General features: G+C 38.6%; 1 protein-coding gene and 1 long non-coding RNA gene across 2 annotated transcripts; both read left to right on the forward strand.

Annotated features, from left to right (window-relative positions):
• Nucleotides 1-18,552: 18,552 nt before the first annotated feature.
• On the forward strand, nt 18,553-22,473 carry LOC142168179 (uncharacterized). The gene is made up of 8 exons (XM_075228838.1): nt 18,553-18,945; nt 18,992-19,287; nt 19,441-19,558; nt 19,889-20,022; nt 20,130-20,160; nt 20,334-20,421; nt 21,750-21,838; nt 22,228-22,473. The coding sequence occupies exons 1-8, from the start codon at nt 18,553-18,555 to the stop codon at nt 22,471-22,473; spliced, it is 1,395 nt and encodes a 464-aa protein (XP_075084939.1).
• Nucleotides 22,474-39,161: 16,688 nt separating this feature from the next.
• On the forward strand, nt 39,162-41,672 carry LOC107778275 (uncharacterized). Its single transcript, XR_001646354.2, has 2 exons — nt 39,162-39,721; nt 40,790-41,672. It is a non-coding gene; the product is annotated as an uncharacterized LOC107778275 (long non-coding RNA).
• Nucleotides 41,673-72,089: the final 30,417 nt, after the last annotated feature.

The raw sequence follows: 72,089 nt of genomic DNA on the forward strand, positions 1-72,089 counted from the left end.
TCTCATATACATATAATATACGCATATATAACGCCATTTGGTTATGGGTCAATGTACATGTATAAATGAATGCAATGCATAAGAAGTAAGTCAATAAGACATCTTGGGATGCCATAAGATCAATATGCCTTAGATTAATATCATGAAATAAATTTTATCACTTATGTATTTTCTGATACCCATGAACAGACGATATAATAATATGACATATGGGCATAAAAGAACATAGCAAACCCTAGTACTTTTAAGAATAGATCCATTTATGAAAGTTGCTTGTTTGCTCATTTAGTTGTATCATATGGATCATGCCAAAAGGAAAGAGGCGATATCCTTAACATACTTTTGTCGTTTACTTAAACACAAGATGCCGGTTCAGCCCGGGAGTACTTTAATCTACAACAAACAATAAAAGATCATTGTTAAGCTTACGGAAGCTAGAACTCAACACAAATGTGCGATTAGCTCGTCTGCGAAATTTTGGCCAGAACCTATCCCTATTCTTTTCACATTCCTCAAATAAAACCACAAAACAAACAATACATAAATAATTTCCTTCTTGAGTAAACCAACCATGATTTCAATTTAGAATATGCTCACTACAAACCAATAATGTCGCGAAAGCAATAACAACTAACGAGCATTAAACTTAGTTTTACAATATCAACAACACTTCTCCAAGCCTTCTCTTCTTCCAAACATATCAACCACAATAGAAATAGTATTCTTAAGTTATTTCTACTTATTTCCAGCCATAAAACATCAAGAATTCAACTCCAAAATAGTCCAGCAACTACAACACTTCAACATGAAGTTCAACCTACTTCACAAGTTTCCTTTATCAAATCAACTAGATATACATAGATGATCTTAAATACATATATGAGAAGTTAAACCTTACCTTGGCAGCAAGAATACTTGTCCAACTAAGCTTTACTTCAAGCTCAAACAAGTTTTTTACCAAAAACAACAAAGTAGCGAGATAACTAGGTGATCTTGATCTTCCAAGAGAGAAATCACCTTACCAACTTGTGGATTTGGTCTTGAACCCTAGGATAACATTGAGAGAGATCTTGGGATGATATTTTGGAGCTCCTTCACATTTTAATATAGAGATAGGGATACTAAATTGTTCTTTAAGTGAAATATCTATATATATGTGGCCCTACTAATGGGCTTGGGCAGATGGGTTGGGCTGCCCATCTCTATCCTTTTCCTTTGCCTTTTAATTTGGTCCACAAACTCTAAGTAGGTGATACACTTACTTGTCACCTACTTAATCAAGTAGGTGATATATGTTAGTTCTTTTTCCATTTTTAAATATATGTCTCATCCTAGTTAAATAATTTAGACATGTGTCGAGTAGCTCAAGCAAGTAGGACAAAAAGTAAGTTGGTGAAGCAGACACATCGGGTAAGCAAGAAGCTCATTTTTATTTGTCCAGATCTCCTTTCTCACCTTTAAGTGCATTCGTCCTCAACCTAGTCATGTATATGTTGAACGAAAATCTAGGATGTAACATCATTAAATTACTTTATATACTTCCAAAGAGGGTCTCATTTTTGAGCTTACATTAATTGACTTACGACGTACTTTTGCGTATGAAAACATGGGGTGTAACATCATTCCCCTCCTTTGGAACATTCGTCCTCGAATGTTGATGATGCACTTATTAGTTTCATAACCTACAACCTTGATGTATACTTTAATAATGTCCTTGTTATTTAGGCAATTGTTCTGTGAATAAATCCAAAGGCCAGGGCATCCCCCCTTTAGGCCTCTCGAATGTTAAGCTCCCAAAGATTAATAGAAATTTCGGTAGAGTCTCCTCTTTAACTGTACTACTTACTACCAATATGTCACACAACAAACCAACTAATACAAAGCCACACAAGGCCACAATAATCAATAACAACAATGGCCTCACACGAACAATGACATTAACTAACATAAGAATCCAGTAACATATACGCACCTAAAGGATGTGATGTCTCAGTCTTATCCTCTTCTGAAAGTGGAAACAAGTGAGGATACCTAGACTTCATGTCTTTTTCGGCTTCCGAAGTCATCTCCTCCATATTTTTGTTCCATCAAAGTACTTTAACTGAAGCTACGTCTTTAGTTCTCAATCTCCGAACCTGTCTATCTAGTATAGCAATGGGAGTTTCCTCATATGATAGATGCTATGTGACCTGAACATCGTCAACTGGTACGACTCTGGAAGGATCTCTGATATGCTTACGGAGCATAGACACATGAAAGACTGGATGTATAGACTCCAAGTCAGAAGTCAAGTCTAACTCATATGCTACATGGCCTACTTTACGTATGATCTTATATGGTCCAATGTATCGAGGGCAAAGTTTGTCTTTTTTACCGAAACTCATAACGCCTTTCATCGGTGATACCATTATAAATACCCAGTCGTTTACCTGAAACTCTAAGTCTCTTCATCGATTATCTGCATAAGACTTATGATGGCTCTGAGCTGCTAATAACCTTTCCTGTATAAGCTTAATCTTCTCGACTGCCTGTTATACCAACTTTGGTCCTACTAACTTAGTTTCCCCAACATCGAACCATCTGATAGGCGACCTACACTTTCATCCGTAAAGAACTTCGTATGGAGCCATCTAGATGTTGGAATGATAGCTATTATTATACACGAACTCAATAAGCGACAGATGATCATCCCAACTATCCCTGAAGTCTATCACACAAGCCTGTAACATATCCTCAAGTGTCTGAATAGTACGCTCAGCTTGATCGTTTGTTTGGGGATGAAATGTTATGCTAAGACTTATCTGAGTCCCCATCCTTTCTGGAAGGACCTCTAATAATTAGCTGTAAACTAAGCACCTCTATCTGAGATAATAAATATAGGGACACCATGAAGTCGTACTATCTCCTTAATGTAAAGCCTTGCATAATCCTCTGATGAATACGTAGTCTATCAACAATCACCCATATAGAATCAAACTTACGCTAGGTATGAGGTAAGCCTCTGATGAAATCCATATTAATTACTTCCCACTTTCAAGTCGGAATCTCTATAGCCTGCAATAACCCACTGGGTTTTTGATGCTCAATCTTAACCTGCTGACAATTAGGGCACCGAGCAACAAACTTTGCTATATCCTTTTTCATTTAGTCACACCAATATATTTCCCTGATATCATGATACATCTTCATTGCTCCTGGATGAAAAGAATAACGAGAATAGTGAGTCTCTCCCATAACCTACCGGTGCAACCCTACAACATTAGGGACACATAATCGTCCTCGATATTTGAGGACCCCATCTCCTGTAATCTCAAATGGTGTCTTCTCCTTCTAAGGGGATGTATCTCTGTAATGATCTAACACAGGATCCTCAGACTGGCGTTCCTTTACTTCAGTTACTAAAGAGGATTTTGTCGTGTCTTGAATAGTAACTCAGGTATCACCCGAATCTAGTAATCGAACAGCAAGACTAACTAGCTGATGAATCTCATGGGCTATCCCACTCTTCTCTGGCTATAAATATGACAGGCTACCCATAGATCTACAGCCGAGGGCGTCGGCTACAACATTCGCCTTCCTTGGATGGTATAAAATATCAACATCATAGTCTTTCAGTAGCTCCAACCATCTCCTCTGATGTAAATTCAATTCCTTTTGCTTGAAGATATACTGAAGGATCTTATGATCCGTATAGAAATCAACATGAATACCATACAAATAGTGCCTCCACATCTTTAGTGCATGAATCACCGCGGCTAACTCTAAATCGTGGGTCGAGTAATTCTTTTCGTGCTTTCTTAGTTGTCTAGAAGCATAAGCGACAACCTTACTGTGTTGCATCAATACACAACCCAATCCAACGCCCGAAGCATCACAATAGATAGCAAACCATTGGTTCCCTCTGGGAGTGTCAGAACCGGTGCTGAAGTCAATTTGTCCTTTAATGCCTGAAAACTCCTCTCACAAGCATCAGTCCACTGGAACTTAGTTTCCTTCTGAGTCAACATTGTCAATGGTGCTGAAAGAGAAGAAAAGCCCTCTATAAATCTCCTGTAATAACCTTCCAAACCTAGGAAGCTTCGAACCTCCATCGGTGTCGTGGGTTTAGGCCAAGTCTTCACTGCCTCAATTTTCTATGTATCAACCCGGATACCCTCACCTGAAATAATGTAACACCCCGAAAAAATTTTGAAGTACCTAAGCGCTATTAAGAAAGTTGATATGCGCTAATTATATTATTTTGTGTGCAGCAGGACTATTAATATGATGGATATCAATTGGATATGATAATAAAGATACGAGTCATATTATAAGTGGGGTGGGGTCTAAGGAGAGCCCTAAGTCTAAGTCAAATTGGAAATTACATGATAGACTAAAGTTCTAAATGAGTACGCACAAGACCAAATTTTGGACGAGCATATCTACATATATGTAAGGAATTATGTGATGCACAACCTATGCGTGGCCAGATGCGCGACCACTTGCCCAGTTACAGGGCCACGCACGTAGGAGCCCATTAAATACCCCCAAGGACGGGTAGAGAGAGGGGCTAAGTCATTTCTTCAAGACTATGACTTTCTCTCCATCACCCATCCGGCCAAGGCTTCCAATACACACCTAAGGTGCATTTTTAAGTATGTTTTTATGATGATTTCACTTCTCAATCACTAGTTACATCAAGGTTTTGATTGGATTTCATAGGATTTCTTTAAAATCTCAAGAATACCCCAAAAGTTGTCTTTCAAGATTTGGTCTACAAGAGGTATGGCCACCATCTCTAACTAGTCTATGGTGATTATTTATGTATGAAATATATGTTATGACTTATGGGATGGTGATTGGAAGCCATAAGTGCATAACTTAGGTTGTGTTGGTGTTATAGAGATTGTAAAATGGTTTAATTGATGATATTGATGGTTTGGGATTAAATTGTTAGGCATGCATGTGTTAAAAGAAGTTCTAGATGGCCTAGAGGAAATTGTGAGGTGAATCATTGGTGTAGAACGTGGTTGTTAGGTGAAGAAATTCCATTGGAGGGGGTGTAGAAAGATATTCACACTAGATGTTTGATAAAAAGTCTAAATGACTTAAAGTATAGAAATCTTGTTAATATTGGTGCAATTATGTTGCATTGTTGTAGATTGAAGTTATTTAGTGTGGTGGAACGTCGTAGTATTATTAAGGGACAAATTCCAGGTATGTTGGCTAAACTATTCTCTTAGAATAAAATTCCATGATGTTCCCGTAAGTTTCAAGTATGGTTGTCTCAAGTTCCTTATTTTATGTTACGAGATGTTCCCAATAAAAATGTGTTCAAAACGTGTTCTGAATGTTCTGAATAAGCAAAGTGTCGAGCATTATGTATTCAAAACGTGTTTTGAATGTTCATATCACATTATGTTATCCTTTGGGAATATGTTTAAGAATGATATGTGTATTAAAATGCTATATTTTTGAGTCGTGTTTCAAATAAAGGTTGTGATGCCAAATTGTGAGAGAAAATCTCAATATGCTTAAGACTCTTAATTGCTCATATGTGTACCTAAAATTTTGATTGGAAATGTCTTATTGTTGATAATCTATAAAGATGGTTGGAAGTGAAATAAGTGAATTGGGGATATAAAGTGTGACCAATGTGCCAAGAGTGAAAATTATACTTGTGGCCAACGGTGCCATTGAAATGAAATGATGTGAGAAAGGTTATGAAATGAGTCTTGATTCAACTATTCCAAATCAACTTCGAAAATAGAATTGCCTAAAAGCTTATGTACTCAAGTCATGCCTATTTGTGGTTGTTTTAACAAATGTTATGCTTTGTGAGTATTTTCAATGTGTTTTGCGTTCTTACATATTCGTGAGTGGAAATTCGGTATTGCCCGTTTTGGAAAAATGTATTTCAAGAATAAATAGTGTATTACTTGTTGATGATTTTAACTTGCGCATCAATTGCCAATTATTTTACTCCATTTCTTGGAAAGCAATCTATGGTGCTTAAATTGTTCATTTCTAATGAACATAAAGTTATGATTTCCAGAATATTATATATGTTGATATTTATGATGATGATACATGAGAGGAAATTAATGAAAGTGTGTAATGTCAAATACAGAGACCGTGCCTTGAATAAAGAATCTTGTGAATGGCCAAAAGAGCCAAGGGAATATTATTGTTGTTGTTGGTTAAAAATACTAGTGGAGATTCATACAATGTGAAAGATGATGAGGTAAATACATTTGCACCTATGTTACCGTTGTGTACAAAAAAAAAAATTTGGGAGTATCGATAGTCATCGAGGAAGGGTAGGTTGAAATAACCTAACCCCGAAACTACATGTGCCGGTGTAGGAGTGGATTGTGATCATTCCCCTTATTTGGGATGAGATTGATGTGATAAAATTATTCTGTCACGCCCCAAAACCGAGGAGAGCGACCGGCGCTCAACCGAGTGAACCCGGCCGAGCAAGCCTATTAGATTCCCTTCTACCCAAACTCATTCATGAATAAAGAGAATATATATATATATATATATATATATATATATATAATAAAGTGGTCATGTCTGCAATTACCAATTTCTTACCAATAGTTTTATCATTTTTAAAGTCTAAAATGGACAAGTAATACAACCACAACATAACATAGTTTGTCTTTCCCCAACACCAATACACAACACACACTATGTCTACGGAGCCTCTATAGATATAGAAGAGTACAATGATAATGCCGGCAACAAGGCCCCGGCTATACCTCAAACAGAATATACAAAGTAAAAAAAATTCATGACCTCGGGATGAAGTGGGGCTTACTAAGTCAGCTGGGAAGTACTTAAGCGCCACCGAAAAAAGGGACGTTAGTACTGTCGAATAGTACTAGTATGTATAACTAAACAACCTCTCAATAGAACAATTAATAATACAAGGAGGAATAATCATAAAATCAATGAAAGTCTGGAACAATACCAAAACATCAAGTTTCACGTAAATTCCCATATTTTCAAATTAGTGATTTTTAGCACCGATATACCATTGTTCACACTATCAATTTTCACAATACCAATACGACCGTGCTCTTAGCACGGAGGCCGATCATGACTCGATCGGCTAGGCTATCTCTTTAGAGACATCAACCAAAATTACTCTCAATATCAATATGTCACGCCCCAAACTCAGGGAGAGCAACTGGCACTCAACCGAGTGAACCCGTCCGAGCAAGCTTATTAGATTTTCTTCTACCCAAACTCATCCATGAATAATGAGGAGATGCATTCCATTAATCAAACACTGAAAATATTTTATTAACAACTCCCATTCATTCCATTAGCAACTTCATTCATAATTTCTAAAGTATTACAAGTTTATAGATATAATGAAAAACATGTTTGCCAAATAACAATATTTCTTGTTCAATTCCCAACATCATACACCACTTAAAGACACAAGGCCCCAGCTATACCCAACATCAAAACATGTATGGAAGTGCCGGCAACAAGGCCCCGGCTATACCTCAAGAAACAAAGTGTAACATCAAGTGAAATCGGGCTCGGAATAGAGTTGGGCTCACCAAAACCTGCTGAATAGGGAGTAACTACTAACGAGGACCAAAGTCGCACCGCTGATGAATTGCCTGCATCCATTGAAGATGCAGCACCCCGGCAAAAGGGACGTTAGTACATATGGAATAGTACTAGTATGTAAAGCTAATTGTCCTCTTTCAAAATAGAATACCAATGTAAGAAAGGGAAATACATAGAAACAACAAGTCACAATCAATGATATTCAAATGCCAAGTTAAAATATAATAAGTTTCAAAATATGAAGATAACACTGTGAAGTGATAATCAAATTATGATGATAATATTATTTTTGGTTTGGAGATCTTTAGCATCGATATACCACTGTTCACAATACCAATGTTCATAATACCAATGTTCACAATACCGATGTTCACAATACCAGTGTTCACAATATCAATGTTCACAATACCAGTGTTCACAATATCGATGTTCACAATACCAATGCCACCGTACTTTTAGCACAGAGTCCGATCATGACCCGACCGGCTAGGATATCTCTTTAGAGACATCAACCAAAATTACTATCAATACCAATACCACCGTAAATCTAGCACGGAGTCCGATCATGACCCGATCAGCTAGGCTATCTCCTTAGAGACATCAACCACAATTACTATCAATACCAATGCCACCGTACTTTTAGTACGGAGTCCGATCACCACCCGATCGGCTAGGTTGTCTTATTTGAAGACATCAACCAAAATATCAATTTCCAGCACAATCACCACCATGTGTGCAGCATGGTGTCCGATCACGACCCGATCGGCTAGGTTGTCTTATTCGAGACATCAACCCTTTTATATCAATCAATCTCATCCTAATTAAGAGGAATAATTTTATCACATCAATCTCATCCCAAATGAGGAGAATAATTCACAAAATTAACATAGGTGAAAATATATTTACCTCATCATCTTTCACATTGTATAAATCTCCACTAGTATTTTTAACCAATAACAACAACAATATTTCCTTCGCTTTTTTGGCCATTCACAAGATTCTTTATTCAAGGCACGGTGGCCATATTTGATATTTCACACTTTCATTTCTTCCCTCTCATGTATCATCATCATAAATATCAACATACATATAATATTCCGGAAATCACAACTTGAAGTTCATTAGAAATGAACAATTTAAGCACAATAAATTTCTTTCCGAGAAATGGAGTAAAATGATTGGCAATTGATGCGCAAGTTAAAATCATCAACAAAAAATACTCCATTTATTCTTGACATACTTTTTCCCCAAAAAGGGCAATACACAATTTTCACTCACGAATATGTAAGAATGCAAAACACATTGAAAATACTCACAAAGCATAGCATTTGTTAGAACAACCACATATGGGCATGACTTGAGTTCATAAGGTTTTAGGCAATTCTATTTTCGTAGTCAATTTGGAATAGTTGAATCAAGACTCATTTCATAATCTTTCTTACATCATTTCATTTCATTGGCTCCATTGGCCACAAGTATAACTTTCACTTATATCAATCATCGCATTTCATACTTCTTTCACATCTTTTAATTTCATTGGCCACAAGTATAACTTTCACTAATATCAATCATCGCATTTCATACTTCTTTCACATCTTTATAGGTTATCAACTGTAAGACATCTCCAATCAAGGCTTTAGGTACACATATGAGCAATTAAGAGTGTTAAGCATATTGGAATCATAACCTTTATTTGAAACACAACTCAAAGACATAGCATTTTAATACACATATCATTCTTGAACACATTCCCAAAGGATAACATAATGTGTTAAAGACATTCGGAACATGTTTTGAATACTTAATTCTCGACACTTTGCTTATTCGGGACAATCGAATTTATTGGGAACAAGTCGGAACATAGAATAAGGAACTTGAGACAACCATACTTGAAACTTATGAGAACCCCATTGAATTCAATTCTAAGAGATTAGTTTAGCCAACATACCTTGCTTTGAGCTTTGCTTAAATTACTACAACATTCCAGAAATTCTAGCAATCCCAATCTATTTGAGACATAACAAAATTGAACCATTATTAGGAAGATATTCATGATCTCAGCTCATTTGAGCATTTTATCAAACACTAGGTGTGCACATTTAACTACAACGTTCTTCTACAAGATTTCCTTCATTCCACAACTCAATCTTTACTTATTTAATCTCAATAATCTCCCCACAAACCTTATTGGTACATATATGTATGCATAATACTCTCACACCATACTTCTCATGACCTACTTTTACTCAAAATCCAGAAATTTAGGGTTAGGGAGTAGAATCCAACTTATTAGATGAAGATCTTGTGAAATCCTCAAGCCTTGAGCAAGAATTGATGAACAAAATAGCTAGGTCTTCTCTTTCTCTCTCTAAGATAGCTCTCTCCTCTCTCTAAAAAATCACATTTTACCTTCAAAAATGACCCCCTAAGGCCTTATATCAAAATTGGATCGGATATGAAAATTTCCAAAAATGACCCCCGAAGTCAATTATGTGGTGCAATTATGCTATAGCATAATCGTTTTGTGGGCAGCAGAATTACAGCATAATTAATTATGCGACAACATAATATTTTTTAAAAAAACTTTGTCCGTCTCTGCTCCACTTTGCGATGCGTATGCGATCCGCGGAACCGTTTTGCAGTCGCGAAATTGATCACAGATCCAGTCTTTAGTAATTTGGTCATAACTTCTTGTAGGAGTGTCCAAATGATGAACGGTTTGAAGCGTTGGAAATCAGACACATAGCAATATCTGTTGATAGGTAATACACCATATAACTCTTCATATAAAGATAAGTACGCACATTTGAAGTTAGGTCTTGTGTGAACTCACTTAAAACTTTATCCCATCATAAAATTTTCAACTTGACTTAGCTTTGGGGATCTTCTTAAACCATAAACCATTCTTAATACACCTTATACATATATTATCATGATCAATTTATATCATTCATATAATAGTCCTTGTCTACACATAAAATAATATAATTAGCGCACATCGACTTTCTTAATAGCGCTTAAGTACTTCAAAATTTTTTGGGGTGTTACACATTACCACCATCTTTAATATGGAGTCCGATCACGACCCGATCGTCTAGGCTATCCATTACAAAAATCGACCACAATCACCATTTCAATTACAATTTCCAGCACAATCACCACCATGTGTGCGGCATGGTATCCGATCACGACCCGATTGGCTAGGCTATCTTTTTCGAGACATCAACCTTTTTATATCAATCATCGCATTTCATACTTCTTTCACATCTTTACATTTCATTGGAAATAATGGCCATAATTATATAATCATTCTTGGCACATTGGCCGTATTTAGTGTTTCATGCTCACATTTTCACTTTCCAACATCAAAGTCATCAACAACAGTAATAACATTTCAAGTCAAGGCATGTAGTACATATGTGAGCAATTAAGGATCTATGGCACATAGAGATTCTACACAAAATTTGGCATAATATCCTTCGTTTGAACTTGACTTGAAGTCGAATATTTTTAATGTACAACCCATATTCTAACACATCCTCAATTCATAACATAACATAGATATAGTGTTTGATAAAATGCTCAAATGAACTAGAACTATGAGCATCGTCCTAATTTTGGTTCAATTTGTTATATTTCTACAATAGATTGAAGTTTTTAAGAATATCAAAACATTTTAGAGTTTAAGAAATCTCGATTGAGGTATGTTGGCTAAACTTTTCTCTTAGAATTGAATCCCACGATATTCATGTAAATTGTGTAAGTCCCGAGTGGTTCATTATAAAATTGACTATTATGAGTAAGATTGGGTTGAAATACATATGTTCACAAGTATGGGTGTGATGAGGTTTGGGAAGAAGGGTAAGTTGAGCCCTCGGTATATTGGTCCTTTAGAGGTGCTTGAGAGAGTTGGAGAGGTGGCCTACTAACTTTTCTTACCCCTTATTTTATCAGGAGTTCACCCAGAATTTCATGTTTCCATGCTCCCGAAGTATTATGGGGATCCATCACATGTATTAAACTTCAACACAGTTTAGTTCGGCGAGGATTTGACTTATGATGTGGAGCTGGTGGCCATTTTGGACTGGCAGGTTCGAAGGTTGAGGTTGAAGAATATAGCATCAGTGAAGGTTCATTGGAGAGGTCGAGGAGGCTACTTGGGAGACTGAGCAGGATATGCAGAGCAGATATCCTCACTTGTTTTGTGACTCCAGGTATGTTTTTAGACTCTTTTGAGGATGAACGTTTGTTTAAGAGAGAGAGAATGTAACGACCCGGCCGGTTATTTTAAGTATTTAAGCCTCGTTTCCCCTATTTGATGTGTTACATATGTGCATTTGTGGTTACATGACTTGTCGGGGTTGTTTGTTTGGTTTCGGAGAATTTTTGGATTAAATGGGACACTTAGTCCCTTGGTTGGAAGTATAAGTTTTAAGAGTTGGCCGGATTTGACTTTTGTCTAGACAACCCCGGAATGGTATTTTGATGGTTCCAATAGCTTTGTATGTTGATTTTGGACTTAGACATATGTCCGGATTCAGAGGTTTCTAGGTTGATTTGGTTCTATTTGGCGAAAGTTGGAAAGCTAAAGGTTTAGAAGGTCGATAGGTTTGACCGAGTGTGGACTTTAGTGATATTGGGTTCGGATTGTTGTTCCGGGAATTGGAATCTTTGTGTCATTTGAGACTTGCATTAAATATTTGATGTCATTCTGAGGTGTTTAGTCATGTTCAGTGTAAGTTTTGAATTTCAAAATTTGGATTAGTTCCTTAGGCATGAATTGAGGTGAGATTCGCACTTTCGATGTTATTTTGTGTGATTTGAGGCCTCAATTAGGTTCAAGTTATATTTTGGGATTAGTAGGTGTGATCGGACGGGTCTCGAGGGGCTGGGGTGGCTTTCCGACCACCGAAAGGGAGTTTGGTCAATGTTGAGGTGCATCAAGTCTGGTGCGATCACCCATACGGAAATAGAAATTGTATACAGTAATTGAAGTCAAACAGGAGCAAACCAGGTGCAATTCAATCCTTATTCCTAGCAATAATTCCCAAAAAAGCAAAACCTCACTAGACCGAGGGCACAGAATCTGCCGTAGATGTGAAATTTGCTAATTTTCATTCTCAGCTTTCTCATCACATAGCTCTCCCCCCTAAGAACCGCACGTGCGAGTTCCCCCGCATACGGCTCAAGTGGCGAAGGCCCTTTCCTTCGCGCTTGGTAAGCGCTAATAGCCCCGCGGGGAACCCCCGCCCGGAGGCGGGAATCTCTTTGAATTTGTCTCTGCGATTGGTCTTTCCTGCAGCTGGACCGCACCTTCGCTTCGCACTTTTTTTACTGAAGCATTTTTGCGGATGGAATTCAGCCCCTTTCCATAGTGAAGCTTTAGCTTGCGCCTTCAAGTCCTATTATCGGAGAGGGACTTTTTCCATTATTTATCCTATTTCCGATCGGACCTTGCCCTTGCCAATTCCTTTTCTATCCCTATATTAGAATTAGCCCGACCAAAACCGCACATATGGGAGGAGGATGCATAGATGGAGAGAGGAGTTGGGCAGGAGGTGTCCGCAAATGCAGAGCTTTTTTCGTAAAAGCGACAGCGCAGGTGCGCCTGATGGTTCGTAGAAGCAACACCGCAGAAGCAGTGTCTTGGCCACAAAAGCGGATCTATGGGATTTATGTTGTTTCTGCATCTGTGATTATTTTTCAACAGATGCGGTATCGCAGATGTGACAGAGGAGCCGCGAAAGTGGAAATGCTAGGTAGAATATATCTTGAATGAGGATTTAATTCCATTTATCACATTTTAAGGTTGGGAGCTCGAATTTGGGCGATTTTGGAGGGGGTTTTCATGATTTGGATTGGGGTAAGTGTTTTTGACTCGGATTAGTTTATTATTCATGAATCCAACCTTGATTTTAGTGATTGATTGATGAATCAAAGTGAAGAAATTAGAAATTTTAGTAAAAACTTTTCTAAACGAAAAATAGGGATTTAAATCCCGATTCGGAGTCGGATTTGGATGAAATTGGTATGGTTGGACTCGTTCTCGAATGGGTGTTCGGAATTTATGGTTTTTGTTACGTTCCGGGAGGAGGGCCCGGGGTAACCTTTTGAGTTGACTTTTTTTTAAAAATTTTTTATTCAAGATCGAAGCTTTATTAATTGGGTTTGTTTTCTATAGCTTCTATTGATACTATTAAGTTATTTTGGCTAGATCCAAGCCGTCCGGAGGTTTATACATACGGGAAGTGATTTTTAGAGTACTGATTTGGCTTGTTTGAGGTAAGTATCATACCTAACCTTGTGTGAGAGAATACCCCTTAGGTTCTATCACTAATTTATTGATTTCTATGATGTGAAAATATCGTGTACATGAGGTGAGGAGCGTGTATACGGGTACTATATGTGGTTTTGACAGGAATAGACCGTAGGCTATTAATATACCTTAAAGTGATAATGAACTTTATATGAAACATGTCAAGACCACTTTATGACTATTTGATGTTGATCATTACATTGACTTAGCCATAGTCATGCCTTTATGTTGAACACACCTCCGCTTTTATGATTATTGTTATCTCCCTGTGCACTATTGTTGAAAGTTGTGAGTTTATATCTTGGTGAAACTTTGGTATCGTTGTTTGTGATATTAAGGCACTTGGTATCATTGTTTTGTGGTATTGTGGCACTTGTGGATATGTTGAGCGGATTGACTAGGGTGTCACCATGAGGTCTTTATCGTGCGATTGTGTCTATTGTTATGTGCGTGTGACTAAATAAGGGTGGCGTTATGTCGGGCTGCCCACGTGGCAAAATAAGTGTGGCTATATGCCCATGTGGCGAAATAAGGGAGGCATTTCATTGTTATGTGCACATGCGGCCAAATATGGGTGGCATTGTTAATGATATTATGTGATATTTGGTATCGTTCTTGTTATTGTGATTATGTTGAGACGGGGTTGATATTTTGATTACATAATTATTTCTGAAAGTTTCCGTTTTGTACTTATATGAGTTAATGGCTGTATTTGATGTGTTATCACGTGCCTCACCTCTATTTGATGTTTTGTGATCAAAGATGGGTTTTACTCCATTGAGTTGTTATTACACGTTCTAAAGAGATTGTTGTTACTGCTTTCTGTTACATTTATGTTGTCAATTTCTTTGATATATTCATTACACATGTTATTTTTTTAGTGAGTATCGTATGACTTGAACCCGTCACTACCCCACTGAGGTTAGTCTTGGTACTCATTGGGTACCGATTGTGGTATACTCATACTATACTTCTACATATTTTTCTGTAGATCCAAGTACTTCGGATCGGGCAGATCTTCATTGAGGGATTCTGTGCATCGGAGACTTCAAGGTACCCTTGCATGTTCCGACCGAGACCTCAGAGTCACCCTTTATGTTTCCGTTCTACTATTTATGTAGTTCAAACAATGTTTTATTTTGAGATATTTCTACGTATTTAGTTAGAGCTCGTGCCTCTGTAATATCGAGATCTGGGAATATGTTGTAATCATCGCCATGTTGGCTTGTATCACCTTTATTTACGCATTTATATTAAATTCTGCTTCATTATATCATGTATTTATTGATTTAAAAATTTATAAGTGATCGGCTTACCTAGTTTTAGAGACTAGGTGTCATCACGACCCCTATGGTGGGATTTGAGTCATGACAAATTCTTAAGTTGTTTAGGTTGAGTCAATTATTCTAAATTGTAGCCTTTTTTGATTTTGAAAAGTGTAATCATAGGTTAGTACAAAAACCTTGAGTTTTTGTTACCTTCCTAAACTAGAGTTAGTTTGGGAAGGGATAACTACAATTGGATTGATTGTAGTAGTTAGGGTATTAGAGTTAGTCCCTTTGGTTATTGAATTATAACCTAAAATCTCTCATTAAAGCTAGTAAAGTTTTGAAGCAAATCCTACTAGGGTAGGTTGTGGTTTTTTCTCCCTTGAGCAAGAGAGTTTCCACGTAAAATTGCCTTGTTATTTAATTTCCGCACTTTACTTTCTGCTTGTGTTAGTTTTGATGGTTCAAAGAACCAGGTTCTTTGAAATCACAAAAACCGGGTGTGACATAATTCAATTACCTTTCTTGTGTATAATTCAATCACAAAGAATCTACTATGGCTGCACCACCAGACGCTCAAGAAGGACAATCAACCATTAGCCTACTACTATTTAATGTAAAATACTATGGTTGTTGGAAGGAGAGGAAGCGCGACTTTTTGGTAGGAGAAGAGTTGGAGATTTAAGATATTGTTGAGAAAGTCCCAAAGATTCCCATGTTGATTGACGACAAAGGTGTCCCCATTGGACCAAAACCAAGAGACAAATATTCTGAAGAGGATGTCAAGCGTATGAAAAAGAGTTCTAAAGCCAAGAATATTTTGATATGTGGCATTGTACTAGATGAATAAAATAGAATCTTAACATGCAGAGATGCAAAGTCTATATGGGATACTTTGCAGTGTGCACATGAAGGTACGTCTCAAGTTAAACAGTCAAAGATTGACATGCTAACTAGGAAGTATGAATTTTTCAAGATGAAAGAGGGGGAAACTATTCTGGAGATGCATACAAGGCTTACATCGATCATTAATGAGTTGGTATCTCTTAGAAAAGTTATCTCCAAAAATGAAATTGTGAGGGAAATTCTGAGTGTACTGCCACCCTCAGGGATAGAAAGTTCAATGCAATTACGGAAGATAGAAGTTTGAATACAATGACTGTTTATTATGTTATTGGTAACCTAGAAACTTATCAGTTAAAGCTACATCAAGATCGTCTAGATCGTCAGGATGTACAACCTCGACCGCTCATAACGGTGATATTGTAGGTTTAAGCCCTACTAAACCCACCACCCCCTTCTCTTCACTTGATACAAGGCAGTCGAAGTGGTCAAGCCCTCCCTTTATCCCTCAGAATCGAGCGGGCAGCAAGAATTAGAACTAGAACCGCATGTGCGAGTTCTCCCGCATACGGCTCAAGTGCTGAAGACCCTTTCTTTCATGCTTGGGAAATGGATACCTTCAGGAGAAGAATACCGAATGAGTTTCAAACCTATCATCTTCGCTTCCCAAGATATATAGGGAAAGGGGTCTTGTCGGCCATCGCTTGCTGACGACGGACAAGACCAAGAACCTAGTTCTTAAGTCCACTCAGAAGCAGGATACTGAAGAAGATGACATGGCACTGCTTACTAGACGATTTTGACGAATAATCAGGAAAGGTGGATTTATAAGAAAGGAAAGTTCATCCAAACCTAAAGTTACAGATAAAGATCACTTAATTAAGAAGTGATCATGATGGGAAGCTTAGAGGAAGAAGAACAATTCTGAAAAGGAAAAAAAACAAAAAAGAGACTAGGTTCCAGCGACAAATTGACCAAAAGAACTATGGACAAAATTGTGAAAAAGTATTGGATGCAATGCAAATATCTTCAACTAATGAGTCTGATAATGAGGAAAGTGATGAAGTGGATCAGTCACTAATGGTCAAGGAAGATAGTGACTCAGAACCTGAAGATCTCCTTGCCCTAATGATGAAGAAGAACCTGTGATAAGTTTTTAAAAAATTTAAAACAACATTTATACTTATACTAAAAAAATTGGTCTCTTTGTCTAGAATCCTGATTGATGCATATCAAAAGCTTTCTGCTGAAATGAACCAGTTAATGAATAATTATGCATCACTTAGGGTTGAGAATAAGGATCTAGAAGTAAGTAACAAGAACCTAAAAATTTTCATCACTGATCTAAAGGACCAAGTTCTTACACTTAAAGATGCAAAAGTAGCTTTAGAAATGGAGAACAAGAAAATTCGTGATGCTCTTATAAGAGGAAAGGAACTAGCCACAAAAATTCAGGAGAAACTAGAGAGTGATTGAAGAGAGTTAACACTAATCTCTTAGTTGAATCTAAAGAGGCTAGGGTGCTTAAATAAAATCTAGATAAGACTACGTATAAATTGGAAAGAAATCTCAACTGGACCAGGTCTTCACAAATAATTGTCAAGTTGCATGAAACCACAATAGTAACAAGAAAGGGTTAGTACACGCTAAGTCTAATACCATATACAACCCACATAGTAAGTATGTTAATATTCTTGATAATTATTTGTCCACACACTGTGGGAATAATGATCACTTAGAAAAACATGGATGGCTAGGATCAAATCAAACTAAAATATGTCGCATATATTGAGAAAAGGAAGAAGAATAAACCTGGTCCTTTGCTGGAAAGTGCTAGACTTCTAGGTTTGACTAAAAAGAATGTGGTTTATCCATTTACTCAAAGAAATGGACTTAAGCAAGTATGGATTCCTAAAACTAAACTTTAAATGTTTTTGCAGGCTAAGGTGAATGGAAGAAAACATTGGTGGTATGTTGACAATGCTTACTCCCGCCACATGTCGGAAAGCAGAGAAAATTTCCTTTTACTAAAGCTTATAATGGAAGGAGTGTAGGATTTGCAAATAGTAAGAAAGGAAACATAATCGATATAGGTAAGGTTGGTAAGTCCTAGTCTCATGTTATTGAAAACGTATACTATGTTAATGATTTAATGAATAACTTGGAGAGTATTTTTTAAATATATGATAAAGGGAACCAGGTTCTATCTACTTCTGAAAATTGCATGGTTATAGATGACAACTCTAGGAACCTGGTTCCAAAGGGAAACATGTGCCAAAATATTTATAAAGCTGATATTATGTCTTCAACTGAAAATAAAATATCATGTCTTAGTGCACTTGATACTGATTCCTTTTTGTGTCATAAAATGTTAGGGCATGTTAGCTTCTCATTGTTGAGTAAACAAATTACTAAGGACCTAGTTCTTGGTCTGTAAAATTAAAATTCAGGGACGATAAAATTTGTGATGCTTGTACTAAAAGTAAACATATCAGATCCTCTTTCAAATTAAAGAAAGTTGTAAGTACTTTTCGTCCTCTAGAACTGTTACACATGAGTTTTTGTGGACCTATGAGGGTTAAAAGTAGAAGAGAAAAAAGGTATGTATTCATGATTGTTGATGACTACTCTATATATACCTGGACAATATTTCTTGCAACTAAAGAAGAGACATTTGGTATGTTTGTAACTTTTGTTAAGAAATTGCAAAGAAAATTGAATGTTCATGTTGCTAGTATTAGATCTGATCATGGAACTGAATTTAAAAATATAAACTTTCTTGAGTTTTGCATGAATAATAGCATTGATTATAATTTTTCTACACCTAGGACCCTACAACAAAATGATGTTGTTGAAAGGAAAAATAGGACTTTAGAAGATATGGCAAAAACTATATTGATTTCCAATGGTCTCCCTAAATCCTTCAAGGCTAAAGGTGTAAATATTGTATGTTACATTATAAATAGGTGCATAATTAGGATAATAATTGAAGAGAGGAGGTAAAAAATTTTGGTATGATAACTGTACTAGTCTTGGTGCACTTTACCATGCTACTGGCCCAGATCATTGGTGTGATGAAACTATCATTCATGTTGGGGATGTGATGATAGATGGAGCTTGGCATGAAGAGCTGTTGAGGGAGATTATACCAGATGACATAATCGATCATATTATAGAGAAAATATCACTACTAAACATCCCGGAGTTGAAGGATAAGGCTTATTGGCAACTAGAGACCAAGGGGCAATTCTCAGTGAAGACAACTTGGCAATACATAAGGAGGACGAAGTAGGAGAACATGCTATATAAGTTTATATGGGTGAATGGACTACCTTTCAAGATCTCTTTTTTCATGTGGATATTATGGAAATCCAAACTACCATTAGATGATTACATGAGAAGGATGGGATACTTTCAAACATCAAAATGGTTGTGTTGTAGAAACCCTAGTGAGGAAATTCTAGCTCATATTTTCTTGAGATCTCCAGCAGCTATGTTTGTATGGAAGTATTTCTGTGGATCAGCAGGGATCAAGATTGATGGAAAGCATATAATACAGGTGATAAATAAGTGGTGGAAGAAGCACGGCAATACAAGCTTGAGTACATCATATCATGCCATTCCAGCCTTGATTGTGTGGCATTTGTGGAAGAAAAGAAACTTAGGAATACATGAAGGTTGTGTCTATTCATAGGTTAATTTTTCTGATTTCTACTAACCTTTATAACCTACTGAAGAGGAGGAGAATATATTTCACAGGAGTAACATCAAACTGGCCAGATTTACATGACAAGCTACAACAACACATTGCAAAATTGAAGTATAAAAGGGTCTTGTGGAAACTACCTCCAGATGGATAGTTGAAATGTAATATGGATGGTGCATGTAGAGATATAATGGAAGGGATTCTTTTGCATTTTGTATAAGAGATGGCATTGGTGACTTAATTTATGCTCAAGGAGAAGAGATCTTTGAGGCCACAAACAATATTGCTGAAGCTAGGGCTATTCCTGAAGCTCTAAGGTACATAACTAACTCCCACCATCCACCTTGTGTTGTAGATAATGACTCGTTATTGATGAAAATAGTTCTTGATGGAGTGTGGTAACCTCCATGGAACATTGTGGCAGTGGTGGAAGAAATCAATCAGTTAAGAACTATGTGTGTAGTTGACATTGCGCATATGCTTAGGGAAAAGAAAATCAATTAGCAGACCACCTAGCTAATCTGACATTGGATAGAAATGTAATGATCCAGACTCCTTAATTTGTTGATTTTCATGTTAAAGGGATGAAGATCTTGAACATTGACAAATTACAACTGCCTTATATTAGGGTGAGAAATGCAAAACCTCAAGAGTATTGATGTGGATTGATATAGAGAAGATGTGCATGGTGTGTGTAGCTGTGGGAACTAGACAAGGTTGGTGTGGTTTGAAAGAAAAGGGATAAGGTCTGGTGAAGGGGATTATACTCATCTTTCTATCAAATCCTTTGGGAGGAGAATAAGAAGGTTTTGTTCACTAACCTTGTTTACTTTTTTAAAGGTACAAATTAGGGGGTTGGTTTGTATGCTTTGGCCAAACCTGTTAGGGTGGTATTAGCATCCTCGATGCTTATTCCCTACAGGTGTAACCATTGCATATTCTAGCTCATTCGTTTGTCACATGAGTACTTGAAACAGTTTCAAACCTTGCAACTTTATAACGTGGAATGTCACTAGAAGTTGTGGTACATTCTTGAAATTTTTTGCATTGTACATTGTCATCGATGCTTCTTCTGCAAATATTATATGGTTATACAATCAACAATTAGCATCAAGAATGGAAGAACAACTACTGGACGTGCCCGCATGAAGACAACAATGCCCAGTATTAGGCTTAGATGGTTTTATGCAATGGCGGGAACTATGGCTGCATTTTGGAGGAGTTGCTTCTCACACTCAGTGTTTGTTTCGTATCTCTTGGCAAGCTTTTATGTAAGGACAAGACTTGGTGCTAGTTGGAAACACTATTAGGTGCATGCTTATCGAGTGCTCGGAACTTGGCATTGCCCAGATTCACGCGTGAAGATTGGTCACATTGGCAAACCTTGGTGCACATTTTGGAACTCAACCATTCATTTTAGTTAGATCACTTGTGATAGTTCAGCTTCTTATGCTCGAGTTAGCTCATTATGTACTACCAAATATGAGTACTATGCTCAAGCTTCGTAATAGGATTGATGTACTTTCATGCTTTAACTTTCTTCACTTTGAGAGACCTCCTGACATTTTGTATTTAGATTTTGTTATTGTTAATAAAAGACATCACTAAGCAAGCAACTTAGTGGTATATTTGCTAAAAAAATTAAAAAATTAAAAAGACTCTCTATGAGTTACTTCAGGATAGAAAACCCAACATAACTCACCTAAGAGCCTTTTGTAATAAGTATTTTGTGTATAATAATGGTAAAAAGGCTCTAGGAAAGTTTGATGCTAAAAGTAATAAGTGTGTCTTTCTGCGTTATTCTCCACATGGAAAGCTTATAAAGTATTTAATAAAAGAACCAAGTGTGTTGAAGATAGTATACACGTGATCTTTAATGAAACTAACCACTTGGCTAAGAAAGGTACACTGGCTGGTAATGATGGAGAAGTTGGACTCACACAAATGTATGATAGTCGATCAAACTAAGAACTTTCAGGGGATGTTGTAGAACAAACATAAGAACCTAGTCCTTTGGAAGTTGAGCACAATGTACAACAAGCAGGGGGGACAAATCAGAAAAATTATGCAGGAGTGAATGAACTTGTTCCCTCTTCAAAACATGAAGGAAATAATGGCTCTCAGTATTCTCAAGTAAGAGCTTGGAAATATAGGAGCTCTCATCCACTCACAAGTATTCTCACACCTATTTACTCTGGAATAGTGACTAGATCAAAGTTCAAAAATATGATTGCCTTCATAGCCAACATATCTATGATTGAGCCAATGAACATAATAAAGGCAGTTAAAGATACTGATTATATAGTGACTATGCAACAACAACTTAACCAGTTTGAAAGGAATAAAATATGGAACCTGGTTCCCAAATGAGATGGTAAGACAGCCATTGGAACCATGTGGGTTTTTAGAAATAAGCTGGATGAACAAGGCAATATCACTGGAAACAAGGCAAGACTGGTTGTGCAGGGATACAATCAAGAAGAAGTGATCGAATATTATGATACATTTGCTCTGATTACTAGAATGGAGGCCATTCAAATGCTCGTTGCATTTCATTCTACATGGGCTTCAAGTTGAATCAAATGGATGTGAAAAGTGGGTTTCTGAATCGATATTTGAAAGAGGAAGTGTTTGTAGGTGAGCCTCCACGATTTGAGAGTCAAGAGTTTCCAGATTATGTGTATAAATTAGACAAGGCCATATATGGTTTGAAGCAAACTTCAAAAGCATGGTACGAAAGATTGTCAAAATTTCTTGTGGAGAACTAGTTCTGACATGTAAATTGAAAACACTATATTTTTGTTGAAAAGTAGCAAGAACCTCCTGATTGTTCAAATATATATATTGATAATATCATTTTGGGGGCTAGTAGTGAGTCCTTGTATAGTGAGTTTTCTAAACTCATGGGTAGTGAATTCGATATGAGTATGATGAGAGAATTGATTTTTTTACTTGGACTACATATTAAGCAAACAACAAAAGGTACAATGATACATCAACATAAGTACATGAAGGAGTTGCTTAAGAGGTTTGATGTGAACAATACAAAGACAATCAATACTCCCATAGGAACTGCAACCAGGCTGGATATGGATGAACCTGGTCCCTCTGTTAATGAAAAGAAGTATAAGAGTATGATGGAATCTTTCCTCTACCTAACTGCAAGTAGACCAGATATTGTGTACAATATGGGGCTGTGTGCAAGATTTCTGACAAATTCTAAGGAGACGCATTTGAAAGCTATTAAAAAGATCTTGAGATATCTAAAAAGTACTCAAAACCTGGTTCTTTGATATTAATTTAGTGATTCATTCGATTTTATTAGGTATGTGAATGCTGATTATGCTGGATTTATGGTAGATAAAAAGAGTACATCCGGTATGGCTCACTTCCTATGATCATATTCGATCTCATAGGCTTCAAAGAAATAAAATTTTGTGGCTTTATCAACTGCAGAAGCTAAGTATGTAGCTAATGCTTCATGTTGTGCTCACTTAGGGATCAAATCACAATTAGAAGATTATGGTGCCATTGTTGAACGAGTTCCTATGTTTTGTGTTAATACAGGTGCAATGAAAATGTCAAAGAACCATATTCATCACTAGAATATATTGATGTGAGACATCACTTCTTAAGAGATAATGTTGAAAAACGTCACATCTTTATGGAATTTTTCAAGACATAGGAGCAGATTGCAGATATATTTACTAGGGCTTTGAGCTGGGTTTACTTTAAAAGTAACCGCTTAGAACTTGGTTTGATCAAAATAAACTAGGACATTCTTGATTTCCCTCGATGATTGGATATGTTTCAACAAAGTGTTTAGTGATTCTAAGTGTCAAAAAATATCTAAATTAGTCTTATATTATAACAAGTGTGCACGCATGACATGGTTTCAAGGGCTTATATGTTTAATATGATGATAAAAGTCTTCCATCAGAAAAAGTTTCTTTTGGCCACATTGAGAAAATTAATCAAAGAACCTGGTTGTATGACACCCAAATACGTACCTCCTTTCTAATTTATAATTGACATAAATTTATTAGATTTCCATATCAGTATTAGGATCACATTCCAAAGACAAAATCGTTAATCATATCATAAAATTAACTATGACAGATAACAACCTGTGTAAAAATAGGACTAGTTTCTTAAAATCCCTCAGAGGACGTCCCTACTGCCCAATTAAAGCCTTTCAGCCACCTTTTAAATTTTGAAACATTGGCATTACCCCTCATTTACTCTCAGAACCTGATAAGGAGTTATAATTGTGATTGATTGAATTAATAACTGTCAAATCATACCTTCTATAAAAATCCCTTCCCACACCTCTATTCTATCAATTGCCCATCTCTCTTAGAGAATACAATTCCAAAATCAGAAACACTAGTTTTAAATTCTTCCAAATACCTCAACTATTGAAAATGTCGAACTTACCAAACCAACCTACTATTGGTTCTCTCAAGTCAAACTCCACTCTAGTAATGAATACCCCTCCTCTTTCACCTAGTTATCCCTAGCCTGTCCAAGATCCAATTCCCTCCCAAGAGACTCCAAAAGCTATTACAAGGTTGGTGGACTACTCAGACGAATAGTTAAGTGAAAATTCTTGTTGTGGAAATCTAATAGTAGAGGAGTCTCAAATTCAAGGGGAAGAAATGGTTGAAAAGGAGAAAATGAAAGGCGATGAACATGAAAAGGAGAGTGCAAATGGTGTACATGACTTAGAGGGCACAAAAGTCTCTAGGAAGAAACAAGAAATGGAGAGTGCTCGTGTTGTAGTAAAAGCACCAGAAGCCCCTGGCTAACAACCAGGTCCTTCTACTATTGTGTAACAACTCGATCATCATTTTGAGAGTATTAGTCCTGATCCCCTATCTACTATTTCCTCTATTTCATTTTATGCTTATGTGACTTGCCGAGAGAATTTATTTTTAGTTTTGGAGTAAAATGGGACACTTAGTCCCTAAAATGGAAGGTTAAGTTTTAGGAATTTGATCTTATTTAGCATTGTGTGAAGACGACTCCGTAGTAGAGTTTTGATGGTTCTGTTAGCTCCGTTGGGTGATTTTGGACTTAGGAGCGTGTCCGAATTGTGATTTGGAGGTCCGTAGTTGAATTAGGCTTGAAATGGTGAAAGCCGGATTTTTGAGAAGTTTGACCGAGAGTGGACTTTTTAATATTGGGGTCGGATTGGAGTTGTGAAAGTTGGAGTAGGTCCGTAATGTCAATTATGACTTGTGTGCAAAATTTTGGGTCAATCAGATGTGAATTGATAGCTTTCGGCATCGGCTATAGAAGTTTGAAGTTTTAAAGTTCATTAAGCTTGAATTGGGGTGCGATTTGTGTTTTTGATATTGTTTGATGTGATTTGAATGATCTACTAATTTGTATCATATTTTAGGACTTGTTGGTATGTTTAGTTAAGGTTCCGGGGGCCTCGGATTGATTTCGGGTGGTTAGCGGATCATTTGGAGTTGTGATAGATTGCAGAAGCATTGTTGTACCTAGTGTAATCGCACATGCGCACTTTGGGCCGCAGGTGCGGCACCGCAGAAGCAGCTATCGAGCCGTAGAAGCAAAATTGGGCCTGCCTATTTGGGACCGTAGATGCGGTCAGAGTCCCGCAGAAGTGGACTTGCATGGGCGATGGAGTGAGCGCAGAAGCGGAAATGCTAGCCAAGCCATGGACCACAGAAGCGGACAATGTCCACAGGAGCACATGCGCAAAAGCACTAAGAGGCTCACAGGTACGAGCCTTCTTGGCTTAAATTAGAACCGCACATGCGATGGAATTTTCACAGGTGCGGAGCCGCAGATGCGGTGAAGCCCTCGCAAAAGCGGATTAACTAGGCAGAAAAGGGCTAAATCGAGGGTTTAATCTCATTTTCATTTTGGGACTTTGAGACCTCGGATTGAGGAAAATATTTGAGGGATGTTCAGAGGAAACATTTGGGTAAGGATTCTTGACTTGTTTTTGATTGATATCTACTAATTCATCGTTAATTTTATCATTTAATTAAGGATTTGGGTTGAAAAATTTGGGGCAAAAGTTGAAATGTTCTTAAACCAAATTTGGGGGTTTTGATTGAGGTTTTGGTATCGAATTTGAGTAATTTTGGTATGGGTGAACTCGTGGTTGAATGGATGTTCATATTTTGTGACTTTTACCAGATTCCGATTAGTGGGCCCAGGTCAACTTTTTGGGGCGAATTTCTAAATTCTTGCTAAATTATTGATTTCATTAATTAGATTAGTTTCTTTTAGTTATATTTATGGTATGTAATTGCTTTTGGCTAGATTTGGGCCATTCGGAGTCAGAAAGTCGAGGAAAAGACATTCTTATTAACTGATTGAGCTTGGCTTGAAGTAAGTGACTTGCCTAACCTTGTGTGGGGGAAATCCCCTTAGGATTTGGTACTATTATGACAATTCTATGATATGTGAGTGTCGTGTACGCGAGGTGACGAGTGCATACACATGCTAATTATTGAAACTCCGATTTTTACTGAAGAGTAACCTGTTATATATTAAATGAGTTATCCCAGCATGTTTAGTTATCATGTTTAGCCTAATATCGCATGTCTACGTGTCTTAAATGCTTATCTAAAATCTGTGCAGTATGCTTAGTTGAATCCTTGTTTTTCCTTGATTTTGTATTTAGTCTTTAACTATAGGATTTTTTTATGTCAATTCATCATTCCATCGATTTTGAGCTGTGTGTTTACTTTTGGGACTATGAGGTGGGTACCTCGGGAGATCCCCCGTTGCTTATTTACTTTTGGGACTATGAGGCGGTACCTCGGGAGATCCTTATTGCATATTTACTTTTGGGACTATGAGGAGGTACCTCGGGAGATCCACCATTGCATACTTACTTTTGGGACTACGAGGTGGTTCCTCGGGAGGTCCCATGTTGAGTATTTACTTTTGGGACTACGAGGCGGTACCTCGTGAGTGCCCCTGTTGTTTACCCCTATTTGCTATGTAGTTTCCTCTTTCTGTATTTCGTGTTGTTAAATTCTTAGTCTTTCATTATATTACTATATCTTTTGCCTTAATTATTATATTCCAGTAGGGCCCTGACCTGACCTCGTCACTACTCTACCGAGGTTAGGTTTGGCACTTACTAGGTACCGTTGTGGTGTACTCATGCTACTCTTCTGCACATGTTTTGTGTGCAGACCCAGGTACCTCCTACCAGCCCCACTATTAGTAGAGAGTCATGCTACTACTACGGAGATTTCAAGGTATATGTGCCAGCGTCCGCAGACCTCGGAGTCCCCCTCTATCCTTTTATGTTGTTTCTTCTTTATTTTCCCAGATACTGATGTATAGAGATAGTTAGAACAATTCCTTAGAGCTTGTGACTTGTGACTACTGGGTCTTTTGGAGTCATTTATACTCACAGTTATTGGTTTTACTTGTACATGCCGAGTGACAGTTTTCCAGCTTTACCTATATATATACCTGATGATGTTGAGGTTTAGTTCTTAATTCTATTATTATTTTAGTTATTCCGCAACTTTTAGGCTTACCTAGTCTTAGAGACTAGGTGTTGTCTCGACATCTTACGGAGGGAGATTTTGGTCGTGACAAGTTGGTATCAGAGAACTAGGTTCATAGGTATTATGAGTCACAAGCAGGTTTAGTAGATTCTTACGGATCGGTACGGAGACGTCTGTACTTATCTTTGGGAGGGTATGGAGCTGTTAGGAAAATTTCACTTCTTTGATTCCTTATCCTGCGAAATTGTTGACTTTTGAATTGTAAACATCTGTCTTCTATTCTCTCACAGATAGTGATGACACGTACAACCGAATCAGATGACCAGGCACCCATGCCGCTTGCTAGAGCCGCGAGAGGCCGAGGCAAGGGTAGAGGCTGAGGACGTTTGCGTGGTGTAGCTAGAGCACCCGTACGAGCTGCTACAGAGGAGCCACTAGTAGCTCCAGTCTGAGCGCAGGCACCTGAGATGCCTCTTGCTGCACCGGCTCTTCAGGAGACCCTTGCACAGTTTCTGAGCATGTTCAGTACTTTAGCTCAAGAAGGGTTGATCCTACTTGCTCCTGCCACATCTCAGGCCGGGGAAGGAGCATAGACTCCCGCCGCCCGTACCCTAGAGCAACGGGTTCAGGTCAACCAGGTTCCAGAGGTCATACCAGTGCAACCGGTAGCCCCAGTTCGGCCCGATGGTAGGGCAGCAGTTTCTGAGGAGGAGGAGGAGCTCAGGCTCGAGAGGTACAAGAAGTACCACCCTCCTACTTTCAGTGGCCTATCGTTAGAGCATGCCCAGAGTTTTCTTGAGGAGTACCACCGTATCCTCCGTACTATGGGTGTAGCGAAGCCGAGTGGGGTTTCTTTCACTGCGTTCTAGCTTAGAGGAGCGGCCTATCAGTGGTGGCGCGCATATGAGTTGGGTAGTCCATCAGAGGCAGCTTCATTCACATAAACTTAGTTCTCGGATATGTTCTTGAGGGAGTATGTTCCCCAGAGTCTCAGAGATGCATGGCGCGTAGAGTTTGAGCAGTTGCGCCAGGGTTCTATGACCGTGTCAGAGTATGCGGTTCACTTTAGTGATTTGGCTAGACATGCACCAGCCTTGGTTTCTACAGTTTGAGAGAGGGTACATCGATTTATCGAGGGGCTCAACCCCAGTATCATATTTAGCATGGACCGAGAGTTAATGATGGACATCGCATACCAGCATGTAGTAGGGATTGCTAGGAGATTGGAGGGTATGCTGATTCAGGAGAGGGAGGAGAGAGAGGCCAAGAGGTCTCGAGAGTCTAGCACCTATAGTGGAACTCATGCCCCAATGGTAGCTCATCATCTTAGGGGCTATGTGAGTCACCCTGTTCATTCAGCACTTCCAGCTGCCAGTGGTATTCTGGCCACTCCTAGGCCCTAGGATCCTTATTATGCACTGCCATTGTCTAGTGCACCTCCTGCATGGGGTGGTTTCAGCGGTCAGTCCAGCCGACCTGGCCCGAGCCAGCCACAGCAGCCAGGCCCTTCGAGAGCTTGTTTTGAGTGTGGCGACACTCGCCATATGGTGAGGGATTGCCTCAGACTTAGGAGGGGTGCACCTCCACAGACTACTCAGGCACTGCATGCTCTATCGGGTCCCCAGGCTATGATTACAGCACCAACTACCACTCCACCTGCTCAGCCAGCTCGAGGTGGAGGTCAAGCATGTAGAGGTCGCCCTAGAGGGGGAGTTCAGGCTAGATATTATGCTTTTCATGCTCGTACGGAGGCAGTTGTATCTGATTCTTTCATTACAGGTATTGTTCTGGTCTGTCATAGAGATGCATCAGTCATGTTTGATCCAGAATCCATTTATTCCTATGTGTCATCATATTTTGCTCCGTATTTGGGTGTATCCCGTGATTCTTTGAGTTCTCTTGTCCATGTGTCTACACCTGTGGGAGATTCTATAGTTGTTGACCGTGTGTATTGGTCCTGTTTTGTTGTTCTTAGTAGTTTTGAGACCAGAGCCGATTTATTATTGCTCAGTATGGTAGACTTTGATATTATTTTGGGCATGGACTGGTTGTCGGCCCATTATGTTATTTTTGATTGTCACACCAAGACTGTGATGCTGGCTATGCCAAGATTACCGTGGTTAGAGTGGAGAGGTACCTTAGATTATGTTCCTAGTAGAATTATTTCATTTCTAAAGGCTCAGCGAATGGTTGAGAAGGGGTGTGATACGTATTTAGCTTATGTGAGAGATGTCAGTATGATACCCCTACCGTTGAGTTAGTTCCAGTAGTGAGGGATTATCCAGATGTATTTCCAGCAGATCTCACAGGCATGCCGCCCGACGGGGATATTGACTTTGGTATTGACTTGTTACCGGGCACTCAGCTCATCTCTATTCCTCCATATCATATGGCTCCGCCTGAGTTGAAGGAGCAGTTACATGAGTTACTTGATAAGGGCTTCATTCAGCCCAGTGTGTCACCTTGAGGTACTCCAGTCTTGTTTGTGAAGAATAAGGATAGTTCTATGCGTATGTGAATTTATTATTGCCAGTTGAACAAAGTTATAGTGAAGAACATGTATCCATTACCTCGTATTGATGACCTATTTGATCAGTTACCGGGTGCCGGAGTGTTTTCCAAGATTGAATTGCATTCAGGCTATCATCAGTTGAAGATTCGGGAGCCAGATATCCCGAAGACTGCTTTCAGGACTTGGTATGGTCACTACGAGTTTCTTGTGATGTTATTTGGGCTGACAAACATCCCAGCAACATTCATACACTAGATGCACAGTGTATTTCGGCCCTATCTTGACTCATTCATTATTGTGTTTATTGACAACATTCTGGTGTACTCCCGGAGTAGGGAGGATCATGAGCAGCACCTGAGGACTGTGCTTTAGACCTTGAGAGAAAAGAAGTTATATGCAAAATTCTCAAAGTGTGAGTTATGGCTAGATTCAGTGGCATTTTTGGATCACGTAGTGTCGAGTGAGAGGATCAAGGTGGATCCGAAGAAGGTTGAAGCAGTGCAGAGTTGGCCCAGACCATCCTCAGCTGCGGAGATCCAGAGCTTTCTTAGTTTGGTAGGGTATTACTGTCGATTTGTAGAGGGTTTCTCATCTATTGCAGCACCTATGACCAGGCTGACCCAGAAGAGTGCTCCGTTCAGGTGGACAGAGGAGTGTGAGGAAAGCTTTCAAAATCTCAAGACAACTTTGACTACAACCCCAGTATTGGTATTGCTTACAGGTTCGGGGTCTTATACTGTTCATTATGATGCGTCGCGTATTGGTCTCGGTGCGGTGTTGATGCAGGACGGTAGGGTGATTGCATGCGCGTCTAGACAGCTGAAGGTGTATGAGAAGAACTATCCTGTCCACGACCTTGAGTTAGCAGCTATTGTTCATGCCTTGAAGATTTGGTGGCACTATTTGTACGGTGTCCCTTGTGAGATCTACACCGATCACCGGAGTTTGCAGCATCTGTTCAAACAGAAGGATTTTAACTTGCATCAGTGGAGGTGGTTAGATCTGCTTAAGGACTATGATATAACTATTTTATACCATCCCGGGAAGGCCAATGTGGTGGCCGATGCCTTGAGTTGCAGGGCGGAGAGTTTGGGCAGCTTAGCATATCTACCAGCAATAGAGAGGCCACTAGCATTGGATGTTTAGGCTTTGGCCAACCAGTTTTTAAATTGGATATTTCTGAGCCGAGTCGAATTTTTGCTTGTGTGGTTTCTCAGTCTTCTCTTTATGATCGTATCAGGGAGTGTCAGTATAATGACCCCTATCTGTTTGTCCTTAAGGACACGGTTTAGCACGGTGATGCCAAAAAGGTCACTATTGGGGATGATGGTGCATTGAGGATGCATGACAGGCTATGTGTGACCAATGTAGATGGTTTGCGTGAGTTGATTCTCCAGGAGGCTCACAGTTCGCGATACTCTATTCACCCAGGTGCCGCGAAGATGTATCAGGGCTTGAGGGAGCATTATTGCTAGAGGAGAATGATGAAGGACATAGTAGAGTATGTAGCTTGGTGCCTAAATTGCCAGCAGGTGAAGTATAAGCATCATCGGCCAGATGGATTGCTTCAGAAGCTAGTGATTCTGGAGTGGAAATGGGAGAGAATCACTCTGAATTTTGTTGTTGGGCTCCCACGGACTCAGAGGAAGTTCGATGCAGTTTGGGTGATTGTGGATAGGTTGACCAAGTCAGCCCATTTCATTCTAGTGATGACTACTTATTCTTCTGAGCAGCTGGCTCGAGTTTATATCTGCGAGATTATCAGGCTTCATGGCATGCCGGTATCTATTATCTCTGACCGGGGTACGCAATTTACATCGCGGTTCTGGAGGGCCGTACAACATGAGTTAGGTACTCGGGTTGAGTTGCGCACAACATTTCACCCTCGGACGGATGGACAGTCCGAGCGCAGCATTCAGATATTGGAGGATATGCTCTGTGCTTGTGTGATGGAGTTTGGGGGTTCTTGGGATCAGTTCTTGCCACTTGTGGAGTTTTCCTACAACAATAGTTATTAGTCGAGCATTTAGATGGCACCGTATGAGGCTTTCTATGGTATACAGTTTTGGTCTCTAGTGGGTTAGTTTGAGCCCGGCGAGGCTAGGTTATTGGGTACAGACTTGGTTTAGGATGCTTCCGAGAAGGTTAAGGTGATTCAGGATCGACTTCATACAGCCCGATCCAGAAAGAAGAGTTATGCGGATCGGAAGGTTCGCGATGTTGCATTCATAGTTGGGGAGCAGGTCTTGCTTCAAGTTTTGCCCATAAAGGGTGTTATGAGGTTCGGGAAGAAGGGCAAGTTGAGCCCAAGGTTTATTGGCCCGTTCGAGGTGTTGCGACGAGTTGGGGAGGTTACTTATGAGCTGGCCTTGCCTCCCAGTCTAGCAGGAGTTCATCCACTATTCCATGTTTCTATACTCCGAAAGTATCACGGCGATCCGTCTTATGTGTTAGATTTCAGCTCAGTCCAGTTGGACAAGGATTTGTCTTATGTTGAGGAGCCATGGGCCATTTTGGACAGGCAGGTTCGAAAGTTTAGGTCAAAGAACATTGCTTCAGGGAAGGTTCAGTGGAGGGGTCAACTGATCGAGGAGGCGATTTGGGAGACCGAGCATGACATGTGCAGCCATTATCCTTATCTTTTCACCACTTCAGGTAGTCCCTAAAATGGAAGCTTAAGTTCTAGGAATTTGACCGTAGTTGGAATTGTGTGAAGACGACTCTGGAGCAGAGTTTTGATGATTCTGTTCACTCTGTTGGGTGATTTTGGACTTATGAGCGTGTCCGGATTGTGATTTGGAGGTCTGTAGTTGAATTAGGCTTGAAATGGCGAAAGCTGAATTTTTGGAAAGTTTGACCGAGAGTGGACTTTTTGATATCAGGGTCGTATTGAAGTTCCGGAAGTTGGAGTAGGTCCATAGTGTCAATTATGACTTGTGCGCAAAATTTGGGGTCAATCGGACGTGAATTGATAGGTTTCAGCATCAGTTATAGAAGTTTGAAGTTTTAAAGTTCATTAAGCTTGAATTGGGGTGCGATTCGTGTTTTTGATGTTGGTTGATGTGTTTTGAAGGCTTGACTAAGTTCGTATCGTGTTTTAGGACTTATCGGTATATTTGATTGAGGTACCGGGGGCCTCGGGTTGATTTCGTGTGGTTAGCGGATAATTTAGAGTTGTAATAAATTGCTAAAGCATTGTTGTACCTGCCATCGAGTCGCAGAAGAGAAATTAGGCCTGCCCAGCTGGGATTGCAGATGCGATCAGAGTCCCGCAGAAGCGGACTTGCAGGGGCGATGGAAGGAGCGCAGAAGCGGAAAGGCTAGCCAAGCCTTGGACCGCAGAAGCGGACAATGTCTGCAGGAGCGCATGCGCAAAAGAACTAAGAGGCCGGCAGGTGCGAGCCTTCTGGTCTTAAGTTGGAACCGCACCTGCGATGGAATTTCCCAGGTGCGGAGCCGCAGATGCGGTGAAACCCTTGCAGAAGCGGATTGACTGGGAAGAAAATGGCTAAATCGAGGGTTTGATCTCATTTTCATTTTGGGACTTTGAGACCTCGGATTGAGGCAAAAATTTGAGGGATTTTCAGAGGAAACATTTGGGTAAGGATTCTTGACTTGTTTTTGATTATCCACTAATCCGTCGTTAATTCCATCATTTAATTAAGGATTTGGGTTGAGAAATTTGGGGAAAAAGTTAAAAAGTTCCTTAACTGAATTTTGGGGTTTTGGGTAAGGTTTTGGTATCGGATTTGAGTAATTTTGGTATGGGTGAACTCGTGATTGAATGGGTGTTTATATTTTGTGACTTGTATCCGATTCTGAGACGTGGGTCCGGGTCGGCCTTTTGGGGCGACTTTCTAAATTCTTACTAAAGTCTTGATTCATTAATTAGATTAGTTTCTTATAGTTATATTTATGGTATGTAATTGCTTTTTGCTAGATTTAGGCTATTCGTAGTCGGAAAGTTGAGGAAAAAGCATTCTTATTGACTGATTGAGCTTAGCTTGAGGTAAGTGACTTGCCTAACCTTGTGTGGGGAAATCCCCTTATGATTTGGTACTGTTGTGACAATTCTGTGATATGTGAGTGTCGTATACGTGAGGTGACGAGTGCGTACACAGGCAAATTATTGAAACTCCAGTTTTTACTGAACAGTAATCTATTATATCTTAAATGAGTAATCCCAGCATGTGTAGTTATCATGTTTAGCCTAATATTGCATGTCTACGAGTCGTAAATGCTTATTTGAAATCTGTGCAGCATACTTAGTTAAATTCCTATTTTTCCTTGATTTTGTATTTAGTCTTCAACTGTAGGATTTCTTGTTGTGAATTCGTTGTTCCATCAGTTTCGAGTTGTGTGTTTACTTTTGGGATTACGAGGCGATACCTCGGGAGATTTCCTAGTGCATATTTACTTTTGGGACTACGAGGCGATATCTCGGGAGATCCCCTATTGCATATTTACTTTTGGGACCACGAGGCAGTACCTCGGGAGATCCCCATTGCATATTTACTTTTGGGACTACGAGGCGGTACCTCGGGAGATCCCTTGTTGAGTATTTACTTTTGGGACTATGAGGCGGTACCTCGGGAGTGCCTCTGTTGTTTACCCCTATTTGCTGTATAGTTTCCTCTTTCTGTATTTCGCATTGTTAAATTCTCAGTCTTTCATTATATTACTATATCTTCTGCCTTAATTATTATATTCGAGTAGGGGTCTGACCTCACCTCGTCACCACTCTACCGAGGTTAGGCTTGGCACTTACTGGGTACCGTTGTGGTGTACTCATGCTACTCTTCTGTACATGTTTTGTTTGCAGACCCAGGTACCTCTTACCAGCCCCGCTATTAGTAGAGAGTCGTGTTGCTGCTACGGAGACTTCAAGGTATATCTGCCAGCGTCCGCAGACCTCGGAGTCCCCCTCTATCCTTTTATGTTGTTTCATCTTTATTTTCCGAGATACTGATTTATAGAGATAGTTAGAACAATTCCTTAGAGCTTGTGACTTGTGACTACCGGGTCTTTGGGAGTCGTTTATACTCGCAGTTATTGGTTTTACTTGTACATGTCGAGTTGCAGTTTTCCAGGTTAATCTATATATATACCTGTTGATGTTGAGGTTTAGTTGTTATTTTAGTTATTCTACAACTGTTAGGCTTACCTAATCTTAGAGACTAGGTGCCATCACGACTTCTTACGGAGGGAGATTTGGGTCATGACATATTGCCGAGGGAGCAAATTAGGTAAATCACAATTCAACCCTCTTTCTTGTGTCTGAGTGAACTCTAAAATAACAATCAGAGCATGTGTCTGTTGAAGGGTTTGCAGAAGAGAATATTATGGTAGATACTAAAATAGTTCAATAACCCGGTTCTTCGAATGCTGAGCCAGATAAATCCAGCTTTTTGATTGGACTGATATTGATGAGGAAGGAGAAAATGTGGGAGAAGTTGAAGTAAGAAAAAAAACCAATGAAAGTTGTGATGTTGAGGCTTTGGAAGAAATGATTTCTAAATTAAAATAAAAGGATGAGAGGGAGGGAAAACATCTGGTAGGGTGAAACATATGGAAAATAAGGTCGTGTTGATGCAAGGCTTTGTAATCCCTAAGTCTAAAACTCCAAATTCTAGAAGGGAGAGTAAGGCTGCACTTGAAAAGGACTTGGAGGAAAGCAAGAATAAGAAAAAGGAGAGACACAAGTTTCGTTTGACAGATGAGCCTGATGTGGGGGAAGTAGATCTGGTAAGTGACGAAGATGAGAAGAATGATGAGGAAGAAGAAGAAGAAGAAGAAGAAGAAGAAGAAGAAGAAGAAGAAGAAGAAGAAGAAGAAGAAGAATAGGAGGAGAAAGTTCCTCTTCAGATAAAGGGAAAAGAGAAGGCTGGATCACCTTCAGCCATACCTAAGAAGAAGAAGGCCTCTAGAAAGACGAAGGTGGATGATTTTGAGGTAAAAGGAACCAGTTCCAAACGCAGAAAGAAAACTCCAAGATAAAAGTCCATTTTGGTTAGGGAGGACTAGTTTTCTATAGGTTGATAATGTTGAAGGTAAAGGTGATCGACCCATGCACTGTTGAAAATTTGGGATGAAGGAGCCTCTTGAGAAGCTTGAATTTCAAAAGTGGACAAACATATTCCTGTGCCCGCTACCATTTATGTATTTTGATGCAATTCATTTTTACAAAAACTTTAAAGTTCTTGAGGATGGCACTGTGAGTTTAGAGGTAAATGGAGTGGATCTAGATATTGATGCTAAAGTGGCTGGGGAAGATATTAAATGTGCAACTAGATGGATTTTACACATATATGAGACGTGAGTGGCCTAAGTTGGGTGAGAAGGAGGATTCCATGTACTTGACTTCCAAGTACACTCAAAAAAGGGATAAGACTGTCTCGAGGAAGATTAGAAAAGGGAAAATAGAACTGGTTCACAAGCTCCTATTTGAGTATGTGAACAAATGTGTGTTGCCTCGATAAGAAAGGAGGCATAAAGCCACATACTTAGACTTGATTGTAATTGAGGTATTTTACCAAAACAGGCCAATCAATTTGCCCTCATTGATGATCAAGCATATGGAAAAGGTAGTTGATCAAGAAAGAGGCATGCATGCTTTGCCTTATGGGTTCTAGTTGACTAGGGTGTTCGAGCACTTTAAGGTTCCTTTGAGAGGACCTAAAAATTGGACAAGAAGGATGTGTTTGATGAGGTAACCTTTAAGGAATGTGACTGTATAGCTAGACCACCGGGCAAAAAGAGAAAAAGTACAGTCACAAACCTTTTGGAGGAACTGGGTATTGCTAATAACAAAAAAAAAAGAAGATGATAGAGGATAGTAGGAAATTCAGGAGGAGATGAAGAAAGAGAAGGATGTTGTTGATGCTTGCTTTGACAGCTTCTTGGGCTTATTCATGGGGAACTCTCTTCCAGCAAAGAACCTGATCCTTCGTCCTCTTAGGTGTCCTACTCTAGCCCTACTTAGTCCCTAGTCATGTCACTTGTATGATCTGATTCATGATTTTTTTCCTCTTATTTTTTGTTTGTTTGGCAGCTTGACGGGTTCGTTCAACTGTCTTTTGGTTTGGGCCCTTTGGTCTTAATGTGTTATAATGATTAATCAATAAAATTTCCTCATTTTTGGGCGAAGTCCGTTGCAACTAAATTTGGATGATTTTATTGGATTAAACGTCTGAGCCATTGAAATTGTGGTCTTGTTAGTATAGCTCTAATGTCCATGAGTTTAATATTGCTAGATTCTCACGTTTGACTTTACTTACTCTTTATTTTTTTGATGATGCCAAAATGGGGGAGTTAAGGATGTGCACAAATATTGATCAGTAAATCTGGTTCTTAATCACTTAGACTAATAAAATTACTATATCAATGCATTTGTCTATTTGCAGGTTCTAAAAATAAATTATGCCTATCCATCTTTAGGGTTGCGATGAATGGAAAGTGAGTCCCTTAAACTTTTGCAAACATGGACAAAATGATAAAAAAGTGTTGCCAATGAAACTGGTCTTATGCTGAAGACTAGAAAAATTACACAAGTAGTATAGTGATTTGCACATGGGTTTGTCATCATCAAAAAGGGGAAATTTGTCACGATCCAAAACCACCATCCGGCCATGATGGTGCCTAAATTGCTTGATAGGCAAGCCGAGCATAACCAAAACGATTTACAAATACTGAATTAACAAAAATTGTATAAGTCTAAAACCAATTAACATAAACAACAGTGTTGATACATAACAAATCCCCCCCCCTAAATGATAAATACAGATTCGTGAGCTCTAAAATAGAAATACAAGTCTGAAAAGCTAAATAACAATATTGTTCGAAATAAAGATAATAATACAAAAAATGGAAAGAGACGCCAACACTACGGTCGAGATGCAGCTCTACCTCGTCTCTCGGGTGACCAACTCAGCAAGCAAACCTGAGCTACTGATAGCATGGTCCAACACCTTGATCTGCACAATTAAGTGCGGAGTGTAGTATGAGTACAACCGACCCCATGTACTCAGCAAGTATCATAACTAACCTCGGAGAGTAAATAGAAGCAAGAATTATAAATAATACTCGTTATAACATGTACAATTCATAAATTCAACAAATAACGAACAATAGTATTTTCAAGTTATAAATTACATAAAGAAGCACGTTTGTGCAAACAATCACCTAACGTACTCTGCTCAGTCAACAATCTAGTATATAAAGAAGATATACAATTAAATTAGGTAAACGACCAAGAAAACTGCAAGTAAAGATGAAATACAATAACTAAATCCGTGTATACTCCATCAAGAAGAAACATGAGAGGGTGACCCTAGGGGGATGGATCCATATCCGCACGTTGCACGGACAACTCACGTGTTGCACAGACAATTCACATACTAATAATATCAACCGCACAGACTACTCATGTATTGCATGAACAACTCACATGCTGTAAGGACAACTCACATGCTAATAATATCAATCGCACGGGCAGCTCGCGCGCCTATATATCAATTAGCCCGGCATGATCACATACTCAATATCAGAATTTGCCCGGCATGGTCATATGTTCAATACTGCAATCCGCCCAGCATGGTCGCAATCTCAATATCACAATCTACTGTTGACATCCAATTTTGTCCCCCCCTTTCTTCCAAACTATTTCTTTAAGCTTCTAATATTACTAATAATTTAAGAATAATTATTTTACAGTTATTATTCCAAAATAGACCTAATTAGTATCATTATTAGTATTATTGTTATTGTTATTATCTCTTATTATTATTATTATAATACATTCTTATCGTCTTTTGTGAAAGTATACACTTTCCTCTATTTAATCAAATAGTAGTATTTATTTTAATACTTTATAATATTTACTCTTTATTTCATAATTAATGTAATAGTTATGTTACAAAAGTAAATGATAGCAAATCTTATGTTTTGATAAGACGCATCGAATAAATAAATAAATTATTTAATATTAATTTATGCTAATGTGATTAATTAAGAAATGTAATAAGAATTAGAAGCCCAAAGAAAATTTGAAGAAAGAAGTGGGTTTGTCCAATAACGAGTCACCTAAAACTCAATGCAATTCCTAGCCCCCAATTTTCCTTAAACCCACACAGGCCCACCAAAATAGACCAAATCGGAGGCCCACACCAGCCAGCCACAAACTCCACTCTTTTTGCCATGTCATCTCCACATAAGCCCCCATGTCATCGCCACATAGGCGCCAACGGCCCAAAACCCATGACCAACACACGCCCAGCACATGCCTTGCTAATCCCCTTCACACTCTGACCTCACATCCGTCACATGGCTCAATCTGATCCGTTCTTTTGAATGGCCAAGATTAATGTTCTAGAGAATTCCATGTATTTTCTTTATTTTTATTATTTTATTTTATCCTAAACCTAATCTCAGCCATCCATCGTTTTTTATCCAACAGTCCACATCCTTTATTTTCTAACCCTAATTCCCTCTCTGCCATGGCAGAACTTTCTCTTGGCACTTTCCTCCATTTTTAGCCAAGCTTTGACCTTCAAATCCCTACGTGACAGAGCATATCTCACCATTTCGGGTGTAACCTGTAGCATATCACTGAAGAATCACGTGAAGATCGAATCCATCCAAAAAGCTTCTCCGTTAAAATTTAAACGGATCCATTTGACTTCTTTCGAAATCTGAATTTCAAATTCCCTCTCAAAGGAACCCAGAACCCTAATTTTACACCTATAAATACCAGACCTTGTGGCTATTTTCAGCACCTTTGGACCCGCTGCTTTTATACTCTTTTCCTCGCCATTCTTCTCTTATTTTTATTCATTAGAACCGCACTCTAAGAGTTCGTTTTCGTTCAGCCTCTATTGGTTTTAACCATAACAGAGGCATCGTTGTGCTCGTCTTGGAGTTTGACAGTCATTCGAGGTTGCGGAGTAGAGGCCGGAGATAGCAGACCTTGACGCGACCCCAGTTCCTGCACCACAAAAGGTCAGTAACTCTGAAATCTTTATTCTCGTTTTTCTTTGAAGATCTGAAGTGTTCGTCTATTTGTTCGAAAACGCGAGTCATAGTTTATTTCCATAAAAATCATGATTAAGAAATTTTGTATGCGTAAAAGTTGTGAAGTTATGTGGTATGTTTGCATAAAGCTTGAAGAAAATAAGAAGTCAATTGCTTGCCTATGTGAATAAATTAGTTTACTGATGTTAGGTCTTTGCTTTGAATACCATTGTTCATGTATTCTTTTCTTGTTTAAAATATGACTGTAAGTTACTGTTTCCTAGTTCGAATGTCGTAGAAAGCATGATGACTGGAAGAGTAATTAGCTACTATATGTCTAGATTAAATGATCATGTTATTTATTAAAGAGACATCCTTTCAATACTTGGTTACGATGACTATAGGAATTCACCATGTCAAATGTGATATCTTGTTTCACCTCTGAGAATTCATGCTTCTAAGCAATAGAACAACTTGGAAACTGCTGTGATTTCTTAGAACTCTCTCTATTGAGTGCATGTAATCCTCTGTCAAGACTTTAGGAATAGTAAAATCTGTACATCAGGACTCTAATAAAATAAAAGAAATTTGATTGATTAGAGTGTACGGTTAAGAATTTCCTATTCACAGAAGAAGAAAAATTGTTATCAAACCATGTAACAAGACCTTTCTCCCGGTGTGTCTAGTGTCTGCTTCCCGCTATTCTCCACTCTAGGAAGCACATTCATAAAATGCTATTATTTTTAAAAACTAATTAGGAGTAAGAGGTTCCATGTTAAGGATCTGATTCTGTGAACTATGTAATAAAATATGATTCACTGATCATTGAAGTATGTTAGAACTTATCAATGTTCACTCGCTTTAATTTTGATGCATCAAATGGAAGAAACATGCTGTTAACATTCTTATCAATCAAAATCTTTTAAATATAGCCAAAAGTGTGGAGATCAGGTCTATAGAATTGAAGTTACCTTGTATGAGACCTTCCATCGCCTAGAGATTATGCTTATAGGTTCAATTCCAGAATTCTCTTCATGAAATATATGTTCTGTCTAGGAGTCTATTAGGGTTTCTTGGAGATTACTCTATCCTAAACCCTAACGCATACCTATATTAAGGGATACATATTCCCTTGAAGAGGGGTTTCAAAAATCCCATAAACTCTTGGGATATTCACAAAGAGATCAAAATATGACCGGATACTTCTTGACAATCAAATAGTTCAAGAAGCTGGAGATCAAATACATCCCCAGGAGGTCTACATCATCCTACATTCGAGAAATACGCTGCTTCAGCCCTGGAATCACGGAGATAATCAGGAGAGAAGAATCAAGGGAGAAACAGAATTGTATTTTTCTCCTATTTTGTGATTGTAGTTTATTTTTCATATCTTGAAAATTTATTGCAAACAAATTGGCATGCCTAGTGAGACCAGTTCTGCCCTTCATCTCTTCCTCCTGTAAATTGAAAACTCCAAGTTTCAAAATCATTTGTTGCGATGGTCGAGTACTTCAAGTTTCGTCTTCAAGTTTCGGCAAGCCTACATCCCGACAAACCTTGAAGTATGGGGAATTTGTACACATCTAAATTTTAACGGATCAAGCTAAATCCTAATTTTAAGATACTACAAGACTCTTGAAATCCCAGGAGTCTATTAGGGGTCTCAAAAATCCCATAAACTCTCGAGATATGCACAAAGAGATCAAAATATGACCGGATACTTCTCGACTATCAAATAGTTCAAGAAGCTGGAGATCAAATACATCCCCAGGAGGTCTGCATCATCCTACATTCGAGAAATATGCTGCTTCAGCCCTCGAATCACGGAGATAATCAGGAGAGAAGAATCATAATTGTACTCACAATTGATTAGTAAAAATATTTTTCTCCTATTTTGTGATTGTAATTTATTTTTCATATCTTGAAAATTTATTGCAAACACTAGTGTCGAAGGATTAGATAGCATGTATTTAATTCACTTTAAAGGAGTTAATAAGGTTCCATAATTCACTGATCAAGAAGGAATAATTGTAGGACAACTTAATCTATTCAACCTTTAAGATTTCAATAAACATAGAAAGTTCATTTGATGGTGTATGTAGGAGATATGTTAGTAATAAGAAATTCTCCAAATTTGTTGGTATAATGTTGCTGGAAGTAATAAATTCCTTATCCCTTTGTGAGCTTGTGATTTAGTGCAAGTTAATAACTTGATTGATGCCACTGTTTTTCTCCTTCGTTTTCATACTTGTTTAGGATTTTTTCTCCTCTCTAATCTTTTTCTTCTTTCCTTTTGCATATGCACTTGGAGCAAAAATGGAGTCTCACTCGAGACTCTCCATACCCGAACATTTAATTATTTAGGATTCACTCTCCAGTTAAGAATATAACATCCATGAAAGAATTTGGTAGCTAATCTAGGAATTTTCATAGTCCTTTTTCATTAAAAATTCTGCTTTTAAAAATTTAAAGTCAAATCCACCTCTAATATAACTAGGTTGATTTTTACGAACACGAAAGCTTGTCCTTAAAAAACCTAAGAAACTGATCGGATCCTATTTTTATAGTATTTAAAATTGTTTTGCCTAATCTAAACTCACTTTCCGCGTAAGAAGAATATTAACGCCATTTTCAGCAAATAGGTATTGACTAGTAAAAGATGGCCCATGCCCAAGTACTATATTACGTGTCGAGGTTCTTTCTAAATCCTTACATAAAAAGATAATTAGATTCGCAATTTACTTTTTCGAGCCCGTATAAATAAATTATACATGTTAACACACATGTGTATATATCGTTGGGTGCCATTAGAGAGTAATCATCAAGTATTAAAAATTTTAATATTACACAAAATAATATTAAAAATATTCAATAGCCGAAAAGATGCCAGGCTCATTCTTACTTATCATTTCATTTTATGATATTCTGAACTTTCAGTTTATTGGAGTTTCAGTTTAATTTGTTTCTTTTTGTTATAATTTTATATTTTTTCTTCTTAAGCATATTTACTAGAGGCAATGCACGGTTGTAGTACTTTTGGTAATTAGAGAACCAAATAGCTACCTCAAAGTTGTAGAATATATTTTTCTTTTATTTTAGTTGCAAATGCACAATAAAAATTTCTTTCTTTTAATGTAGTATTTAGAAAGTAATTTCTGGTAATTTTCTTGAAGTCTAATGTAACCTCTAGCATAAGCATGAAAATTTTCTTTTTAACTGAAGATCAAATATTAGATAACCCACTATTTGTAACAACATAGATTTGGCGTGCAAGAATAAATATTATATGCAACAATTATTATTGTATCATGAAATAAACTATGTTAATTTAAAATTAAAATTAAAAATTCGTCTTTAAACTATTACGGCTTATCGTAACTTTACATTGCATTGTTAAAGTTATGTTTTTAAAAATAAATTATCATTTTAAGCAATGAAAATCGACTTGCTACTCTAAACTCCTTTAAAACATTGAGTATTTTCCATTTTAATACTCACAAATAGATTTAGTCTTTATTTTTTGTGTAGATAGATAAAGTCTTTCACTATGGTTCAACTGTGTATTAAACATATATAATTTGTTATAATTTTTATTTTTTTTGGGTTCTTTATTATGTTGTGCCATTTGTTCCTATTATATTATTGTGGGTACTGTTTGTCACCTAATTTGAACTATTTCTTGAGCGAAAGGTCTATCGGAAACAATATCTCTACCTCCACAAGGTAGGGGTAAGGTTTGCGTACACACTACCCTCCCCAGAACCCACATGTGGGATTACACTAAATTTGTTGTTACTCTATTTATTTAAAGTAGAGGTATAAATAAAGAGATTGTATGTCCAATAAAAAAATAAAATAAAAGCTTGAGTGTTCCTGCAATTTTAAAAAGTTAAAAACTAAGAATACATTGGTCCGGGAAAAAGAGATTGGAAAAAAGAGAAAATATGTGCATAGAAGATTTCACAAACAATTGCTAGGTATTTCTCCGATACCACACCTGTTGCTTTTCTGGATATAAAAGTATGCTCAAACTTTGCCAAATTTACCAAAACACCTACAGACAACTATGCAATAAAAGATGAAAACAGGGACAAAAAAACTTTAAAAGTTCTGACACCACCATCTGCTGCTTTTCACTATATAAGATGTGCTCAAACTTTGCCAAATTTATCAAACATACATGCAGGCAACTACGCAATAAATGATGAAAACAAGGGCAAAAACAAAACATAAAAAAGTGAGTGCTGATTGTTGATGAGATAAGCAGAGGATAGTTTCGTCAAGGCACTGAGAAATTCATGTTATAGCTATAGTAAAATTGCTTTTTGGCCAATCATGTTGCTTAATTTTCGTGAAATTACTGAAATACTCTCAGCCATGTCAAGCAGGCATGTTGACCTCTTGTGTGCTTATTCTCCCTTATTAATAGTTAGAATTACTTAGGTGATTTATTATCCTATTTAAATACTTAAATAGCTAAAGTCAATTTTAATATTTAGTCACAAGTCAGATTTATTGCAACAAAGCCTTTTAATTAATTAACCTAAGTTTGGTTAGTAAGAACCCTTACTTAGAATTTTTAAGGTTAACCAGATCACAAAACAGAGTTGACTTTAATCATTACTTAACTAAAATTGGTGTCTTAATTCACCGTTAAATATAATTGGGTGGCGCTTCTCTTAAAATTAATTTACTTCGGATTTCCAATAGGTTATACTCTAATTTGACCCGCTATTAAAATGGGGTGTAACATCTGCCCCGCATGGTCACATGCTACCAGTTCAAATCCATATCACACAGAGAGCAGATATACAAGAATATATGTACATTATCAATGAACATCAAATTTGATACTCCTGACCTGGTATAAATGTCATTCTAAGGTGTATGCATGTGCAAAGTATGCTATCACAGCTCAATCAGGCAAATACATCACGAAAGTAGAAGTTATCAGGTTTAATCAGGAGATAACCTTAATGTAACCTCAAATATGGTACAGATAGCTCACAAAAAGGGATACATATAGTAGGAACATCACAGAATGAAGCTTAGCAATCAACTCAAGGTATTACATAGCCTAAGCACTACTCAGGGCATGAATAAGTACCCCGGTGCACGCATATGGGCTCAACCCCACACATGTATGCCACCCATAGCACGTAGCTATCACAAATAACTTAGGAAACTAGTGCCTTAACCAAGTTTAGGTAAGATACTTAACTCAAGCAAACCAAATTAGTACTCTAAGAAGCCCTTCCCATGTGAATCAACCTCCAGACGGCTCGAATCTAGCCAAAATAACTTCATATAATCAATAAAAACCATAGGAAACGATTCTAAATGATAAAGCTAATCTTGAATCCATTATGCATAGTCAGCCCAAAACGTTAACCCCGGACTCGCACCCCAAAACCCGACCAAACTCACAAATTTTGAACACCCATTCTGATACGTGTCAAAATATATGTGTTTCATCCAATTCCAACCTTAAATCGACCCTCAAATCATCAAATCTTACTCTCAAAAATAACATTCTAAAAACAACCAAATCTCACCTTAAATTCATGCAAATAATGTATAATAATATATGGGTAATCAATATCTAACACCAAAATCAAATAAGGATTACTTACCCCTTCAATTGACATGAAAAGCCCTCCAAAGATTACCTCTAACCGAGCTCCACAACTCCAAGAAAGAAGAAAAATGACCAAACCCTCGATATAAGTATTATGTCCGGAAAAAACACATTTGCGGTCCTCATAGTCACACCTGCGATAATCTGCGGAAAATCCATCGTAGATGCGGAAGTCACTTACTTCCCGACCAGCCGCTTCTGCGGACACAAAGTTGCATCTGCGGCTCTGCTTCTGTGGAAGCTCATGTGCATCTGTGCTTGCGCACCTGCGCTCCATAGTCCGCATCTGCGGACTTCCTTTGCAAGCCTCATCCGTCGCATCTATGCTCAAATGGCTGCATTTGTAGCTCCGCATTTGCGGTCAAACCACCGAAGATGCGATAATACCAGAAGTCTAAAATCTTCTACAATGCACTCAAGTCCAAAAACGATATGAATCTAAAATGAAACATGCCCGAGGCCCTCGGGAACCCATCCAATCACATCAACCCATCCCAAAACATAATAAGAACCTACTTAAGGCCTCAAATCATCCAACACAATATCAAAACTACGAATTGCACCTCAATTCAAGCCTAAGTAAACTAATGGACTTGCAACTTCTAAAACTCGTGTCGAACCATATCAAATCAACTCGGAATGACCTCAAATTTTGCATGCAAGTTCCAAATGATATAATGGACCTATACCAAATCTCGAAACCAAAATCCTGACCCAATATCAACAAAGTCAACTCCTAGCCAAACCTATCAACCTTCCAAACCTTCAACCTTCCAACTTTCGCCAATTCAAGCCAAAACAACCTAGAAATCTCCAAATCCAAATTCGGACATACTCCTAAATCAAAAATCACCATATATTGCTATTGGAACTATAAAATCTCCATTCTGGGGTCGTCTACACAAAAGTCAAACTCCGGTTAACTCGTATAACTTAAGCATCCAACTTTGGAACTAAGTATCCCAATTTATTTCAAAACTTCTCCAAAACCAAACCAACCATCCCGGCATGTCACATACCCACAAACACACATATGTAAAGCATTAAATAGGGGAAACGGGACTAAAATACTCAAAACGACCTTGAATGAATGTGACTGTATAGCTAGACCCCGAGCAAAAAGAGAAAAAGTACGGTTACAAACCTTTTAGAAGAATTAGGTGTTTCTAATGAGAAAAAAAAACAAGATGAAAGAGGATAGTAGGAAGCTCACGAGGAGATGAAGAATGAGCAAGATGTTGTTGTTGCTTGCTCTGACAACTTCTAGGGCTTATTCATGGAGAACTCTCTTCCAGCAAAGAACCTGGTCCTTCGTCCTCTTAAGTGTCCTAGCCTAGTCCTAGTTAGTCTAGGTCATATCACTTATATGAACTGATTCATGATTTTTTTCCTCTTGTATTTTGTTTGTTTGGTAGCTTGACGGGTTTGTTCAACTGTCTTTTTTTTGGGCCCTTTGGGCTTAATGTGTTACAATGATTAATCAATAAAATTTCCTCATATTTGGGCTAAGTCTGTTGCAATTAAATTTGGATGATTTTATTGGATTAAACGTCTGAGCCGTTGAAATTGTGTTTTTGTCAGTATAGCCCTAATGACCATGATTTTAACATTGCTAGATTCTCACGTTTGACTTTACTTACTCTTTGTTTTTTCGATGATGCCAAAATGGGGAAGTTAAGGATGTGCACAAATGTTGATCAGTAAACCCAGTTCTTAAGCACTTGGACTAATGAAATTACTGTATCAATGCATTTGTCTATTTGTAGGTTCGAAAAATGAATTATGCCTAGCCATCTTTAGGGTTGCGATGAATGGAAGGTGGGTACCTTAAACTTTTGCAAACATGGACAAAATGTTAAAAAGTGCTTCCAATGAAACTGGTCTTATGCTGAAGACTGGATAAACTACATAAGTAGTATAGTGATTTGCACATGGGTTTGTCATCATCAAAAAGGGGAAATTTGTCACGATCCAAAACCACCATCCAGTCGTGAAGGCGCCTAAATCACTTGATAGGCAAGCCGAGCATAACAAAAACGATATACAAATACTGAATTAACAGAAATGGTACAAGTCTAAAACCAATTAACATAAACAACAGTGTCGATACATAACAAATCCCCTCGCAATGATAAATACATAGTCATAAACTTTAAAACGGAAATACAAGTCTGAAAAGCTAAATAACAATACTGTCCAAAATAAAGACAATAGTACAAAAATGGAAAGAGACACCAAGAATGCAGTCGAGATGCATCTCTACCTCGTCTCTCGGGTGACCAACTCATCAAGCAAAATTTAACTACTAATGTGACGACCCAATTTCACCTATAGATCGTGATGGCACACAACGTTACCGCTAGGTAAGCCAACAGTGAACTAACCGTATGATTGTTTCTTTTAGTAATTTAGAAATAGTTGATTTTTAGTTTCTGTACAATTAAGAGATTAAAATCTTTCATAAAAATGAGTGGTAGACAACTTAGAGTAAGCGAGATGAAATAAATAACCAAAATCAACAAGGGTTTACTTAACAAAAATCTCTAAGACCTGGTGTCACAAGTGTACGAGCTACTAGTGAAATATACAAACATGCCACACTACCGTCTGAAATGAAGTAGACAGGAAATAAAATACAAAAGGAAGACTCCATGTGCTGTGGAAACGGGCTCAGAAGGCAGCTCACCGCAAAGTCTCGTAGTATCAGGTGTGCGCGCCGGGATGGTAATCGGATGCTCCTGCCTCAGATCTTGCACAGGTAGTGCAGAAGTATAGTAGGAGTACAATAAGAACGTGTACCCAGTAAGTATCAAGTCTAACCTCAAAGAAGTAATGACGAGGGGTCGACTTCGACACTTACTGTGGTCTAACAATAATAAGATAAAATTTTTAAATAAGCATGAAACATGTAAATGATAATAAAATCCAATAATAAGCAATAAATAAGCAATTCCTTCACTGATAATAAATTCTAGATTTAATTCCATCCTTTAATCATTTAACCTTCCGAGCTAATGAGACAACATCAAGTCTATTCGGGCTCCAAATATTATTACGCACGAATTATGCCGAGGACATACGGCCCGATCCAAAAATACATATACATAAACTGTGTGCACTGTCGAGGGTCGAACGGCACGAACCATATATGTATCTATTAACCTGCCAAGGCGAACGACCCCCTCCCATGAGAGTAGTGGGACTTTTATCTCGCCCGCGGAAACACTTGCAGCGCGAATGAACATAAATTTATCAAATTTATTATATATTCTTCGATTCTTTCCATAAAATATGGAGGCTAATTTAAGCTTTAAATATCAAAATCCTCAACCTCAACTCTTTTCAAGATAATTAATTAACATAATCAAGTAACGATAACAACAAGGCATGATGTGAACCCTAAGACTACCCGGACTTCACATGAAATATAGCCACGTACGGACTCTCGTCACCTAGTACGTACGTAGCTCCCCACACACAATTAATTTATAGCAAAATATGTCTAGGGGAATGAGTTCACTCTTACAAGGTTAGAAAAGAGACTTACCTCGTCTCGAAGCTCACTTTCCGGATAAAATTCCACTCTAAAGCCTCAATTCGGTCCCGAAAAATCCGAAACAAGTCAAATGTAATAAAAATTAAGCAATACATGCTCGAAAGTTCATAATTTACCCATTTGAGCAATTACCTAACCCAAATTGAAAGATTCTTAAAATTCGTCCCCGGGCCCACGTGTCCGGATTCCGGAAATTTTTGAAGAAAATCGATACCCATAGCCTTACGAACTCAAATATATGATTTTCACTCAATTCCATAACAAATTTTGTGGTTAAATTCCATTTTTGTCAAAACCTAGGTTTTTATATCTAACCCACAATTTCTATCAATTTTCATGTTATAATCTTCCCATAAACTATGCATTTAACTCACAATAGATAGAAATTATTTACCTCAATTGGTTGTTGGAAACCCCTCTCTAACCAGCTCCAAATATCGCCCCTAAGAAGTGTAAGAAATGAGCAAAAATGCTCAAACTCGGACTTAAAACGACCTCACTGCCTCAGCGATCTTCGCACCCGCGATGTAACCACCGTACCTACGGTTCCGGTTCTGCGGAAAAAAATCACGCAGGTGTGGACCTAGGCCAGACAACCTTCTCTCGCTTCTACGCTCAGACGATCGCGCTTGCGGACCCGCACCAGCGGCAAAAATGTGCGCACCTGCGAAGCTCCGCTCCTGCGATGGCTGCCTCCGCACCTGCGCCTTCGCATGTGCGGTCTCTGGCCCGCTTCTACAGTCACTGGCCTCCCCTTTGCTGGTCCGCTTCTGCGGCTCGTGGCTAGCACATGCCAGCTCGCACCTGCGGCTTGCCAAGCGCAGGTGCGTTTGCACCAGAAGCTTGGAGCTTCAGCTATTGCTCCCAAGTTCAAACTTGGTCCGAGCCTAGTCCGGTTAACACTCGGGGCCCCCCGGGCCCCGCCGAACATACCAACAAGTTTGGAATCATAAAATGGACTTTCTCAAACTCTCACAGCGCATAAAATAACATTAAAACTAAGAATCACACCCCCAAACCAATTGAATCAAAAATATGAACTTAAAGTTCTTCAACTTACTCCGAATGCACCGAAACATACTTAAACTACTCGAAATGACACCAAATTTTGCGTGCAAGTCTTAAATGACATTACAGATCTACTCCAACTTCCGGAATCAGAATCCAGACCAGATATCAAAAAGTCCACTCCCGGTCAAACTTCTTAAAAACCTTTAAATTTTTAGCTTTCGCCAAATGACCCTAAAATGACCTACGGACCTCCAAATCCACTTCCGGACGCGTTCCTAAGACCAGAATCACTATACGGAGCTATTCCCAGGCCCGATAACACAAAAATCCACTTTGGCTCAAACTTAAGGAATTTACCCCAAATGCCAACTTTCGATATTAGGCGCCAAAACGTTCCCGGGTCATCCAAAACCCGATCTGGACATACGCCCAAGTCCGAAATCATCATACAAATCTATTGGAACCGTCAAATCTCGATTCCGAGGTCGTTTACTCAAAATGTTGACCAAAGTCAAACTTAGCCCTTTTTAACAAACTTAAGGAACCAAGTATTCTGATTTCAACCCAGACCCCTCCAAATCCCGAACTAACCATCCCCGCAAGTGATAAAACAATAAAAGCACGTATGAGGAGTCTTATTTAGGGGAACGGGGGTTCTAGAAAGCAAAATAATTGGTTGGGTCGTTACAACTGATGGCTCGGTCCAATACCTGGATCTGCGCAATTAGGTGCAGAGTGTAGTATGAATACAACCGAGCCCATATACTCAGCAAGTGTCATAACTAATATCAACGAGGAAATAGAAGCAAGAATTATAAATGATACTCGCTATAACCTGTATAGTTCATAAATCTAACAAATATTGAACAATAATATGATCAAGTCATAAATCATAGATAGAACCACCTTGGTGCACACAATAAACTAGTGTAGTCTGCTTAATCAACAATATAGCATATAAACAAGATATGCATTAAATCAGGTAAACAACCAAGGAAATTGCAAATAAAGATGAAATGCAATAACCAAATCAAACACTGGCCAACTTTTCCTTAGAGTTCCTATGACTGTACCAAAACCACTGATCAACTTTCCTTAGTGTGCGTGTACACCGTCAAGAAGAAACATGAGAGGGTGACCCTAGGGGGATATATCCATATCCACATGCTGCACGGACAACTCACATGCTGCACAGACAACTCACATGCTAGACAAACAACTCACGTGTTACACGGACAACTCACATGATGCACAACCAACTCACATGATGCACAGACAACTCACTTGCTACATGGACAACTTACGTGCTAATAATATCAACCGCATGGACAACTCACGTGCCAATATCATAATTACCCGGTGGGATCACAGGCTCAGTATCACAATCCGCCCGGTGTGGTCACATGCTCAATATCATAATCCGCCCGATGTGGTCACAGGCTATCAGTCCAAAATCCATATCACACATAGAGCATATATACAAGAATATATGTACATTATAAATGAACATAAAATTTCATACTCCTAGACATGTATAAATGATATGCTAAGGTGTATGCATGTGCAAAGTGTGCTATCATAGCTCAATCAGACAAATACATCACGAAAGTGGAAGTTATCAGGTTCGATCAGGAGAATAACCTCAATATAACCTCAAATATGGTACAAATATCTCACAAATAGCGCGTAGCTATCACAAATAACTCAGGCAACTGGTGTCTCAACCAAGTTTAGGTAAGATACTTACCTCAAGTAAGCCAAATTAGTACTTTAAGAAGGCTTTCCCGCGTAAATCAACCTTCGGACGACGCGAATTTAGCAAAAATAACTCAATATAATCAATAAAATCTATAGAAAACGATTTCAAATGATAAAGCTAAGTCAACCCCGGGTACACACCCCAAAACTCGACCAAACTCATAAATTTCAAACTCCCATTCCGATACGATTCCAAATATAAGTGTTTCATCCAATTTAAACCTCAAATCGACCCTTAAATAATCAAATCTTACTCTCTATAATCATAGTCCAAAACCCCCCAAATCTCACCTTTAATTCAAGCAAATAATGCGTAATAATCTATGGGTAATCAATATCTAATACCAAAATCAAGTAAGGATCACTTATCCCTTCAATTGTGATAAAAAGCTGGCACACTCCAATAATGGAAGGTGCGACTGGCACACGACGCCAGAAGGCCCTTGCGAACCGATGCCCATGCTTAGACTCCTCAACATAAAATATGGGCCAATGAGGCCTCCAGGTAATAATACTTGAATTTAAAATGCACACAACTGACTGTGAAAGGAATATTAACATTTATACAATTTCCTAACTATTACCAACATGGTCATAACCAACCTTTTCCATACATCTAAATACTAGTATGCAATCCTCTATGAGGGCCAAAACAAAGTACAAGACTTGGTTGGGACATGGCCCTACCGTACCCAAAATAACCAGAACATGCGCTTTAGTACCTATTGACTTCGAAACAGTTACTCCAGAGAAGTGCAGTGTGTCAACCAACAGCTTGAGCGGGTACCCTACTGGGGAGGGGCGTCACCAGGTCTATCTATACATGTGGGCATGAACATAGCGCTCGAAGAAAGGGGCGCCAGTACGAAAGATGTACTAAGTATGTAAAATAGATAATGTATGTAAACTAAATACATAGCATAATAGATACAAATGCACAAGTTTATGCCGAATACCGTAGACAACCACTGGGGTGTACACTGCTATAACCATGAATCATGAATGTATGCAAGCTTTTGTAAAATATCAAGCCACTCATCGGGTCCATATATATATCATTGTTCAACAACTCTTTGGAGAATTTCATTTCATATCGTACCTAGCCTCATAGAGGACTCGATCGTTCCTAGCCTCAAGAGGCCTCGGTGTTACCCGATCTCAGCGGAACTCGGCATAATCGACCTTGAGAGGACTCGGTAAAGTATTTTTTTATATCAATCCATACCCGGCCTCATAGAGAACTCGGTCGTACTTGGCCTCAAGAGGACTCGGTCTTACTCGGCCTCAATAGGTCTCGATTGTACCCGACCTTACTAGGACTCGGATTAATAAGCCTCGAAAGGACTCGGTAGCTTCACATCACACATCATCGTACCCGGCCACACAAGGGCTCGGTAATATATCATATAATATCTCACAATACTCAACTGATTAGTAGTTACACAATAGGTGTCATACCCAAATGTCTATAGCGCGGCTCGGTATGGTTGCATAATAGGTGTAGTACCTGACCAACTATATCATGGCTCAGTAAAGTAAAATAGATAAATATATTTATATAAGTGCAATGCAAAGTTAATTTCCAGAGATATTAAGATCCAACCCAGGGCTAAACATATTTTTCCGACCTCGTGACATTATCTGGAAACACTTCAAACTTGATAGAAATGTTACCAGTAAGAATATATGAGAATAGAAATAATGTTACTAGGAAGAACTTAGAACAAACCAATCTTATAGGATTAATACAAAAATCCATTTTAGAGAGAGACGCTTACACCAAATCATGCCAACAAAAAAATTTATCGTACATACTGTATGGGTCAAAATCTTGCGAAGGAAGTTGGGTGTGGAAAGATCGTAAGGTGAAAAGACTGTGTCCCGAAGATAATAGATAATAACATGACGGTTTCAAGCTACTTCACACTAGATCCTACGAGGTTCGCCTCTGATTTAGCTTTAGACTGTTTGGAAAGTCAAAAAGGGGTTTGAGAGCATTTTGGGGGAATTAAAGTGGGTGACACTTCCTAGAGTGAAAGAAAAAGAGCTACACTACCTTCTATATTAATGTTCCTCCAAAGTAATTTAACCGAATCTACCTCTTTGGTTCGCATCTTACGCACTTGACAGTGCAAGATAGCTACCAGAATTTCTTCGTAAGATAGATCCTCCGTGACTGGAATATATTCAATAAGGGCATTACGGGATGGGTAACCCAATCACTTTCAAAGCATAGACACATGTAATACTATATGCACTACTTCCAACTCCGGGGGCAGCTCAAGCTTATAAGCTACTTGACTAACTTTATGATTAATTCGATAGGGTCCAATATACCGAGGATTGAGTTTTCCTTTCTTACCAAACCTCATCATTCCTTTCAGTGGCGAAACAGTCAAGAATACCCAGTCTCCCATAGCAAACTCCAAATCTTATCGCCGGTTATCTGAGTAAGATTTTTGCCTACTTTGAGCAGTCAATAATTGACCTCAAATAATTTTCATCTTTTCTACAGCCTGTTGCACCAACTCAGAACCCAATAACTTTGTCTCGCCAACTTCGAACCAGCCGATAAGAGATCTAGAGTTCCGTCCTTATAGGGCCTCATTCGATGCCATACGAATTCTAGCATGATAGCTGTTGTTGTGAGAAAATTTGATGAGTGGTAAATGATCCTCTCAGTTTCCATTAAAGTCCAATACACAGGTCTCGTAACCTGTTCTCGAGCATCTGAATAGTACGTTTGGCTCGACCGTCTGTTTGTGGATGAACAGTTGTGCTGAGGTTAATTTTGCTACCCAGTCCTTCTTGAAATGATCTCCATAAGTTAGCCATAAACCGGTACCCCTACCCCATATGATAAAAATTGGAACCCCATGAAGTCGAACTATTTCCTTGATATATAGCTTAGCATAATCTTCAGTCGAGAAGGTAGTCTTAATAGGTAGGAAATGAGTTGACTTGGTGAGTCGATCCACAATGAATCATATGGAATCAAATCTTCGGCATGATCGCGATAATCCGGTAACAAAATCCATGTTGATCATCTCCCATTTTCAGGTTGGAATTTCCATATTCTGAAGTAACCCTCCTTTCTGGTGTTCAACCTTAACTTGTCGGCAATTCAGGCATTGAGCAACATATTCATCACTATTCCTCTTCATTCCATTCCACCAGTACAACTATCGAAGATCATGATACACCTTGATTGACCCTGGATGAATAGAATACTGGGATTGGTGAATCTCTGCCATGATCTGCCTTCGGAGTTCCCTGACATCGGGCACACACAATAGGTCCTTGTATCTAAGGACCCCTTCCCCGAATAGCTCGAACACTGGCTTCTTTTGAAAGGGGATGCTTTCTCTTATTCTCTCCAAGGCTGGATCGTCAAATTATTGTGCCTTTACTTCAGCCACTAGTGAGTATTCAGTAGCATTTCGAACTATGGCTCCTCCGCTACTAGTGTCAAGAAATCGTACACTTAAGTTAGCCAACCGATACAAGTCTTTAGTCATCTCCACTTTATAATCATCCACATGTCGTAGGCTGCCCATGGATTTCCGACTTAGCACGTCAGCCACAACGTTTGCCTTCCCTGGGTGGTACAAAATATCAACATCGTAATCTTTTAACAATTCAAGCCATCTCCGCTGCCTCAGATTTAGTTCTTTTTGCTTGAATATGTACTGCAAGCTCCTGTGATCAGTGAATATGTTGACATGGACTCTATATAGATAGTGACACCATATTTTCAAGGCAAATATAACACCTACTAGCTCTAAGTCGTGAGTTGGGTAATTCTGTTCGTGTTTACTTAGTTGTCTCGAAGCATTAGAAACAACTCTCTCGTGCTGCATTAAGACACTGCCCAATGCTACTCTAGAGGCATCACAATATATAACATACCCATCGGGTCATTCAGGAAGAGTTAGAACTGGTGTCGAGGTTAGCCTATCCTTTAACTCTTGAAAGCTCTGCTCACAAATATTGTTCCACCAAAATGTGGCGGCCTTGTGCGTTAACTTTGTTAGTGGAGCAGCTATAAGAAATTTTCCACAAACCTTCGGTAGTAACTGGCTAAGCCCAAGAAGCTGCGTACCTCTGTAGGAGTTGTGGGACCTGTCCAATTCTTAACTGCTTCAATCTTTTGGCTATAAATGTTGATTCCCTCAACCGATACTATATGCACAAGAAAAGCCAATGAGGTCTACCAGAACTCGAACTTGGAAAATATGGTGTACAACGTGTGATCCCAGAGTGTGCATAGAACCATTCGCACATGCTCTGTGTGCTCTACTTCTCACCGAGAATACACCAAAATATCTTCCAATGAACACGTTCACAAAGATATCCAAAAATCGATTGAACACTCGATTCATCAGATCCATAAAAGCCGCTGGTGCGTTTGTTAGGCCAAATGACATAACGAGAAATTTGTAATGGCCATATCTGGTCTGAAAGGCTATCTTCAGAATATCTTCTTGCTTGATTCTTAACTGATGATCCCCAAATCTAAGGTCAATCTTCGAAAAATACTTAGCACCTTGGAATTGATCAAACAAATCATCGATCCTTGGGAGAAAATACTTGTTCTTAATGGTTACCTTATTCAGCTGTCGATAATCAATGCACATCCTCAGTGAACCATCTTTCTTTCCAACAAATAGCACTGGAGCTCCCCACAGGGACGTACTAGTTCTCATAAAACCCTTATCTAAAACAACTCTTCAATTGAGCTTTCAATTCCTTCAACTCGGCAGGAGACATCATGTAAGGAATGATAGATATTGGTTGCGTATCGGGTAGCACATCGATGGAAAACTCAATCTCTCTTTCGGGCAGAATACCCGGGAGCTCATCCGGGAACACATCGGGGAATTCACTAACAATTGGAACCAATTGAAGGGTGGGATGCATTTCCTCAGTATCCTACACTCGTACCAAATGACAGATACACCCTTTTAAAATCATTTTCTAGGCCTTACGATTTGAAATAAACTTCCCTTTTGGTGTTGTAACATCACACTTACATTCAATAATGGGCTCTCCCTTGAATTTAAAGCGAACGACCTTCTCCCAACAATTCCCAGTAGCATAAGAGGAGGCCACCCAATCCATTCCCATAATAACATCAAATTCTACCATCTCTAACTCATTCAAATCAACTAAGGTATGATGATCATAAATCATCACATCACAACCTTAATATACTCGCCTAGCTATCATAAACTCTCCTATGGGTGTGGACACCACAAGTGGCTGATGTAAAAATTCAGGCTTTTTACCACATTTACCAACAACAAATGGAGAAATGCACGACAGAGTGGAACCTGGATCTATCAAAGCGTACATGCTAACGGAGGATACATATAGTATACTTGTGACCATTTCTGGTGATGACTTTAGATTCTGGCGTCCTGAAAATGCCTAGATGCGGCTCTGTTGTCCACCCGAGGTAGACGCTCCACCTCTACTTCTACCTCTCCCTACCAACGGTTGCATGCCTTGCTCATGAGGGTGTGATGATGATGACAAAGCTGTTGCAGATCCTGTTGGCGACATCATGCTACCCTCATTTCTATCCAGGCAAAAACGCATAATGTGATCGGGCTGCCCACAAGAATAGCATAAATCTGAACCCTGTCTGCAATACAAAAATGATTCCTGCTACATCAGCCACAATGCGGCGTCGGGAGCCTCAACTTACTAGGGTCTCCACTATATTGTGAGCTCTGCCATCAGGGATTCTAACTCTAGCCGGAATAACCAATCCAGTCACAAAGCTAGCCCTAGGGCTGTGGTGCCGCACTAGCCACCAGATAAGATGGGTGCCGGGGAAATGAAGGTCTGAACTCACCTCGAGACTTATCCATGTCACCTGTAGACTGGGCTCTCTTATGTTGGACCCGATCATGCTCTAGAGCAGCTCGCTATTGCCTTTTATGATCCTCCAAGATCTGCACATAGGCTTGAATGCGAGCAATATCCATATTCGTACTCAAAGAAGCAGTGGTACATTCATTGATCAATGTGGCCCTAAACTACCCACAAATCGATGTACTCAATCACTCATCTCGGCCATAACCAAATTAGCATACATTGTAAGGGAGTTAAGTTGCATTTTGTACTTCCGAACACTCATGTACCCTTGTTCCAAGCGTATGAATCTATCTTGTGTAGCTCAGTGGAGATCAATAGGCAGATACTGCTACAGAAATGCCTAAAAAAACTCACTCCATCAAACTGGTGGAGCAAGAGGTCTCCTAGATTGTTCCAAGTTTCATACCAGGTCATATCTATATCCCTCAACCTATATGAGGCAAGCTCCACATACTCCGTATCAGTGGCATGCATGACTCGTAAAGTCCGCTGTATATGATTTAGAAAATTCTGAGGATCTTTGTTTGAATATGTTCCTGTGAATACTAGGGGGTCCAAATTTATGAAATCCCGAACTCTCGTACTAACTGCTCTATCTAAGGTGGCAGGAGCCTAACGTGGAGCATGAGAGGCCACTAGCCGAGTCAACAATTGTACTGCACTTCTCATGTCCAATTCTTGTTTAGAAGAAGTCGGGGGAGGAATATGAGGTTAATTATTTTCTCTATGTTGTTCCGAGGGCAATGGTACTGACACCAAAACCTGAGCATCAGCCTCATCGTAAGGTCCATGTTGACCCACAGGGGCCGGGGGCACCTGACAAGGTACCTTCTCCCACTTCTTCATTCGATCTGTAAACAATTGCTTGACATCTCGTGGTAGGCATCGCTCTAACAAGAAGGGGATTAGAAATGAGTACTTATGGCCCCACTCTAGCACACGATCTAGATAAGAAGGAAAGGTATTCACCCTAGATATCTCGTAGCCTCCTGTTTATACATATAGTGCACAACATACGCATAAACAAGACTCTACTAGTTACGACTTGTAGACTCCCTAGGACAGACCTACTCTGATACTAATTTTGTCACACCCCAACCTTGGGAGGTGCGATCGGTACACGACGCCCGAAGGCCTGTGCGAACTGTTGCCCATGCTTAGACTCCTCAACATAAAATCAAGGCCAACGAGGCCTCCATGTAATAATAACAGAATTTAAAATGCACACAACTAACTGTGAAAGGAATATTAACATTTGTACAACTTCACAACTATTACCAAAATGGTCATGACAACCCTTACATATATCCGAACACTGGTTCGCAAGCCTCTAAGAGGGCCAAAACAAAGTATAAGACTTGGTCGGGACATGGCCCCACCATACCCAAAATGACTGGAACATGTGCTTTAGTATCTATTGAGTTCGGAACAGCTACTCCGGAGAAGTGGAGTGTGCCAACCAACACCTAGAGAGAGCACCCAACTGGGGAGGGAGTATCTATTGAGTTCAGAACAGCTACTCCGGAGAAGTGGAGTGTGCCAACCAATACCTTGAGAGAGCACCCTACTGGGGAGGGACGTTAGTAGGTCTATATGTACTTGTGGGCATGAACACAACACCAAAAGAAAAGGGCGTCAATATAAATGATGTACTGAGTGTGTAAAACGGATAATGTATGTAAACCAAAGACATATCATAAGAGATAGAAATGCACAAGTTTACCCTAGATACTGTAGACAGCCATAGGGGGCGTGCACTGTCATAACCATGAATCATGAATGTATGCAAGCTTTTGTAAAAATCCAGCCACTCATTAGGGACATGCATTAATTATAATATATATATATATATATATATATATATATATATATATATATGTATGTTGGTACCAACCAAGTCAATATATTGATATTTGTTTTTTTGAATTTTGACTTTTTTTTTTGTGATTTTGAATCAATATATTTTTTTTTTGAATTTTTGGATTTAATCAATTTTCTTCTTCTTTTTATTTATTTGTTTTTTTGTGATTTTGACTTTATATATATACTTTTGTGATTTCCTACGTATCTCGCTGAAATGAGAATCTGGTCAAGCGTAGTTTAGGGAGATTAGAAAGAAAAAGTATTATTAGATTTTCATTTCATTTCAATTTTTGAATTTTTGAATTAATCAAATTTTATGATATTTGATAAAAAGAATTGAATGTAAAATAGGCTTTGTAATTACCGTTCTGATGCGATATCAGAGTATTTGAATATTAGACGGGCTTTGTAGTTAATATTCCGAAGCGATATCGGAGCATTGACAGGAATGTAAATTTTGAATCTCCATGCGATGGGAGGATTCGACGGGCTATAGTACCGTTCTAATGCGATATCGGAGTATGAACAAGAAAGTAAAATTCGAATCTCCACCTGATGGGAGGAGTCAACGGGTTGTATTACCGTTTCGATGGGATATCGGAGCATGGACAGGAAAGTAAAATTCTAATCTCCATGTGATGGGAGGATTCGACAGGCTGTAGTGCTATTCCGATGCAATATCGGAGCATGGACAGAAAAGTCAAATTCTAATCTCCATGCGATGGGAGGATTCGACGGGCTGTAGTAACGTTCCAATGCAATATCAGAGAATGGACAAGAAAGTAAAATTCGAATCTCCACGTGATGGGAGGATTTGACGGGCTATAGTACCATTCTGATGCGATATTGAAGCATTGACAAATATGAAAATTTGAATCCCCACACGATGGGAGGATTCGATGGGCTGTAGTACCGTTCTGATGCAATATTGGAGCATTGACAAGTATGTAAATCTCCACACGATGGGAGTGGCAGGAAAGAAAATTCGAATCTCCACACGATGGGAGTGACAGAAAAGAAAATTCGAATCTCCACACGATGGGTGGATTTGACGGGCTGTAATACCGTTCCGATGCGATATCGGAGCATGGACAGGAATGTAAAATCTCCACGTAATGGTAGAGACAAGAATTAAAAATCTCTGCAGGATGGGAGTGGCTGAAATCTAAAATCTCCACTCGATAGGAGAGATAGGAATTGTAAATCTACGCAGGATGGGAGTATTTTTTTGTTTTTGAAAAATTAGATCCAACCCGAGAAGGGTCCTTGATTGATTTTGGGTTTATTATGAAAAATGTGACCGAACCCGAAGGTTGACTACGTATCTCGTTGAAATGAGAATCAGGTTCGACGTTGTTCAGGAAGATTAGAGATAAAGAGGAGATATTTTTTATTTTGAATTTCCTCAAGGAAAGAAGATGATATTGAAGTTGATTTTGATGTTGATCTCTCACGAGGATACATCAAGAGAAGCAACAGAGGATGATATACAGATGTTTGTTATATTTTTATATTTTTGGGGAATGATTCCTTTGTAAGGATCTTTGGTCAACTGTGACCCAAGTGGCCAGACTTGACCGATTCGTCTAGCTAAGGACGAGAAAAATCGGACCCATGGTTGCCTACGTATCTTGACACAAGGTCAAGAATTAGGTACGCGTATTTTATTAAGGGTGGAGAGTATGAGGTGTATGGTTTTCAACACTTTTTACTCTCCTATTTTTAAAGAATTGCAACTAGTAATGTAAACAACATCAAAGATATAAAGTGCAAGAGTATAGACAAACTCGAAGCGATGCCTCGTTGTTCCCATGATTGGGCGTGATATCCCTCGAGTTGAAGAGTGACTCTATCTAGAAGATATGCCTAATTTGCTCCTTTTAATAGTTGCTTTGATGCCCTCTGACTGTTTGCGAGACAGTTGTTGTGGTTGTCTCCCAATTGACTGCAGAGATGTTTTGTTTTGACCTTCCAGTTGTCTACTGTAATCTTTTGGTGATCATCCCTGCCTTTTGGTGATCGTCACCGGCTATTAGCTGGGGCGATTATCTGATCAAGATATAGAAAAATAGTGAGACTAGTGGTGTCATAAAATGGAATTAAGAATTGTAACTTACAGTCCCCTGATTGTTCAATTCATGTTCCACAATGTCCGATGTCGGATGCTATTTCCTGTGTAGTCCCAAGATGATGCACCTTTCGGCTGTCCACAGGATCCATTTGACGATCGTCCCCGGTTGACAACCGGTAACAATATTCTGATCTGAATATAGAAAAGTGGTGAGAGAAGCGAAGTCTTAAAAAATGACAGAATTTTATAAAACTACTACTCCCCTGATTATCTGACTAATGCATCGCAAAGTCTGACGTCTGACGATATCTCCCATGAAGTGCCAGGATGATGCGCCTTTCGACTGTCCAGATGAACCATTTGATGACCGTCCTTGGTTGACAACCGGGAATGATGTTCTGATATAAATATAGAAAAGTGGTGAGAGCAGCGAACTCGTGAGAAATAGTGGAGTTTGATGTAAAACCATTAGTCCCCTGATTATCTGACTGATGTTCCACCAAGACATCAGATATTATCCCCCGTGAAGTACCCGAGATGATATTCCTGCAAAACTCAGAGGAGACAATGTTAGAGTCCCTCTTGGGTGAAGTTATAAAATTAAGAGGGTGCAAAGTTAGGTCGTGTAACCAGTGGTGTATCCTATTGTGATCAGGAACGCGATGTCGGCATTACATGACAGTTCTGGGGATGATAATGTCCCTCTTGTGCCCAATGAAAAATCCTTTATTCGAGGGAGGGAAATCGATTCGTGTTGACTTGAGGCTTCACTTGTTCTTCTTTGTTTGTCTGAGATGTGCAAGCATGACACTCCTCGAAATCTGTCTAACAACTTGCCCCTCTGTAATAGAAATGGGTTGACTTGTATCGAATTTTTGAATTTGGAAAGTGGGAGTGAATATCGTGACTCTATAGCTAGGTGCTTGAAGAAAGGATTTGCATCCCATATTTTGGGATTTAAGTCGAGTGAGGGTCAAAGTAAGGTTGGGATGGTATTATGATGTTTAGATTTTGGGTGAAATTTGGTTGATGCTCTCGGAGATATCTTGGTTGAGAGTATCATTGCACTGTTCCAAAAGAACTACCACAGTTTCTGAGGAAATTTATTTGAAACATTGGGGAGACCGAACCCTTATGTAGGGATGCCTACGTATTTTGCCAGAGCAAGAATCAGGTAAATACGTAGTTCGAGCCAATTATTAAAAGTATGAAATTTGTATGGTTGTCATGAATGGGTGATTGTTCTTTGAGAATAAGTGGTTGTGAATAAAAATTCTCGGGTGGGTGGGTGGAGACTGGTAACTGTCGAATAAGAGATAGATAGTAGCATAGCGCATGGATCTATCTAAAATGACTGAATTCAGTGAAAGTGTGAGGTATTATTGAGAAAAATGTGTCAAATCAGTGAAAGATGTACCAAGCTAGATTAACGTATCTTTAAAAAGATGGTAGAATCCAAATGATGGTATGATTATGGGGATGGTCACGAAGACCGGAATGGGTATATGTATTTCAGAGATTCAAGGTTCAACACAAGTCAACCAGAGTTTAGTGAGACAAAGAGAACCTAATAGTGGTTAATAAGTGAAGGTACGTGTAGCGAACAAAGAATGCATGAAAATAGCAAGCCAAGAATATATGACAAATATACAAAGAATATGCAGCAAGTAAAGGATATGCAAAGATTTATTTAGCTAAAGCAAGCTGCAAGATTGTGTGTACAATGACCTAGGAATTCTAAGAGTAGATTTACCTAGATCCGAGCATGAGTTTGGACAACTATGAGATGGTACTTAGTTAACCTCGTATGCCAATCTCTGAAACTAAAGGATTTTGAAAGAAAGTTCGGAGGGGTGGAAAGACAATCCTCGCGTGATTTGTGGGTGATTGTGTACTACTAAGAATCGATAGAAAAGTGATGACAGTTTAATAAAACAGTACCATAAGTGTATGATAGAGAATATACAACACAAGCATGTATAAAGAATACACAACATGGATATACACAACATTGGTATGTGTAAAGAATACGCAACATAGGCATATACAACATAGGTAGGGGTAAAAGAATATACAACATAGGCATGAAAAAGTATATACCGCCTGAAACGTGTGATAAAAAATATACAACTTGAATCAAGTAACGAAGAATACACGACTTGAAGCACATGACAAAGAATATACAATGCGAGGAAAATGACAAAGAATATACCGCTAGAAGCGCATGACAAAGAATAGAAAACTTTAAGCATGTGATGGATAATATACGACTTGAAACAAAGAATATGCAACTTAAAGCAAGGAATATACAGCTTGAAAAAAGAGTATACCACTTGAAGCAGAAAATATATTACTTGAAGCATGTGATAGAAAGAATAGAAATTGGAGTATCGGAGAACCTGTAGTCCCTCAAGTAATTGATCTATCACGACCCAAACCGATGGGTCACGACGGGCACCCGGTACCTTACTCAACCTAGTACCAACGTAACATATCTTCCTTATTACAGCATCATAAGTAAGTGGGCCACAAGGGGCGTCATGAGATAATCAGAGAAAACATGAGGGAACTCCCAACATAGAATGACCCAACCTGATATAGAAACTCATATTTGTGACATACGGGCCTATAAGGCCATTGTGATCCATTATATACTTAACATATAGGCCGACAAGGCCATACAAGTATCCGTATACATGACATCTGTCTACAAGACTCTAAGAGTACATACTTATCATAAAGGTCAGGACAGTGCCCCACTATACCAAACAATACACGTCTAAATCATACTGACCAAACAAGCAACTCTAGAGCAAATGGAGCGCACCAACATCTTTTGCTAAGCTGATAGCCTACTTGGAGGACTCTCGACCTGTCTATCGGGACTTGCGGGCATGAAATGTAGTGTCTCCAAGCAAAAGGGACGTCAGTATAAATAATGTACCAAGTATATAAGGAATGAAAATCAGTAAATAATAGACAATAGACATGAGAGAGACATGGAGTAAAAGACTCGACATGTATATCTGAATATATTTGTGAATCATTTAATATTATAATGTCATGCATATGCATATGAATGCCATACCATGCATGGGTATATACGTTCATAACATCATTAAGCCTCTGAGGGCATCCCATCATATCATCTCGGCCACTGTAGACAAATCATCAACGTATACCAGCTGATCAAGTGGTGGTGCGTATATAACGCCGTAACCTTTTCCCATACCCCATATCCCATATTCATATAAAATACATATATACGCGTATATAACGCCATCTGGTCATGAGTCAATTTACATGTATAAATGAATGCAATGCATGAGAAGTACGTCAACAAAATCTTTCGGAATGTCATAAGACCATTATGCCTTTGATTAATATCATGAAGTAAACTTTTTCAACTTACGTATTTTTCAGAGACCCATGAACATATGATAAAATAATAGGACACATGGGAATTCAAGAATATAGGCATCTCTAATACTTCTATGAATAGAGTTATTTATAGAGGTGGTGCATTTTATAGTTTCGTTCATGTCGTATAGATCATGCCAAAAGAAAGAAGGGATAGCCTTAACATACCTGAATCGATTCTCTTGACAATCCTCTAACACACGTTAATTGCGACAAAATATGGAACAAGTCATATGAAAAACTCGAAGCAATCACGTTGCTATGCAAAGAAAATCTTGGCCGAAACTTTTCCTTAAGTACTTAGCAATAATGTTGCTATGCAAGGATATTTTGGAAAATGATTTAACACTTACTATGTAAGGAAGCTTGGCTGAAGCTCTTACAATTAACGTTACTAATGTATGGAAGCTTGGTTGAAATGCTTTCTTATGAGATTATAAAAGTTATCCAACTTTTTAGGTGGCCCCACATAATAATATGACTAAGACACTTAATTCTCTAAAGTTGCCACATTTCTTTATGACTTAAGAGTCATATTTTAACCTAGATTCTTGGCTGCCATGTTTTTGGCTTGTCAAGCATATCCAAATTACTTAATCACTTAGTTAATCTCTCACTAAAAATTCATAATTACCTAATTATTCACATAATTAAGAATTATCTCAAATTACTTAAAATATTGCTCATTTTTAGCACACCTTGTACACCTCACTATCATGGTCATGTGGTACCTTGTGTGATACTAGTCCATAAATACCAGGTATTTTAGCTCGGGCCGCATTTTATCCCAAAATGTCAAACTTCAATGAAATTCATTTTCTTCAATTTTCTTGCCCTCTCACCTTCACGAATTTACTCATCACTTGTTTAAAATAGCATAATGCTTATAATCTCCAAAATAATCTCATTCCCGAACTTACGTCGATTAACTTATGACGAAATTTTAATGTATAAAAATGCGGGATGTAACATCTCATTTCAGAGCTTTCACCAATTTATTTATGGCTTACTTCCATGTATAAAACATGGGGTGTAACATCATTCTCCATTTTGGAACATTCGTCCTCGAATGTTGACTGATGCACTTATTATTTTCATGACTTATGCTTTCCGAATACTTTAGTAGTCTCCTCGACATCTAGGAAACTATTCTGTGAATAATTCCAAAGGTCGGGACCCCCCCCCCCTTCAGGCCTCTTTCTCACACCACGACTTGTGGTCAGAATTCTTCTAATCTCGCAACTGTTGCTACCTTTTGTCATAGATCTGTTTATCCATCCGTATGACTTTACTGCCATAACTCTTACTTTGATTTATCGTTACTGAGGTTTGCTACCGAACTCCAGGTTACTTTCGTTGCCTATCTCATATGTATAAATCTAAGTCCTTTAATGCTTCCTCATTATTGTTCATCTTAAGAATGGCGGCCTAATCTCATCTCATACTTTGTGACTTTTGTCCATCCATTGTTAATTCACCTCAATATTAATCTATAATATACCACTGATAACTTGAAACTTCTTACGTCATACCTTGCCACTAGGGCTTACGTTGCATCGAGAAATATTTGAAGTGATTTTCCTGATCCACTTCGGGGTGATACTGTACTTCAATGACCGTATTTTATAGCATCCCAATGTGATTCACTTACGTGGGTATTTTAATCCCGTACAATTCATAAAATCCTCTTCAAATCATTACTCAATCGAAGGCCCAAACCTTATCCTTTATCTATCACAATCACACCCTCATTCCACTACCAGGGCAACATTCCATTCCTTCTAGATGCTATTAGTCTTAAGATATTCCTTTGAGTTAATTCAGGCTATACTGAACTTTCTATAACTTAGAGAAATCATCAACTCTCTTGTTTTCATGGGCTTAATCCTGAGGACTTATCCATTCTCGTCACCTTCTCACTAGCCCTTTCTTATCCTTATTCCTGTCATAAATCCTTATCGCTTTACTATACTTTAGCTTGCATCCTATACATATCTATTTATACTACTTGCAACCTTCCTTCAACTTGCTTGCCCCATAGATTTCCTAATGTCATCCTGGAACATCAAGCGAGACATCATATCGTCTCTAACTCTTCTTTACTCTCTTAATTAGACCTCTTGATACTTAGAAACCATAGGTTGGGAGATATACCACTGATGATGCTGCTACCATTCCTGGATATTGAATCCCAGCACTTCTAGCCTTCTATCTACAGTATGGATCATTCGCAACCTTTTTCATTTGAGTATCTCGTACGTTGTTCACCTTTACATTGCTTACCTTAAAATCTCACATCACATCTTCTATCTCTTTCATGACCTCGCTTTAACACACGTATAATTCACATCCACAACTTGAAGCTCTATTATAATATTTGCACCTCTGGTGCATACATAATCCGGTGAGAGCTTCATACTGACTTCTTTTGAGGCTGGTACTCTTCTAACTAGCTTTGTCGTAGAGCCGTCATAAAATATGGTTGTTGTACTATCTCTCTTGTACCTCTGATATTAAGAGTGATTCTGCTATGTTCTCAATCATGATTCCTGTAATTTTCCGGGTCCAATAATCAGACTCCCGATTTACTTAGTAGATTAAACTCTTTAGTTTCCTCTTCCTTCTGATCAGCCTTCATGTAGGCTTAATCTATCTTTCGATCTGCAGATCCTGGTATTAGTTATTACTTAAGGCTTTCATGGGCGCTATGGAATATCCATGATACAATCTTCTGACAATTCAATCCCTTGTCTATGACCTGGACAAAATTCTTTCTTTTAACTTATACCAGAGTCTTATATAGATGTATGATTGTCAACATACATGCTGCATAGATAATACTCTAAAATCTTGAGTGCATTCATAGCGTTACTAACCCTGGATCATTGATCGAATAATTCCTTCCGTTCCATCTCAGCTTTTTTTAAACGTAAGTAATTACTTTTCCTGGTCTTTCTGCCCCCTTGTTGCATGCATACTTAGCATATCTTAGTTCCCATGTATGTCAAAATTTTGTGCAATTCATATGGTCTTGAATATTACTTTTGGTTTCATTTCCAACTCATTAGCCACGCTAGGTGCCATTTCCTTATGGAGTGCATCCAATGTTGTTGTGAGACTGTTGTTACAAGACCATTTCCTCTTTGGGTCGTTGTACTTAGGTTGAAGCCTTCTTCCTTATTTCCTCAACTAGTCTTTCGTTGTAGTATTTAGGGACACCTTCTGGCTCTTGTAAAGCTGTGAGCTTATTACATCATATACTTGACAGGAATTTTGATGTTCTTCCTTGCCTATAATTATCCGTAGTTACTTATTTCCACGCCCTTGCGCTTGTAGGGTTACTCATGAACTGAAGTTTTGACTGTCTTCTCAGTGAGACTATCTTTTATTTCCATAACATTCATGCGGTACCTTTAACTACCCCATCTCTTATCTGAATATTTCTCAAGGTCACGGTGTCATATCTACGAGACTGAATTCCCCATGTTGGGGTTCACTCTATTTATCTTGCACGATCTATTGATTTGTCTGTATCCTCCTATCTAGCCATAACTAGGCCTTTCCGAAATCAACTACTAACTACTTGTAGGCCCATTCTCATATCAATATTTCGCGTAATCTTTCTTGGGTCATTTACTTTGTCTTAACTTACGTCCCGTACTGGCTCCTTATCTATTAATAATATCTCGGGCAGGAACCCTTACTTCCTCTCCTTGTCAGCGTGCTTGCATAATGTTCTGGAATTGTAGAATATCGGTAGGATTTGAGTAAGTACAATCTTATCCCTTTCTCATTCTTATCACATTCTTCCTTTATTAATCCATAGTTACTAGAACCACCTAATTCTGACTTAATGCCACATCACTCCATATTCCCCCCTTTAGGGGAGTACTAGGAGTTGGAGCCACGAGAATCTACCTATAGATATTTTACCTCTTCATCTTTGGCATCTTTTCAAATCATCGATGACCTTTCCTTGCGGCAATCCTTCTGTATCAAGGATAATAAAATTTCTTATTCGCGAGGGTGACACTTAGTATAACTGCCACATACAGTCCCTTAAGCTTAACTTTGCTTATATTTCTTGCTTTAGGGAAGCGTTTTCCTGAATGACCATTCTCTGAATTTCTCATGAATCTTCTTCTGTTGTCCACTCTATTATCGCCAGAACAAAATCTAAAATTCTCATGATGGTGACTATTATCCAATCACTCAGTCCCTAATTCATGTTTAGTTTATCTTGTTCACTAGCCCATACTGATTTCTATTGTTCTGGGGTCTAACTTTTCCTTTCGGTAGTCGCGTTGGAGTCACGAACGTATTTCATGAAATGAGGATATGACTTTATGGCCTATACTCTTTTGTTGTCTCAAGGCCTACCATCTCTCGTCTTTTCCTTCAATTGACTATAGACTCTGTAATACTGTCATTTTTTTTATCTACCGTTGTCATCCATGTATCATATCTTACTCATAATGCTTCATTAAATCTTTTCTTATTTCCCGCTAACATTTATGTCTATCACTTTATTCTAAAAACTCGAACAAGACATTCTTTTGCCTTTATCTCCCTTTCGCTCCATCCAGTGGCTCTTTGGGTTGCTTAACATTCTCACTCTACTAGGGACGCGAGCCACACTAAGGTAATATTTATCCCTTCAAGGCTTCCAGTGCTTATCTTTATAGTACTCATATCTAGCTGTACTATTTTAGAGTGCACCATATGGGTGTCTCATAAAAAGATCTATTAGCACATTTGTAATATCTTTCGGAAATGTCAACTAACGCAAATAATCCCTCCACCATTTTGGTCACTCTAACCCCATCCGGATCCTGATATCCGTCCTTCTCTTATACTACTTCTGTTAGCTTCCATAGGGCATAAATGAGATGGGTGTGGCTAATTCTACATACATCTGTTACTGTTGAAGGTATGTCACAATGCTTATATTTTTTTGCCGGAGTTAAAAATAGCGATAATCTTCATTAACTGGGTACCTCGTACCTTTCTCATCATGCTCCTTTTACTTGTTGAAGCTTGTATCTATGTTCTGATTGATTTTCTTATTCCTTTTTACCGTAAGATTGGATAGACATTCTTGCCTTAGGGATCATTATCAAGAAGCTTACACATCTTAGTACACACATGATCTATTGAATACCTTATATTTCTCCATCATAAGCATGATGCAAAAATTGAGTTCCTCTGACTCAACTCTTCCACAACTATATCTCTTACCAACCGTCTTTCTAGATAAAGGCATCATCGTATTATGAATAAGATAGAGTTTAGGAATATGAGTTCTTACAACTGAGCTCTACCACACGATCTAGAGTAAGAAGAAAGAGTGATAGTCCTAAATGCCCCGTAGCCTCCGGCTTATAAGTGTGGTGTACGACACACCCATAAACAAGACTATACTAGACACGGCTTGAAGACTCCCGAGGACATAACTGCTATGATACCATTTTTGTCACGACCCAAACCGATGGACCGCGACGGGCACCCGGTACCTTACTTAACCGAGTACCAACGTAACGTATCTTCCTTATTACGGCATCATAGGTAAGTGGGCCACAAGGGGCGTCATGAGATAATTAGAGAAAACATGAGGGAACACCCGACATAGAATGACCCAACCTGATATAGAAACTCATATTTGTGACATACGGGCCTATAAGGCCAATGTGATCCATTATATACTTAACATATAGGCCGATAAGGCCATATAAGTATCCCTTTACATGACATCTATCTACAAGCCTCTAAAAGTACATACTTATCATAAAGGTCGGGACAGAGCCCCACCATACCAAACAATACACGTCTAAATCATACTGACCAAACAAGCAACTCCGGAGCAAATGGAGCGCATCAACATCTTTCGCTGAGCTGGTAGCCTACATAGAAGACTCTCGACCTGTCTATCGGGACCTGCGGGCATGAAACGCAGCATCCCCAGGCAAAATGGACGTCAATACAAATAATGTACCGAGTATGTAAGGAATGAAAATCAGTAAATAATAGACAATAGACATGAGAGAGACATGGAGTAAAAGACTCGACATGTATATCTGAATATCTATGTGAATCAATTAATATTATAATATCATGCATATGCATATAAATTTCATACCATGCATGGCCTATATGCATTCATAACATCATCAAGCCTCTGAGGGCATCCCATCATATCAACTCGGCCACTGTGAGCAAATCATCAACGTATACCAGCTGATCAGGTGGTGGTGCGTATATAACGCCGTAACTTTTTCCCATATCCCATATACATATAATATACATATATACGCGTATATAACGCCATCTGGTCATGGATCAATGTACATGATAAATGAATGCAATGCATGAGAAGTACGTCAATAAAATATTTCGGAATGTCAAAAGACCATTATGCCTTTGATTAATATCATGAAGTAAACTTTTTCAACTTACGTATTTTTCAGAGACCCAAGAACAGATGATAAAATAATAGGACACATGGGAATTCAAGAACATAGGCACCTCTAATACTTCTATGAATAGAGTCATTTACGGAGGTTGTGCATTTTCTCGTTTCGTTCATGTCGTATAGATCATGCCAAAAGAAAGAAGGGATAGCCTTAACATACCCGAATCGATTCTCTTGACAATCCTCTAACACACGTTAATTGCGACAAAACACGGAACAAGTCGTATGAAAAGCTCGAAGCAATCACGTTGCTATGCAAAGAAAATCTTGGCCGAAACCTTTCCTTAAGCACTTAGCAATAACGTTGCTATGCAAGGATATTTTGGAAAATGATTTAACACTTACTATGTAAGGAAGCTTGGTCGAAGCTCTTACAATTAACGTTACTAATGTATGGAATCTTAGTTGAAATGCTTTCTTATGAGATTATAAAAGTTATCTAACTTTTTAGGTGGCCCCATATAATAAGATGACTAAAACACTTCATTCTCTAAAGTTGCCACATTTATTTATGACATAAGAGTCATATTTTAACCAAGATTCTTGGCTGCCGCATTTTTGGCTTGTCAAGCATATCCAAATTACTTAATTAACTTAATCACTTAGTTAATCTCCCACTAAAAATCCATAATTATCCAATTATCCACATAATTAAGAATTATCTCAAATTACTTCAAATATTGCTCA

Source organism: Nicotiana tabacum, chromosome 13, assembly GCF_000715075.1.
Source record: "Nicotiana tabacum cultivar K326 chromosome 13, ASM71507v2, whole genome shotgun sequence".
In the NCBI taxonomy this organism is placed as follows: Eukaryota; Viridiplantae; Streptophyta; class Magnoliopsida; order Solanales; family Solanaceae; genus Nicotiana; species Nicotiana tabacum.

What these genes read in the sequence shown, in the direction of transcription:
- LOC142168179 (XM_075228838.1), top strand. Translation starts at nt 18,553, where the DNA reads ATGAGTTTTTGTGGACCTATGAGGGTTAAAAGTAGAAGAGAAAAAAGG. An exon ending in GCTATTCCTGAAGCTCTAAG is followed by an intron (nt 20,023 to 20,129) that starts GTACATAACTAA and finishes ACATTGTGGCAG; the next exon opens with TGGTGGAAGAAATCAATCAG. An exon ending in ATGGCTCTCAGTATTCTCAA is followed by an intron (nt 21,839 to 22,227) that starts GTAAGAGCTTGG and finishes TCTGATTACTAG; the next exon opens with AATGGAGGCCATTCAAATGC.